General features: G+C 35.4%; 1 pseudogene; it reads left to right on the top strand.

Annotated features, from left to right (window-relative positions):
* Nucleotides 1–29609: 29609 nt before the first annotated feature.
* LOC131999452 (small ribosomal subunit protein eS1-like) lies at nucleotides 29610–30816 on the top strand (annotated as a pseudogene).
* Nucleotides 30817–72089: the final 41273 nt, after the last annotated feature.

Genomic DNA, 72089 nt, shown 5'->3' with positions numbered 1-72089 from the left:
AAATAGTACTGTAATTATGATGAAAATAAGGTAATCAACACTTCTTTAATAAACGAAATGCATCATTTTTGACTTCCAATGTTTTAGAATTACTGTATCTTTTAGTATAGTCATTATAAATGTTTTAAGCGACAGAATCAAATTAAAAAAAAAATCAAACAAATCCTGAACAGATAATTAACATATTACTATGCCCTAGCCATTCCCTCTCTTTCTGTTCCTTGTCTTACTTTCATGTCACTTACTATAAATATTTCCTTGGACCCTAATATGTGTCAGGTGCTATTTTATGAGTTAGGGATAAACAGTGAACAAGATAAAAAAGGTTGATGGCTTCACAGTGTCTATGCTGGAGGATATGGAGAGGCAATCAATAACAAATCAATAAACATATTAACAATGTAATTTCAGAACAGAGTAAATAATGGAAGGAACAATGTACTATGAGGTATAGAACTGAGGACAAAGGGTGTTTCTAAATTAGAATCTGTGGTTGGGAAGGAGCTATCCAGAGCAGTGATAATTAAATTCTTCACCTGGACGACAGTGGGTCTAGAAACTTCTTTTTGTCTGCTTGATCATGCCTTGGACTTCCTCATCTCAAATCCACACCTACTTCAATAATCTCTAAAAAACAGTGTTATGGCTGATTGAGAAAGAACTCCTCAAAGATGGAATTTCCAGATTATATTTGCTCCTTATTTCATGCATCTTCCCTTTGCTGTTCCATTCCAGGCTTGACATCTGTCTTGACATTCCTAGATACATTTTTTTTTTTCCTTTCCACCAGTTAATCGGTGACATGTTTGCTATTATTCAGTGATTGTGTCAGACCCATGGGCTCAGTGGGGTTCTTGTTTTCTTCATTTGTATTTCTCATCAAAAAAAAAAAAAATCGAAAGAAAACAAAGCTGATGAAATTGATGAAGCAAACTGCAATTTCTCCAGCTTCAGAGAAAATGTTCCTTCAAATTTCATAGACATTTGGCTACGTCACATCTCTTAAATAAAATTAACATTTTACACCTACCTTGTGCAAGATATAAATAGGGGCATCTCTCCAATAAAAAGTATATAAATAGTGAACTAAACACCTTGGCATGTCACATGGGGTAAAATATTATATGATTTTATTTAGTAAGCATTTTCTTATTTTTTATGTTCATGTGATGTAAAACGAAGATTTTTAGTTGGACAGAGATGCTTCTGACAGCCTAACTCTTTGTAATCTATTGATGTGACCATAAGGGAAACTCGAAAGAGAAGGCAGAAGCCAAGTACAGCAAAATGACATCAATCCAATGGCACATTTTCCATTGCTTTCAATACAGTCTCTGTTGTCACACATCGCATCTACTCGCACACACACAACAAAGCAAAGCAAAACACAGAAACAAAAATATACATGTAAGAACAGGAAAGACACACACCAGTGATCCACAGGTTTGAAGAGTTTAAAGCATAGCTTCTTATTTTAGCTTAGAGAACAACAGTAGCTGTCTTTAGACCACTATTATTTTATAAGTGGAAAATCCCTTGACGATATCTTCAGCAGCTTCTAGAAGAGCCAAGAACCTCCTGCCATCCCAACTCTGAACACTTAGAGAATCTTGCTTCTTCCCTTTCATTTGGCAATGAACCTCTCATTACCATGTCTGACATCTCGACTACTAATATTGTAAGGGGTTATATATAAATGGTTCGCTTCCCTCAGCCGGTCTCCGTTATTTATTTTAAGAACTCAGAGGATCAGAAAAGCTAGGTTCGCATTAATTGATGTTTCTCTATTTCCTTGTCAGTAATTCAACTGCTTGAATACAAACATACAAATACGTATATAATTACAAGTTTTTAATAATTAATTAATAAGAACAACAAAAGGTCAGGGAAGTCTTACCTAAAGAAGCTAACACTTGAGACCAGGTAAGCAGTTGGGGAAAGCATGTTTCAGGTAGGCTGAAGAGCATGAAGTAAAAGGAATCCCAGGGTAGCTGGTGATCACAGACCAAGAGGGAATCCTGGAGGGATAATCTAAAAGAGAATGCAGAAACCAAGTGCAAGTGTTCGTAGGATACACAGATTTTGTAGATAACATTGGGATTTTATTCCCAAGTGTTAAAAGGTAAACTGAGGTACATTAAAATAAAATTGAGGAATTTTATTTCCGCAAACATTAATTCCAATCAGGCAATACAAAAAGGAAGTAGGACAGCTCCACCCATCAGAAGCTAGGGGCCTGGGTTTTTATAAAGAAGGTGGGAAGCAAAGCAAGGAAATTACTAGTTTGGCTATAGCTGAAGCACTTGCATTATTTGTGAAAGTGTAGCTGGCCGTTGGTGACTGGGTCTCTTCTTAACCTTGAGTTACTTGCATGAATTGTCTCAGGCTTAGGTTTTGGCTTACTTATGAAGGGGACCAGGCTGTTCCAGCCACTTTAGTATAATGCCTCCTTGAACACAAACATAAGGGAAGCCAGTAAAAGATATGATGGTGGAGAGTAGAATGTTATATGTTGATAATGCCACCTTGTTTTTTCCCTTGACCCAAGGTCTCATGATTCCCTTCTTTTCTACATTATTTCCAGGTTAACCAACTTGAAACATAGTTTCTATTTCTATTTCACTTTATTCAGAATTATAATCATAGCCACTGCTCTTGATGGGGAGCTTGCTGTGTGCATCTCACAGACATTATTATCACAGTCATTCTTTCTGGTCACCATAAAACTCTGGTGATGGGGGGATTAATACTGTCACTTTAAAGATAAGGAAACTCAGATCTGGAAAAGTTAAATAGCTTGCCATAGTTACCCTGGCTTTGCCGACTCTAAAGCTAGGCGGGAAATATTGTCTACTATTTTCCACAAACCACACTCTTTCCCTCTTGCCACCTCAATCACATATGAGCTCATAGATGTGTTCTTTAAAACCTATCTGACTAGGGGCGCCTGGGTGGCTCATTGGGTTAAAGCCTCTCCCTTCGGCTCAGGTTGCCTTTGGATCAGATCATGATCTCAGGGTCCTGGGATTGAACCCCACATCGGGCTCTCTGCTCAGCGGGAAACCTGCTTCCCTTCCTCTCTCTCTGCCTACCTCTCTGCCTACTTGTGATCTCTGTCTGTCAAATAAATAAATAAAATCTTTAAAAAACAAAACAAAACAAAAACCTGACTACACATACCCATATAGATCTCCCCGTATTTCCATCCAAAACACTTTCTTTTATTTCCTTTATCCATTCATCTTCAATCATTCACAACATATAACATATTTATTCTACCACCATCAATGGTAATTTACTAGAAAGGCCATTGGTTGGCAGAAAAGTTGAGATTTAATCCAGAATCTTTCACTTAGTGGACCTGAGCCTCCAAAAGGTATTTTTAAAGTCAGAAGGGTAATCTTAAGCACACCTACCCTCCAAGAATGGAGTGAAAATTAGGTGAAGTGTGGGACATGGAGATTTTCTTTTTACTCTAAAGGACTATGTATATGTACATTTTATTTCATATCTTGTTTTAGACTTCTTCCTCAGCCAGAAATGATTCCCCTCACCCTCCATCTGTCTAAATGCAACCTCCCAGAATAAGAGTAAGGGAACACTATGGAGGCAAAAGCTTCTCTCATTGATCCTAAATGCCATATTCCTTTTGTGCACCCCCACGTTCGTACCTAATTAAGAACAAATTATTTTTTTAAGATTTTATTTATTTATTTGACACAGAGAGAGAGACATCAAGAAAAAGAACACAAGCTTCCCGCTAAGCAGAGAGCCTGATGCAGTGTTCCATCCCAGGACCCTGAGATCATGATCTGATCCAAAGGCAACCACTTAACTACTAAGCCACCCAGGCACCCCAAGAACAAATTATTATATTTTCTTGTGTTTTCCATGTGTGTAGATCATGCTTGGCTGTCACTGATGCAGAATTAGTAGAAGGATCACATTTTCTACTACCTGTATCTCCCCATGTCCGCCATGGTACTAATAGAAGAGCAAAGTCTAACAGGCCCAGGCAGCAGACAGACCTGGTTTGGAATTCTGACTCTGACACGTAGCTGGAGAATCTTGGCTAAAATTCAGGCATTCTCTCCTTTTTTTCACCTTTAAAATGGGGTTATTAATTACATCTTCCTTTTTAAGTTGTTGTGAAATTTTTAAGTCAAGAAAAGCATGAGTAACACAGGTGGTTGGCTTCCTTTCTATTACCTATTATCATCCTTCTTGCTGTGAACTATTATAGTGCCCCATATATTTTTGCATACTTCATCATCATCAGTTTCCGGGAACTTCAGTTAATGTGCATTTGCTAAAACAATGAAATATATCATCCATTCTTTAGGACTTCTGTATGCAGTATATCCAATTTAAGCAATTGGACTAATCAGATTATCTATGATAGCTATTTCCTATCAGCCTAAGATAACTCCTAGCCAGGTTTCATGAAGCCTTAAATGAAAGAAGCTGTACTTTTTTTTTTTTTTGGTCAGCTGATGATGCCATTTCACACAGACTAAAAGCAATGTAATTTACTTTTGATAACTTTTGTCAGTTGCACTCATGGTATTTTTGCATATTTAATAATTTTAAAGGTCAGCACATATAGAAAGGTTTACTTTTCATGGGATATAGAAATAGCGCAGCTTCAGAAGTTGAGTTGAAGAGTGTATTAGTAGTTGATTTGCTAGAGATGGATAGTGTTTGGAAGAGCATGTTTTGTTTTTTTTTTTAAGATTTTATTTATTTATTTGACAGACAGAGATCACAAGTAGGCAGAGAGGCAGGCAGAGGCAGAGAGAAAGAGAGAAGGAAGCAGGCTTCCTGCGGAGCAGAGAGCCCGATGCGGGGCTCGATCCCAGGATCCTGAGATCATGACCCGAGCCAAAGGCAGCAGCCCAAACCACTGAGCCACCCAGGCGCCCCTGTTTTTTGTTTTTTGTTTTCCGAATTGGTGAACAAAAGCAGAGTATGGAATTCCTCCCATGTAACTATGTGAAGAGTGCACCTGCAAATGATTCATGTTGCCATCTTTAATCTCTGAACATTTCTAACTAGATATTAATTAGTGTGTCATGTTAAATTCATTACACACCTTATGAATATCTTCAATCCTCTTACCATAAGTAAATGATATAGAAAATTTGAGGGATACAATATTAAGTACTTTGGACAAAGAAGACTTTGGAAAACACTTTCTAATAAACCTGCATTCCTTTGGAATTATATGAATAAATGTAATTTAAGAGAGTTTAAGACTCTTGTTGACATTCATGGGATTAAACTGACTGGTGGATTTGAGAATGGAGCGTTGTTAAAGGACGCTGTGAACATAACTTGGCCTTTAGCTAATTTGTAATTGAAAAGTTCACTTCATTAAGCAGATTTGTCTTTAGAGCCTGTGTGACAGAGCCTACCGTTGCCTTAGAATTTCGCAGAACACTGAGGTCAACTGAGCCCAGAAGTTCTTTGAAACTTTTATTTTTTTTTTAATTATCCAAATAGGTGGGAAGACTTGAAGCCTAAGTAGAGAGTAACATCGATTTATTTTCCTTGGAATCATCTCTGTCTTTCCTTTTCCTTTTCTTTTCTCTGACTCCCTGTTTGTCTCCTTCCTTCTTACCTGCAAGTAACTAGTACATGGAGTAGCCTCATGGAACAGAAAATGAGTCTTTCTCAGCCTTACAGGGGAGAGTCCAATGAGCAGGGTAACTGATTCAACCCGATTCTAGAATCTTTGCCTACCGCACAACTGAAACTAAAGGCCAGTGCAAATACTATTCCTTGAGGATGGGTTGGGAAGGTCAAGGTAGGAATGTGGTCAGAATGCCTGCCATCAAAACCACGTTCTGCTCCATAGTTACGTAGCACTGGGCAAATTGTTTTTATCTCTCTCTACTTCCATGGCTTCTCCTATAAAGTGAGATGATATTAATGCCTACTATAGGGGTTTTGTGAGTGAGTATTGAATAAGACAATCTAGGTAACCACTCAACCCATTTTTTAACCCACTGAGCACCCAGGTGCCCCTGTAGGTAGCCACTTAAATCTATGTCCTAAACATAGTGTGTGGTTAATAAATGTTTGTTGTTACAAGGACATGCTTATTTGTATTATTAATATATGGGAGATACAGATAGGGAAGTGGAAATTTCAGAAAACAAAATAACCTGGTAAGAGGAGTCAGATTAAAAAAGTAACACCTCTAAGCTTCAGTATTTTTATCTGGAAAATAGATATAATTTCAGTGTCTACTATTTTAAGGATTCACTTTTAAGAATTCAGTGAAATGCTGCACCTAAATCATTAATTCAGTGCCTTGCACATGGTAAACACTTGAAAACTTTTAGCTATTATGATGATGGCAGTGATAAAAAAAAATGACATAGACTTGGTTAGCTGTGGAGTGACCTAGTCACAATGTGCAGACAAAAGGCATGGAAACTTTGAAAGGAATGATAAATGGGTCCTTGAGTCTTACAAAATCATAAAGAAAATTGTGATACTTCTCTCCTGAAAACCCTGTAAGTCCTTCCCATTGTTGTATCTCAGTGCTCATTAAACATGTCACTTCGATACGTTTCTCACATATGTTGTCATATGGAACACCTCCTACTTTGTATCCTAAGGAATAATGTTCAAGCAATGACATACTGGTGCCTGAGTGATGTTTTTCCCAAATACATGCCAAAATTTTGTGACTATCAAAATTAAAAATCAGATCAACACCAAAAAAAAAAATTATGAGATAGTATATGTTCCATCTTTGGAAAAGAGTGAAACTAACACATGTTAATTACTACCCTTGTTGCTACAAGTCAGAACTAATGGAATGAGTTTCTGGGAGTAAGAAAAGTCACACTGAATTCTCTTATTTTGATTTGCTTGTCTATACCGTGGCTGCTTGATGGTTCTCCATCCCCTATCCCTCCAGAATCCTTCAGTCCAATCCTGGAAAGTTTTTCCATTAATACTTATGATAAGGTGATCCAAGAACTTAACATTTTAGAGACAGGTCAGACACTTTAATAGATTTTTGCTTACCTCATTTACTGTGCATGTGTGCATATCATTATTTTATTGTTATGTATAGTGTGTGCATGGGTTTATGTTATTATTTTATTTCATGTTATTTTACATAAGCTAATGAAGATCAAGGTATGGTATTTCTCAGTCTGGGTCTTAGGTCTCCACAGAAAACTTAGGTAAACACTGAAATTAGTATTTATAAAGACAAAATCCTTCCCTGGTCTGTCCGTCCTTCCTTCCTTCCTGTCTCTCCCTTGCCTATTTCTATCTCTTGAAAATGGAGGTAGAGTGGAGTCATTCAGCTCAGGTGGTTCAGGTAATTTCCTCCCCTTAATACTTCACTTTGTAGTCAGCTACAACTCTGAGTAGCTGAGAGATGAGAAAGATGTACTAAGAAAAGGACGGGCGTAAAATAGCTCATTAAAGCATCCTCATCTGCCCTCCCTGCTTTGAGATTCAGGGAGCTTTTATGATCCACCTGTGTGATTCTCATCATGGAGCTATGCAGGCGCTGCCAGCAACAGTCCTCTCTGGACCGCCTCCGAGCTTTGGGTCGGGTTTTTCATTTCACACATCATTCACCTCCTCGCTCCGGTGATCCTGAGGAGTCAATAACCCAGCGGATCCTGTGTGCACATTAACGGCAATCATTTAAATTCATACTTTGGAGAGGTGGAGATTATAATACAAGTTCTTTAAAAGCATACACACTGGGGACTTTTATAGTGGATTCTCTTAGAAATCACCTTAGAAACCGCTCAAGTTTTATGCCAGAACACAGAATAGTCTACTTCAGCTCCTGACCAACCTTCACAATTATAGTAATGTTTCCTTGGACAAGCTTCTCTTTTCACGTTCATCATATGGAATTGAACTTGAGTTTACAATAAACAAATATTATTTTCCTTATATACAAAATATCTTCTCAGTCAAGTTGACTTAATGTGGCAGCCTATAGGAGAATAAGGAGAATCCATTTTTAACCCTGAATTGGCCCTTGTCTAAAAACATACATATGCTCTTATATTGAAAAGTGAATATTCCTAATTTTTAAATTTCTACTTGACACCAGCACAAATAGTTTAAAATTAAATAGAAATAATACAACTAATACCTTAAAGACAGCTACCTGAAAGTGGGCCAAATTGTGATTTAAAAAGAAATAAAATTAATAGTTGAGCACTGATGAGAAATTTTTGCTCCCATTTGAAGCTTTTCTATTCCTGTGTCAGGTTAACAAATAAGGATAAAGTCCTTAGAGCTGGTATAAAACATTAGTCAACTGGAAAAAAAAAATAGAATATTTAAAGAGAAAGTAACATTAACCACATTTTGACCTTAAAATTGTATTTGAATTCAGATGCATAATGTCGAAAGAACATTTTACATTCCTCTCAGCATATCTTATTGTCAGACACTGTTACCTCCTTAGTAAGCATTATTGACTTTTTTCCTTGGTAGCACAATCCTGTGTTTATTCAGGAATTGGGTGACTGTTTTATGGAATCTCTTAGCCCTGGGTAATGTATGTTGATTGGACTAGGGAACCAATCCCAGTAAAGCCCAACTCAATCATAGCAATTGGTTTAGGCAGGAGAATTTGACACTTACATGTAAAGGAGGAAAGGACTGTATGGGAAGGGAGTAAAAGGAAAATTTCCCTTCCCTTGAAACTAGACATGAAAATAGAACACTTTCCTCCATTACCTTGGATATTAAAGTTTAATAATGTGACATTTGGGACTTGCAGTCATATTGTGAGCACATTGCTGAGCTACTATGTTGGAATAAACCACCTCTTGATTACATTTTCAAATAAGATAATACATTTCCTATTATTGAAGAAATTGTAGTAAGATTTTTTGATACATCAAATGGAAAGCATGCTAATTAACTTTAACATCAAGATTCTAGATCAATCACTATATGTTTAGTGTCTCTTCCCTGTGTTTGTGTTAATCAGATTGAGCTGAATAAGCCAAGGTTTATTTCCATCCACATAAATTCTGCTACATTTCAGTGGATTTCCAGGTAAACTCATTGTATTGACTTAGGGATTCATTATTCTTAACATCTTAAGTCCTTCCATCTCGATGCATGGTTTCCAGGGTTACTGAATGAGAAAAAGAGAGAGAGGTAGAGCATTACCTGGAAACTTTCTACTGCCTTCAAATGATAGTAAATTTCATTCAGTCCATTAGCCGGAGCTAGGCACATAACCCAGAATGAACACAAGAGGCTGGGAAGTGTGGAAAAGCTCTTGGATTCCTAGTGAGTTTAAAAATTCTCTGCCACAATGAATCTGGTCTAGATATAGAGATGCTAGATCTTAAGATTAGGGAATTTACTTTTCTTACTACCTAAGAATAAGAAGTGCTCTTGATTCCCTTTAGTTCTCAATTATTTGGGGAAAAAAATTAGATATAACTTAGTTACAAAAAAAAGAAGTTTTATGAGAGCTACAATAAGAGAAGGCAAACCGTAGGGAACCACACACGTGTGTAGCGGAAGGTCCATGATAGGGCAATGGTTCAGAGCATGAACACTGAAGTCTGATGGACCTGGGTCTATATGGAGCTTATTTAACTGTTAGGTGTATAACTTAAAGCTTTCAAAGTATTTGAGCTTGGATTAGTGATTTCCAAGATGGGAATAAAATTAGTATCTCTTCTATAGAGTTTTGAAAAAAGAATGTGCTTGGTTCATAGAAAAATGTGCAATGTATGATAAACATTTTGTTATATGCTACAGTAAACATGAGTGTTCCATCAGTCCATCAGTGACCTAAACAAAATCTTGAGAATACAATATGGCAAGGTCACTTCTCCTGTGTGTTTTCCAACACCACCAGGCAGTTCTCAAATTCTCATTGGACTCTGCCTGAGTGTTCTATGAATTTAACTCAGTTCTGACATTCTCTACTTAGAGATAGTGGCTCAAAGACTCAAAGAAACATTCACTTATATTTAGTTTAAAAGATATGCTAAAGGATACAGATGAACAGTTAAATGAAGAGCACAAGATCCAGAAGGTCCTGAGCCTAAGAACTACCCCTCTTGGAGACCTGTGGTGTACCACTCTCTAGCATGTGGATGCATTCATCAACCTAAAGCTCATTGATTATTCTTGTTCAAGAGTTTTTGTAGATATTTAATTTCTAGCCCATCCCGCTTTCCAAAACGGGATGACTTACCAGTCAGAAAACAGGAAACTAATTTTGTTCAGTGAGCTGGATTGAAAGTTCCAGCTCTCCAGTCACTTGGCCTTTGCTGGTGATGAGCCTGCTAAGGCTACCTCATGGCCCTTTCCTAACTCATCTCATTAGCATGAGCTAAGGTGTAATTGAAAGGCACTCATTATGAATAACAAAAAACATTGCTATCACTCAGGAAATTACAAGCATTTTAGGAGTTTTGCTTCAGGAAGCTGGGATAGAGACCAGCTATTTTTTTTTTTTTTTAAGATTTTATTTATTTATTTATTTTTTTAAAGATTTTATTTTTTTTTAAAGATTTTTTTTAAAGATTTTATTTTTTAAAGATTTTTTTTAAGTTTTTTTTAAAGATTTTATTTATTTATTTGACAGAGAGAGATCACAAGTAGACAGAGAGGCAGGCAGAGAGAGAGAGGGAAGCAGGCTCCCCGCTGAGCGGAGAGCCCAATGCAGGACTCGATCCCAGGACCCCGAGATCATGACCTGAGCCAAAGGCAGTGGCCCAACCCACTGAGCCACCCAGGCGCCCCCAAAATCATACCACACCATCCTATATGAAACAAGCATTTTCTTTTATTCTCTAAATTTGCTAAAGTGCAGAATAAGTAGAACTAATAAATGTGTCATTTTATAAATAAAAACGATACATTTTTTCTTAAGCAAACTTTTTTCTTTTTGGTGTCCATGTTTGGTATTTTACAATCATGCCACAATTATGTGAGTGGAAAGAGGACAGAAAAGGCAATCAAGTTACTTAAGCTTATATTAGGCAATTATAGAAAATGTAGTGCTATGCTAATAAGCCATGGCTAATTTTGTCAATAAATAAGTCTTGGATTATAAATTTTTCTACATTATATTTCCCAACTCTCTGCGGTACATCCATAAGAGATAATGCTAGACAGATTCTATGATACTGATGTTTTAAGTGCATTTTTACATAAATATTCTTCAACCATAACTATGTCAAAACTTGCTACTGTTAAAAAAGAGAATGGTGCCTGGTTGGCTCAGTCATTAAGTGTCTGCCTTCAGCTCAGATCATGATACCAGTGTCCTCTGATCAAGCCCCACATTGGGCTCCTTGCTCCTCGGGAAGCCTGCTTCTCCCTCTCCCACTCTCCCTGCTTGTGTTCTCTCTCTCACTGTGTCTCTCTGTCAAATAAATTTTTAAAATCTTAAAAAAAAAAAAAGAGAGAGAACACATTCTTTTTTAAAAAAAAGTATTTTATTTATTCATTGGACAGACAGAGATCACAAGTAGGCAGAGAAGCAGGCAGAGAGAGGAGGAAGCAGGCTCTCTGCCGAGCAGAGAGCCTGATGCGGGGCTCAATCCCAGGACCCTGAGATCATGACCTGAGCTGAAGGCAGACGCTTAACCCACTGAGCCATCCAGGTGCCCCGAGAACACATTCTAAATAGAGTTACTTGTGTTAAAACCCATATCACCAATTAGAGACTTACCACCCAACTTAATTATAGTTTCAGTCTCTCTCAGAAATGGAATCTTAAACCAGGTAATCTGGAATTACCTGGTCAGCTCTAGTGAGGTAATCTGTCTGATGAACACTATCATCCGCTAACGGAAGGTGACCTTGCCACAAACAATGTGTTCTTTGGTAGTACAGCTTTCTTGTCCCACCCCCTTCTGCTCATAAAAGTCTTTTATTTTGTATAGCTCTTTAGAGCTCTTATCTGTTTGCTAGATGGGATGCTGCCTGATTCATGAATCCTTGAATAAAACCAGTAAGATCTTTAAAATTTACTCAGTTGAATTCTGTTTTGTTTTGTTTTTAAACACTACACTTTCATATTTTATTTATTTTTTATTATTTTTTTAAGATTTTATTTATTTATTTGACAGAGAGAAATCACAAGTAGTCAGAGAGGCAGGCAGAGAGAGAGAGAGAGAGGGAAGCAGGCTCCCCGCTGAGCAGAGAGCCCAATGTGGGACTCGATCCCAGGACCCCGAGATCATGACCTGAGCTGAAGGCAGCAGTTTACCCCACTGAGCCACCCAGGCGCCCCTACACTTTCATATTTTAGATATACATAGAAAAGGATTGTTTGAGTATAAAAGACTCTTAATCCTTTTATGTCACCAAAGGCTAACTTTTGCCTTTAATGAATTGCATTTGCATTGTATATTGTGTGTGTGTGTGTGTGCATGTGCATACATTTGGTGTTAGTGGTATGATGAATTGGAAGAAGGGAGGGGTAGTGCTTTCTTTCCTTGTAGCTAGCTCTCCACTTGTTTACCAAATTCATATTAAACTCATATTATGTATGGAAAACTGGGCTAAGAGAGCAAATATACCCATGTCTTTAAAAAGTAAAGTTTAGCTGTGTAGATAAACATTAAATAAATAAATCCAATAAAGTATGATCAGTGTCATGGCATGTCCACCTATTATATGAATATTTGCTAAATGATATGACCTCGTTTAGGTGAGTAAGGGAAGGCTTAAGTGCAGAATAGATATTTAATTGAATAACGAGTAGGAGAGTAGGAGGTAGCTAAGAAAAAAAAAAAGTGAGAAAATCATACCCACACACCAATATATGTTTTCTTTTATTCTGAAATTTTAATTTCTACATTTTGTTATATATGTGTGTGTTCAGTGCTTTTGTTTGGGCACATGGTAGAGAGTATTTCAAAAGAACTGAGTAATTAACATCTGTAAGGATCTTCCATCATTATCCAAAAAGGCTAATTCTTAGATACCTTGTTTTACTCTTTGCAAAACAAAACATGATAGACTTTGGACTCTGATGAATAGGTACTTGAATACTAGTTGTGTAACTGAGTGAAGGTTTTAACCAAGCAGCTATCTTTAATTCAAACAGTTAATCAACTGATTTAATTGAAATGTAAACACAAGTTAATTAAAACAAAATATAAAAATAAAATATGAATATATAAAAAATATGTTAGTTGTGTTACCTAGGTGAAATTTTTAGCCAAGCAGACAGCCTTAATTCAGTTAGTCAATTGATAGTAATTAAAATATAAATGTAGAAATGAAATAAAATACAAAATATTAAAAGAGCAATTAACATATCAATTAAAATTTCACCTCTGCTAGTGGTTAGGGGGCCAGAAGAAGTAGATGTCATGGAGGATGATGAGTAGGAGTATACAGACGAGGGGAAAAACATAGACTGAGGAATGTAGACTGATCCATGAAGCAGAGCATCCGTTGTACACATATACTGACACACTCGATTAAAGAAGAGGTATTGAGGGCTAGAAGGATAGTAATGATCACCAACAGTTGGATATTGCTCTAAAATAACACAAAAATATGTATTCACACCTATTCTTTGTTCTGATCATTATCTCAAGTCATCTTCAATCCAATTTCTTAACCTTTTACATAGTGTAAGTCAGGATGTAATACATTTTGTATTCCAAATGTGCCATTAATTATTGTGAATTTGGGCAGGACGCTTAAAGCAGGTTTGCCTTGGGCAATGTATTTTTATAATATAAAATTTTCATTTTTTCTCAAAATAAAAAATTAAGATCTACTCCCTGTGTAGAATAAACTATGAAATTTAGTTTATCCATCATTGTTTCCTGTAAAATTCTTATTATCTAATGCAACCAAGAGTCAATAACACAGAAATAGTGAGTATTTGTAATAATGTCCTGAGGCTCAGCATTATTGACAAGCACATTTCTAACTACCAACTAATAAAGGAATCATGATTTAATTCAATTTGTGTATTAAGGATGAGTGGTGCTTTTTGCTGTTGAGAAAGCACTTTCATTTACTTAATAAGTGATATTGAGAGACTATTGTGCATTAGAGCTCAAAAACAAATCAGGTAAAACTTTATTTATATAAAGTTGGCAGCTAGAGACAGATAAACAAAAATTCACAGTCCACTGTACTAAGTACTTTAATTTACATGCATGTGTAGTCTTATGATAGCACATTTGATCTTCACCATAAACATGTAGGTTAAATTAAGGCAGAAATTTCAAGTAATTTGTCTAATTGCCAGGAGTTTACAGGAGCAGTGTTTAAATCTTAATCTTTTACTCCAAAGTCTATATTTTTCTCAATAACTTCTGATTATTTGAAAAGTAAGAATCCGTGGACACATCTACATTACATCCATAAGTAGATCTCTGCAGTTCAAACCCATTTTGTTCAAGGGTCAACTGTATTTTGAGAAGTTTCTTATATGCACATTCAAATTCCTGATCTATTCTTTCAGCTAAGATGCATATATCAATACATATGTGTAATCCACCAAACCACAAACTCAACTATGGTATAGGGTGCCCATCTCCAGGAAGGCTTCACCATCAACCACATACAGAGCTATATATATCCAGTCTCTGTGAACCCACATGCCTTGGTCTGATCTTGAATCGCCAGTCAGGATTCCTTTCCTCCCACTGTGATTTCCAATTTTTTATTTGGTTACTTTCTCACTCATACAAATTGGCGTACCTCCCTTTTAGGGACCTCTTCTGCCAACCAAAAGGGATTCAACAAATCTGTCCTTTTCAGGTCATTAAATATTTTATTATACCTTTCCCCAAAGCAGTTGATGCCAGCTAGCCCTGGACCTCCACAATTAAGGGAACAAATGGGAAGCAACCTATTAGTGATCCTTGAAAGTAAGTAAGGATCAGCCCCAAGGTAATATGTAACCACCAATTCTAGACAGAGTTTTGTATAATTTTATATATCATCTCCAGTGAACTTGTGTTATCTATGTCTTAATAGGTATATTGGGCATTCTTCTCTATTATAAATATAGTTATATACATGGGAATCTCTCAGCCTAAAAATAACACACCTGAGCCAGTTCTTGGACTAAATAAGACCATCATAAATGCGCCGATAGCCAGAGTAAAACCCATATATAGTGCTCTTAAAAGCTGTCCCAAGATTGCATGACAAGAATTCTATCCAGAGAAAGCAGTTTTGCAACAATATCATGCTGGTGGTAGCATAGCTTTCCAGCATTCTTACTGTACCAGCCATGAATTCCGTTTCCAACTGAATAGAAATCACTGTGTTTCTTCCTCACCTTTGCCGACTCTTGTTTCTTGCCTCCCTTTGCATTATGTGTATTTTAGTATGCAGTCTGGCAATTGACTGCTTAGCAACTATAAAATTATTTTGCAGGAGAATCTATATTAAAAAAGCAACTTTCAATAATATTGTAGTGCATGTCCCTGGAAAACTAATTTTAGTAGGAAGAGATGTTCAGCCAATACTGATATGCTAAAGAGGATGAACATACATATTAGTGTATCTACTCATAATAAAAATGGGAAGTTAATCTTTATAGTCCTTGTTTTAATTATTTTTCTGAGGAAGTATCCTATTTATCTATTGTTTGTCTCTCTTCCTAAACCAATATTATTAAGTTAAGAATTATTTCTTCTTAATCATTACAATTTCTACATTTGTTTTTGTGGTATGCTTATCTCTTTTTATATGTAGGAAAAATTAAACATACATTGTATTACAATGACGTCAAGTCATTCCAAAACTTTCTGGACATGAAAACTTGCAACTATTCAGGTTGACAGCATGCCTAAGCGTGTATGTGGGGAGGGTATAGTGACAATTGTGCATTTAGAAAGAAATACTAGGAAGCTATAATATATAATATACAAAAGGGGAAAGATCATGGTCATAGGAAAGCAAACAGAATATACAGTTATTCTAGTCTTCCCCAGCATGTTTTTTTCTAAGAATTTTGTTTTTCTCCCCAATTTCATTATAGAAGCAGGAATAACCACAGAACACCATGTCTTCTCTTCCTGGACAGAATTGATTGGTCTTCCAGTAAGACATGGGGTTCAGAATTGGTTGATAATAGAAATACCCTGGATGCCAACACCACTAAGCCACCCCAGATGGATAATTCAGTGGTTGGGAACCAACTGCAAGCTGAACCCGTGAAATCCTTTGTCCAGATTTGTGCACTTGGTCCCAACGTTGCTGGAGCATGAACTCCTTGGATACGTGAATCATACTGTGTATAATTAAAAAACCACCAAAGCCCATATTTTCTGTTTTATGAACTGAAATTGAGGAAAATATTCTATAGATACAAAGGGGCTGAATATAGAGATACTTGGAAAGGAGCAAGAAAAATAGAGAAAAAGTCTTAACACTTTAAATCCTTGGATTTGTTATAATTCCTGAAGCCCAAAGACATTCCTGCCATTGGTTTTGAATGGTTTTTGAACTTAGTATGTTACTCCTTTTTGAATCAATCAATTTGAGTTGAGTAGCTCTTACTTTGCCTAAACAAATGTTAACTATACTAAATGTACTGAAGAGCTGTATCAAAAGGGCAACAAAATGACAGTCATCACATCCGCACTAAAGGGCTGTTCGGGCCATGATCTAGTATCAGGAAATACAACAATCACTGTGAAAGCCTCACTGATCAGGGGATTTAACATAAATTGTGTGACACCACTGCATACAACTGTTATTCTCCTGAAACTTCATTCCCAGGCACTTCTCTGGACCATGGTTAGCTGTCCATACTGCAAAAACACTGTATACACTGTATGCAACCTTGGGCCCAAGTGCCTGTATGGAAGAAACAGGGAATAGTTCTCAGACTACATCAGATGCTCACTCCATTAAAAAAACATGGAAGCCAGTAGACAAGAGGCAGACTGAGAAGTACTGGGTAGAGATGATTGACTTCCCATACTTCCCTAGAGCTGACCACACAGACGAGTCTCAATCAGCACCCTTTGCTCTGTTTCCCTCTCTTTCCTGACCCAGCTCTGATTATCACAGTAGTTAACATTTTTTCCTGTCCTATATATTTGTGGTGAGGAAAACGGAAAAAATAAAATGTGTTGGGATTTGGGATTTTCTGAAGCAGAGTAGATTACCTTTTAAGTAGATCTATGACTTCAGAGCTTAACATAGCAAAGGGTGTATACAGTTCCTGCTTTCCTTCCATCTGCATTAGAGACAGAATGAGCTTATGGTGGTTGGCATTAGAACTCTTGAGTACATGTTTTCAGTGACAGTATTTGGTATATTTACTGAATGTGTGTGTGTGTGTGTGTGTGTGTGTGTGTATGTTTTGTTTTATTATTATTACTATTACTATTATTATTATTACTATTATTATATATTAAAAAATAAATTATTTTATTATTATTATGGACTTCTTTAAGATGTCTGAGAACTACTAACTTCAGATAAAAGTATTCTTTTTATCAGATAAAAGTATTCTTTTTATCATTAGTCTGATGTTCCTGTTTGGGCAGTGTTTTCTAGAATTCCTGCCTAATTTGATCAATTTCAGGACTCGTAAGCTAAGATTGAGGAGACTGAACCATAAAGGTCATCATATGACCATTATATTCATGACATAACTTGTACTTTAATTCATTACTTTAGTCTAATTTTAAACCATTTTTTCTGAAGTCCAGAATGAGATGATAAACAGAAATCTTGCAGTTTTTCGTACAAAGCTCAACATAGATTTAATGAAGAGATTGAAAATATCCAAGATATGGAACAAGATGAAGAAGTTACCAAATGTTGAGGGACTGGACAGGACGGATCAATAGAGAATCTCGAATGTTGGTATGAAAGACAAGCTGAGCCAGGTGGCCATCAGGCAGGCCATTAGGGGCTGTAGCAGAAAAGATTCTGCCTGCAGACTATAGCATGCTTATGTGATGAGATGTGTTCTGTTCTGGTGTGTTTAAAGGATGAATGCAGTGTGGTGGCCAAAAACCTCTGACTAAGGTGGATATGTTTACATTTATCAAAATGTACCTTACTTGAGGATGCAAGAATGGGTTAATTGGAAAGAATAAAATGTAGTGACTCCTGGACTCAGTATAATTGACTCCCACTGGCACATGAGGGCAATGTGCCAGGTTCTAGTGTTGGCAGGGAGTGAGTTCTCAGTTAGGCAAATCTCTCCACTTCTTAACCACCAGCCTTGCTAATGCTCTGGTCTTTGGCCGAGATTATTGCAATAACCTTCTAACAAGTCCCCTTGCTGCTCCTCTTGCCCCTTTACAGTCTACTTGCCACATGTCAGCCGAAGAGATCCCTTCAATTTGTTAAGTTATATTACATCACCTGTCTGCTCAGTGACCTCCAATCGTTCTCACTCTCTCAGTAAAAGCCAAAGTTCTCATGGCTTATAAGGTGCTATATGTTCTGCTTCCCCTACTCCTTACTGTTCTGATCTTAAATCCTACTCCCCTTCTGTGAGTTCATTTACCTCAAGCCACAGGTGACTCCTCACTCTGTCTCCAATGTGCAAGACACACATCTTCCTCAGTGCCTTTGCACCTGCTGTTTCCTCTCTCTAGCATGTTTCCCCATATATAGACATATGTATACTCCAGCCCCTCCTCAGGACTCAGGTTAGGTTTCAGCATCTCAGAGAGGTCTTCTGGGCTTATTGCGCCCCTGAGTGCTTGAAATCCATCTCTACAACTATAATTTTCTGTACATTAATTATCAACTATATATAAATATATATGTGTATGCTTTTATTTTGTTTAATCCTCTATCTTCTGATATCTAAACACAAGCTCTGCCTGTTTTATTCACTGATTTATCCCAGCACCTGAAAGTATCTGATACATATTGCATGTTTGTTAAAGGAACCTGGCCTTTCCTTGAATACTCAGAGATGCCGGAAATTACTATTTACTTTCTTTAGGGGATATAGAAGTACGAATCACATATGTGTATGTGTAAAATTCGCTATGTTTTAATGAACCAGAAGAGAGGAGATTAACAAAAAACAGTGGAAAGGAGTATAATTAAGAAAGAGGAAGAGAAAAATAAAAAGTGGAATGTCAAAATTAAGAAGTTCCAAAAGTGAAAATTCTAAAGGAAATCTTAGAGGGATTTCCTAAGGGAAATCCCTAAGGGGGAGTCACTGGCTCAAAACTGTAAGATCATCAGCCATGTTTAAGAGGAGGAGATTTTTAATTTGGGGGAGGTTGTGAGCAACACATGAAAAGGTTTACGTTACATGGACCTAGAAAAGAGAGCCAGGACATCTTGGAAAATAGGTGATTCCAAGTCTGGGGCAGGATATGTACCAGGAACATCCTGTGTTAACAGAAATGTAACTTGCTATTCAAAAATTCCTGAAGAGTCGATTTGAAGAGAGTCTCATTGGTCAAAGATGAGACAATTTGAACATTAATAAAAATAATAAGTGCCATGGAATGAAATACATTAAGTATGATTAAATACATGAATTCATAATGAAAACAAAATGAGCAAAGAAAACACACTGTCATCATTGGGAGATTCTTAAAAAAATCAAGCTCATTATTTTGAAACTGCTAAATGAAGGGTGAGGCATTTATATTATATTTTGGATAATTTTGGATAATAAACAGAAAACTTATAAACCAGGTATTAGATGAAGGGCTTTTTTTCCTTTTATAGAGGTTTTCATCTGATTAAGAAGACATTATGAAATTAGAAATTATCATGTTGAAACTTCTATTTGAATTAATGATTCTAGACACTGATCCCCAACAACTGTTAACAAAAAAAAAAAAAAAAAAAAAAAAAAAGAGAAACAACAGGCCATGATGTGTTTCCTGATAGAAGGACATACCACCTACCAACCAAGCAGTCTTGCCAGAAGGAAAAAAACTGAATCAGATCAAGGTTCTGCAAATAGTTAGCAATTTACAGAATAACATATTAATCTGTGCCATGGAAATATAATCAGCACAGTGCAGACTGTAGGAAATGTAACAGGACAAACAACCCTATCTCCAACAAATAAATCACAAGGATAAATAAATTGGGCAGAGCTTACAAAAAAGACTTCAAGAAACATCAACAAATTATGTTATTTGAATTTTATGTGGACTCTGATTCAAGCAGATGAAAACTAATAAACATAATGAGACAGTGGAAATTTGAACACTGAATGGGTTTTTGATGTTATTAAGGAATAATTGTTAATTTCTCTTAGATATGACAAGGATAATAGAATACCTTTACCGCTTGAAATATTTGTAGTTGAAATCATATGATGTTTGGTATTTTCTTCATTAATCATGTCCTCTATTTTCCCTCAAAATACCTCCCTAATAGTTAACTCTTTGTGCTAAACCTGTGTTTGTCAGAAGCAGAGCCTGAGATGAGGATTATGTGCAAGTGATTTACTAAGGAAGTGCTCTTGTGAGAGACCTCTAAGAGCACAGATTCAGGATAGTGAAAAGAAAGAAGTCAAGCAAGATGAAATCCCAGCCCCAGCCAAATTCTGCAGAGAAGCCCCGAAGTATTAATTGTAGTTCAGGGAGTATTTCAACTGGGGATCTGAAAAAGCCTCAAGAAATCTGGAAATGGGAGATCTGCAGGAGTCTTGAGTAGAAAGCAGTTAGCTTCATGGCCATGGGGAAACAGAGTGCTGAAGAGTACAACCTCAGGAATCAGAGGGCTGAAGTTTAAATTCTAAATCATGGCTCCTCCATCTACTGTGACTCAGCATTCTCATCTGAAAAATGGGGATAATAATAGCACCCTCCTCATAGAGTAACAGGGATTAAGTGAGACAATCCATAAATCCATTAAATGAGATAATCCCTATACAAGTTGTTTAGAATAATGCTTGGGTCATAAATCTTGAACAAATATGTGGAATTATTGACAATAGATGCTTCAATTGATAGATGTCCTGAAATATACAGTTTGTTTTTAAGAACCCACAAAGTCAGTAATAACTATAGGTAATAATAAATATATACTTGAGCAGATAGATGGTGGTTGTAAAAGAGTTAGGAAGAATCCAACCAGAGCTGGGGGGCTGCCTTAGTTAGCTTCTTCAGGTAGCAGACTCCAAGACACTGTGTGTGCTGAGGAATACTTTGGGAACAGTGCCATAAGGGGCAAGAGAATAAGAACTAGAACCTTAGGAATACAGGGGAGGTAACATAGGATCGCATTTTCAGGGGGAACACATCTGAAAATGAGGCACAGACTCTAAATGCTACTTGAGTAAAGGGGTTTAAATCCTGGGATCTGTTGTAGTAAGAGCTTGAAGCCAGGAACAAGATAAGAACAAGGTAAGCAAAGTATTAGGTAAGAGCAGAAGGAACATGAAGGCTAATTTGATGATATAGACTGAGTTATTTCATTTAAAGCTCAAATAACTCTACTTAAGAAAAAAAGGTGATTAATACTGCCCTCATTTGAGAGATGGAAAATATTAAAGCTTAAGTAATGTGCCTAATTAATTCAGTAATGTGCCCAAGTTAACTCATTGATTAAGTGGAACAGTTGTGACTAAATCCCAGATCTTTTTAACTACAGAGCTTGAGTGCTTAACTTCAATACTGAAATTTTAGTCCTAAGGTTTTTTGTTTTTGTTTTTGTTTTTTTAAGATTTTGTTTATTTATTTGACAGACAGAGATCACAAGTAGGTAGAGAGGCAGGCAGAGAGAGAGAGGGGAAGCAGGCTCCCTGTTGAGCAGAAAGCCCTATGCTGGGCTCAATCCCAGGACCCTGGGATCATGAGTGAGCCAAAGACAGAAGCTTTAATCCACTGAGCCACCCAGGCACCCCTAGTCCTAAGCTTTTAAGGTTATTTTTGGTCATCATCAGGTACTTGATGATTAAAATCATGAGGATATGATATGACCTGTTGATGGAATATATCTAGTATCTCCCCTATCCAAAAAAAAAAACCAAAAAAACAAAAAACCAGTTACCATATGTTATAGTTAGAATGTTGTCCCAAAGTATTAAACATTATTAATGGATATCCAAGGCCAAAGCAAAAACATTACAAACTTTTTTTTTTTTTTTTTCTCTATACTAGGACTTAGCCTCCAGTAGATCTGGGAGATATGAAGCTAACTTTACTGTTGGTAAAAGTATGCTGACAGTGGGCTCAAAAAAAGAAAAACAACATGCAGCTTGAGATTGATCAAGCCCATTGGTCTCAAGCATAGAAACAAATAAGTATGGTTATAGCAATATTTTTTGCATCAGTGGTCATTAATAATATGTCAGCAAGCATGGGACCATTTCCATCCAGCTACTGTATTAATGCCAATTTAGGAACAGAATAAGAGTAATTGGCTCAACATGACTACAGTCACTTATTTATCCATGTTGGTAAATTAAATGAAAATGAATCCTGCTCATAATCAAATAAAAATACAATACATCCAGAGAATGTTCTAGTGTTGAACTTTCCCCCATTCCCTATCTAACTGACTGGAATGACTAAGTGTCATCTTATGGAGCTTTTTGAGATGCATTTAAAGGGAAATCTTCATTTTATTGTAAAGCTGGAATATAAGACATTGGCTTTTGTTATTCAAAATGGAAACAGATTTATTTTAAATTGATCTTTTATTAAGCATAAAAATGCAAATTCTAGTATATTTTCAATCCAGGATGAATGTCTGGAGTCCTACACATATACAGAAAAATTATGAAAATACTGTTGCTATCCTTATAACCTAAGTGTTAGAATAAAAACTCCTAAGTGTTAGAATAAAAATAAAAATGTGGCACATCGCTGCTAGTACTCAGTACTTAAAGAAAACAAGGTAAGTGGAAAGACCTTGTTCTGAATAAAGAATGGTAGTTCAGATTTTTGGTATGTATTTTTCTGGTAAGATACAAACTCTTAAATGTTTTAGAAGTGTGTGATGTTGGAATAAGTAAAAAAACAGGTTCAAGTCTTTTTTTTTTTTTTAATCTGAACCTTTATTAATGCGGTAAGAACCTAAAAGATGCAGTAAAAGATTTCTACAAGGAGACCTAAAAAACCTGGCATATGGACTTGGGCATAATAAGTGCTCAGCTAATACTTAATATGTATCAAGAATGTAGAGAGAGTGTGAGTTTGACAATCAGATATGCAGGAAATGAAATTCTGGTTAGAAAATTTATCAGACCTCAGACAGCTTATTTAACTTCTTATCCCCCAGTTTCCAAGTTTATAGTAGAGATTCTACTTCAGGAAAGAGGTAAAAAATAAAGGTATCTAATATGTGAGAGAATCTAAAATTATACTTCACAGAAAAAGGCACATTTACTCATTTCAACCTCGAATAATTTTGAAGTTGAAATTTTCATTTCTAAAATGACTATGAACTGTTATTGATAGTATTGGCAGATTTAATAAAGAAGTCTATTCAAGATTATAGAAAAGCTGGTATATTTCCAGTATAGATAGACAATCTTAGGATAGGAATGGCCAAGGAAAGTGAGGAATAATTTGGTCTCTGAGATGCTCAGATGGCTTAAAGACAAATTCCAGAGACAAAATGCCTTCCGAAATGATTCAGTTTATTTTATGTAGCTTGAAAGGTACCGGATATTTCAGTGTTTAATTTTAAATATAAAATTTTATTTAATTTATCCCTCTTAAAGTTATACATGAGCAAATAATGGCATTAGGAACTGGATGACTGAATAGCTTCATAATTGAACTTGAAAAGTGAACTTGAACAGTAATATTAGTTGTAAAATTCTTAGCCATTTGCTGAAACCATTCCAGCTTCTAATTCTGACAAGTCCAAATATTACATATTCTGATAATAGCATAGGAATCTACTTAAGAAAAAATAAAGTTGAGAAAGAATTGACAGTGTAAATCAACTTTAGTGACACCACCTTCATCAACCTGACTTCCACCTTTATTAAATAGCTACAAGACTTCTTGAGATTTTTATGATGAGAATTTCTCTTTTAGTCAACAAATCATAGTTTCAGACAGAACTATACTGCACTCCTACTTGTATATATCAAATATATGTCACAGAATTATCATATCTACCCATATTAGCAAAAATTAATGTTTGATTAATGCATTAGATTATTAGAGGCATACTTTTGCACTTTTGCTCAGCTCCATATGGCATTTTTCTAAGATAGAAATTTCACTAAAATATTAAAGAGGCTGTTGAGTATTTTCCAGTTTTCATCTAAGAACTATGATATCTGGGGCGCCTGGGTGGCTCAATGGGTTAAAGCCTCTGCCTTCAGCTCCGGTTATGGTACCAGGGTCCTGGGATCGAGCCCTGCATCAGGCTCTCTGCTCAGCAGGGAGCCTGCTTCCTCCTCTCTCTGCCTGCCTCTCTGTCCACTTGTGATCTCTCTTTCTGTCAAATAAATAAATAAAATCGAAAAAAAAAAGAACTGTGATATCTTACTATTCCAATTGTGAGACTATTTCAAACAGTATGACAAAGAATTTTCTTGTATATGTTGTTTATATAAAAAAAACCCTGTGCACTTTTTTATCGATAGAAATTGAACATTTACAGCAAAACAAAAACAAAAACAAACAACAACAGCAGAAAACAATTTGTAAAGGTATCTTGAAATTCAGTCAAAAGAGTCTGGATATGAGTCTATACATAAGGCATATGAAGAGAAAAAAGTTATATATTTTTTACTAGATTAAATTAAATATATTTTATTATAAAAGAAAACGCCATTGTCAGTGTTGGTGATACAATGTAGATAACAGTTGGGATTCAAACAGAATTGAAACATTTCAAATACTTCTACTTCATATCAAGAAAAAAATGGGGGGGAGACCTTGGTTTAAAGTAGCTTTAAAAAGACAATGTGAGACTTCTGGAATGGCCAATTGAAGAAAATGACAAAATCTCTCTCCAAAGCAATAATAAAAACTGCACAAGTCATCAAAAATAACAATTTAAGGGCTCTGGAAATTAACCAAAGCCATACAATAAATGAAAACATGATTTTAAGAATATCAACTGAGCGGGACGCCTGGGTGGCTCAGTTGGTTAAGCAGCTGCCTTTGGCTCAGGTCATAATCCCAGCGTCCTGGGATCGAGTCCCACATCGGGCTCCTTGCTCTGCAGGGAGCCTGCTTCTCCCTCTGACTCTGCCTTCCACTCTGTCTGCCTGTGCTCGCTTTCGCTCATGCTCTCTCTCTGACAAATAAATAAATAAAATCTTTAAAAAAAAAAAAAAAAAAAGAATATCAACTGAGCTTCAGTAAAAATAATGGAGGACTGTGGAATTTTGGTCCAGGGCTGCTTTGTTCTTACCCATTCCCCCTCTATCATCCAGAAGTTTACCTAGGGGTGCAGGCCACAATCTACCAGCATGCACATGGGAAGAAAGGCTGCATACACAACACTGTATGAAAACTTAGAAAAGATTGCAGAAGGCCTAATGAGCTACTGGATTTTAAGAGATCTATGGGCAAAATGCGAAAGTCCTGCCCTTTCCAAGTGTTTGAGCATAACCTCTTCACAAGTCTTGGATGAGAACCAAGCTATGTTGACTCATGAGCTATGTCAAACAAACTAACCTTAAAAATCAAAACAAGAAAGACAAAAATAGACACAAATAACTGAGCAAAGACATCAGTCACCACAGTGGACAAATTAGTCCAACCAAGTCACTAACAAACAAACATAAAAATAGAAGCAAGTATCAATCCTGGTGGAAATCAGAATCTAGAATTCCAGCAATATAAGTCTAAAGGTTCAGCTTTCAAAAAAATATTATGAGGTATATAAAGAAACTAAAATTTTTAACCCTTAAGAATTTTGTTGTAATTTCTAGAACAATAATTTAAAAATATCTACCAAAACACACACACACACATCTGGTAGATAATTCAACAAAATAATTTAATGGCACATTAGACAATTATCAACATAAAACCAAGAAAGGAAACAGAGGACGAGAAAGAGAGAGACGGGGGGGGGGGGGGGGGGGCGGGGGGAGGGGGGGGGGGGGGGAGAGGAAGGTGTGAAACATATGGGTAACAAATAGCAAAATGACAGATATAAATCCAACCATGTCAATAATGATATTAAGCATTCATGGATTAAAAACTCTAATCAAAAGGCAAAGATGTCAGAATTAATAAAAAACTTAAACAAAAAACTTTTATATTCAAATGTATACCTCCTATAAGAGGCACTCTTTAGATTCTAAGACATAATTAATCGAAAGTAAAAGGAGGAAAAGAGAGTCACCATGCAATAGTAACCACGAGAGAGCTGGAGTGACCACTAATATCAAACAAGACAATAGGAAAAAAATTGCTTTCAGATACAAGATGGACATTTTCTAATTATAAAAGATCAACTCAGGACACGTGGGTGGCTCTCTGCTCAGTGGGGAGCCTGCTTCTCCCTCTCTCTCTGTCTGCCTCTCTACCTACTTGTGGTCTCTGTCTGTCAAATAAATAAATAAATAAACCTTAAAAAAAAAGTCAACTCACTTGGGAGACATAATTATTATAAACACTCATGCACCTAACAAAAGATCCAAAAAATAACATGTAGCAGATTTAGATAACTTAAAGGATAAATAGAAAATGCAACAAAAATATTTGGACACTTCAGTGTCCTACTCCTGCTAATAATTAGCTCAGTTAGAGTGAAAATCAGCAAGAATATTAACGACATGAGACATAAGATTATAAAAGACATTAGTGATGAAGATGACCAAAGAGCAATTCATAGGACACACTGTCCAACAGCATTTTGGAAAGATTTATGTGCTAGGCCATAAGAATTCTCAAGAAATGTAGAATAATTGGATTCCTATAAGGTGTGTTCTCTAATCATTATGGAATTACATTAGAAATCAAAAAAGAAAAAACATGAGAAATCCAAAAATATTTGGAAATTAACCAGCACACTTCTAAGCAACCAATGAACTAAAGAATAAATCAAAAACATTTTGAATTGAACAAAAATGAAAACAAAATATGTAGAAATTCATGGCACATATCTAAAACAGTGCTTAGAAAAAAAATTTATAAATGAAATGCCTGGATTTGAAAAGAAATATTTGAAAGAAATAACTTATAAATTCATTTTAGAAAGCTAGAAAATAAAAGAGCAAAATAAACATAACACAAGAAAAAAGAAAGAAAGACAATTAGAAAAGAAATAAGGGCACATGGGTGGCTGATCAGACTCTTGGTTTCAGCTCAGGTCATGTTTTCTTGCGTGATGGGATCCAGCAGAGTTAGTCTCTGTGCTCAGTGGGGTGTCTGCTTGAGATTCTCTCTCTCCTGTCCCTCCCCCAACTCTCAGGCACAGGCGTGCACATTCTCTCTCCCTTTCTCTCTCTCTCTGTCAAATAAATACATCCTAAAAGAGGATAAAAGAAATAAATGATTTCAAATATGAAAAAGTACTACAAAAGAGAATCCCCAAAATTTTATTTGAAAAAAATCAACATACTTGTCAAATATTTACTTACAGTTGGCAAGAAAATAAGAGTAGACACAAATTGCCAAAACAGAAATAAAAGGGAGGCTAGTGCTACTGATTTTACAGAATTTTAAAAAAATCACAAGAGAATATTATGAACAATATTTTGCCAACAAATCGTATAATGTGATTAAAATGGAAAAAATACTAAAAAGATAAAAATTACTAAATCTGAACAAAAATAAGAACAACAAAAATAAAATATATGAATAGATGTATGACAAATGAAATTAAATTAATGACTAAATATCTTCTAAGTAAAGACCAGCCTCCCATGGCTGCCTGGTGAATATAATTAGTCATGATAAGGAGCAAGTAATAACAATGCCTTGTGAACTCCTCCAGGAGAGGAAAGAAGCAAGAGAAATGGAAAAATTTCTTTCAGAAATAAAGGGCGAGAGACCACTTCCTAATTCATTTTGTGAAGCAAGAGTGGAAAAAAAGACATCAACAATAATAATAATAAAGTACTAGACAATAGATTTCATGAATACGGTTGCAAAAATCCTCAAGAAAATATTAGCAAATAAATCCAGCCACATAGGAAAATGATTATATGTATGCCATGCCCAAATGAGGTTCGTCTCAAGAATGCAATGTTGGTGTAATATCTGTAAATTAATTAATGTACGGCACCATATTAATAAAGTAGCAAAACCTCATGATCATATTAATAAATGCACAAATACCTTTTGAAAAATCTTATATTCACTGATGATAACTTCTAACAGATTAAGAATAGAACTTCCTAAAATGGATAAAGAGTATCTACATAAGTACTATAGCTATAACTTTTTTTTATGATTTTGGTGGAAAACATTTGATCTTTCACCACTAAAGTAAAAACTTTACTGAGTTGGTGAAACACCAAATGCTTCCCCCTTAATATTAGGAAAATGGCAAGGATGCCTGCTCTTACCGCTTTTATTCAACATTGCATGCACTGAAGTTACAGGCAGTGAATTAGACAGAAAAACAGAAAAAGAAAATGATTAAAAAAAGAAAAAAAAGGTATCCAAGTTGAAAAGAAAGAAGATTGTTTTATTTGCAGATGACCTAATTCTGTATGTAGAAAATCCAAATAAGTTACAAAAAGTAGCAACACTTTCAAATAAGGTCAGGATCAAGATCACAGGATTTAACATCCATACAGAAACATCAATTTTATTTCTATACTAGGAGTGAACTTTTGCAAATGAAATTAGAAAAACAATGCCATTCACAATTACATGAAAAAAAAATCACTAAAATTCTCAAAAGTAACATTAACAAAAGCAGAGCAAGACTGTGTACTGAAAATTTCAAAATGCTTCTGTGAGAAAGAAGATCTAAATAAGTGGAGAGATGTTCCATATTCATGAATCAGAAGTTTCAAATGGCGATACACCAGGAATTGGTCTATAGATTTAATTAAGTCAATTTCACAACCCCTATAAGCCTTGTGGGTTATGAAAATTGACAAGCTGATTCTAAAGTTTACAGGGAGAGGCAAAGGATGCAGACTAGCCAAAACTACTTGACAAGAGAATGAGGTTAAGCACTTAAACATTTTCCAATTTCAAAACTTGCTATAAATTTATACTAGTCAAGGCAGCAGGGCCCTGGCATAAGGATAAGCTTATATATAAACTGAACAAAAATAAGAGTTCAAAATTAAAACCTTTACATTAATGGTTAAAAAAAGCAAGACCACAGGAAGATTTATGGGTCTAAATTTTTTGTTCAGCAGCAACCACCTGGGAGTTTTAAAAAACACATAGGTACCTAGTGGCAGGACCAAAGGAAAAAAGAAAGAAAGAAAGAAAGAAAAAGAAAAAAAAGAAAAGTTGGATAAAATTTAAGAGTCTTGCATCACAAGATTTATTTCAAAGTTATATTAAAGTAGTACTAATTGTGGGGCAGTGTCAAAGATAAACACAGCCAGACATTAATTTGAAGGAGTGAGAACAGATTGTATTCAATAATTACTGACTATAGGGGAAAGTGCTCAGCTCTATTCTGATGTTCAGAGGTGATCTGACCTTTGAAAGGAAAATAGAAAGTAGGAAGGGAAATGTCTGGGGCTAAAACAGTCGGGGAAGTGAAAAATCATGAAGACAGAGAAGGGGGTAGAGGTGGTCCATATGGGTTTGCTAACAGGCACTTACCAAAGGTAAGCTTCTCCCTTCACGCAGAGACTGGGAAACAGGGGCCTGTCTTCAGGCATTGGCTGCAATGGACAGTAAATTCTTTTGGCAGCCTTGAGTTTTCTCAAGCAGGCACTTTAAGAGGGACTAGAGACATCCTATGGATACTGCCTGGAAATGTTAGGAACTATAATAGTGTTTGCTCAAGCCTTTATAGGCCAAGATGGAGGCATAGTCAAGAAAAATCTGACTACAGTTTGGTCAAAGACAGAATCTTGTCAGCAGGGATTTTAAAAAGTACTCTGTAAGCCACCAAAACAATTGGAGTAATTACTGGAAATGTAATTTTTGAATTCTAACCAGAATGATTAAATAAAACCATTAAAATTTTTTAAAGGTGAGATATTGACTTAAAATATTTAGAAATCACCCTTGATGATTCATACACACACAAAAGTTTGAAAACCACATGTTGAGAGTGGCCACAATATTGGAAATGGATGTAAATTGTAATTTTCACAACTGCTTGGATGAAAACGGAAATAAGAATATAATAATGATACCAAAAGTATATAAAGAATAGGTGTCAGGCTTATTTTGAGAACTTTACGTGTATCAACTCATTTTATTGCATATTATGTTTGGAATATTCTTTCATTGATAAAAGCCTTGGTAATCTGCAGTATAATGTTGTGTTTATAAAAATCAAGCTAATTACCAAGGATGCTCAGGGCAAAAACTGCCCAATATCCATGGCACGGATCTTCCCTGTGACAAAGTGGGTTTGTTCCATGGTCAAGAAATGACAGACCATGACTGAAGTTTATGTTGATATCAAAACTGCTGAAGGTTATTGGCTTCACCTCATTTGTGTTGGTTTTACAAAGAAAATGCAACAATCAAATTCAGAAGTCCTCTTGGGCTCAGCAAAAGCAGGTCCACCAAATTTGGAAAAAGATGATGGAAATCATGACCCAAGAGGTGCAGACAAATAAAAGAAGTGGTCAGTAAATTTATTCCAGAGGCCATCAGAAAAGACATAGAAAAGACTCAGTCTATTTACTCACTCTGTGATGTCTTTGTTAGAAAAGTAAAAATGCTAAAGGATCCCAAGTTTGAATTGAGAAAGCTCAAAGAGCTTCATGGTGAAGGTGGTAGTTCTGGAAAAGCTACTGAGGATGAAATCAGTGTTAAAGTTGAATGAGCTTATGGATTGGGATGCCAGTCCAAGAGCCTGTTTAAAATTCAGACATTTAATGGTGACAAATTAAAAATATTATTTGTGAAAATAAAAATAAGTAAGGCATTTTAATTTGACAATTTAGATGCCCACATTTTTAGAAAAACATAACCTACCAAAACTGAAAAAAGAAATAGGCAAATCTCAAAAGTACTTCTTTTCTGTTCAGAACATTAAGTCTATTATTTTAAAAACCCTGGAAAAATCTCCAGATTTAGATGATTTCACTAGCAAAGTCTTCCAAATATTTAAATACAAAATCTTCTACTTAAGAATGATAAAATAATTCTTAGTTCCTTTTTTATTAAGTGAGAATGAGTCTTCTATCAAAACCTATCAAGGACATAAAAAAAAAAACCTATAGATCAATTTCTCTAATGAAGGATATTTCAAAAATCTAAACAAAAATTTAGCAAATGGAATCCCATAATACCCAAAATGGGATTAAAAGAGCCAAAGTCTTCATTCTTTTTACCTGTGTGAGATACTTTAGTTAAATTCCAAGAAAAATTATTTGTTTCTTGGTGATTAGAAAAATAATAAAATTGGAGTACTAATCAATTAGTGAAAACATAGAAATAAATGGAAATAAAAAATTAAATGAAATTAAAAAATGGCTACATGCATGTCTCTGACAATGTTCCTGAATTTAAAAATCCTGGAAAAAGAGTTTTGCAAACTAGTCAGTAAGATTTCTTTATTCCCTATTTATTTGATGTCATCAGTATCAACTACACAAGTTCTTAGTGGTCCCTACTGTGAGTATTAGATTAAAATCTGTGTTTGTCTTTTAGTTTTTTGCTCTCTTCTTTTGTAGTCCTGAGGGAATGATATAACAGTACTTAGTGTCACTCTACGAATTTAAAATTTTTTAAAAAATGAAAAATACTTATTTTTGAAAGTGATCACTTTTGCATTTAAAAATATTTATAAATCAGAAATCTAAATATATTTCCATAGACCTCATAGTTATTATTGATCAAATAATTTTCAAGTAAATTAACCAGAAATAACATCTTGACAACTTTCCTAAAATTTTAGATCACTAACCAAGAAAAATTCACTTAAATTTTTATATTTTTGTCTTGATTTTCATCTCAGAATGGGTGACTGAATTGTGCTGAAATGTTGATCTTATTTTAAAAGCCAATATTTTTGAAGAATAATATGAGTTCATAAACTTCACTTAACAAGTGTCTCAGTGCTGAAGCTTTGAAGAAAATCCCAATGTCTTGGCTGTTATTTATAAAGTAAAAGAGAGTAGAGAAGTCAAAGAAACACAATAAAAATGATTCTCCCTTGCTTTAAGCCTCTTTGATATATAATTTTAGCCAGAGGAGTCTCAACGATACAGTTGATATTGATTTGAGCAGGTGATAGGGAAACAACTGCCTTTAACCAAGAAAATTATTTTGTGTTCTGTAATGGGAAAAATGATAGTGGGCCAGGTGATTCATATTTTCAGCTCTGGGGCAAATCCATTGATTATTTTATATTTTATTGCCTCTGTGGTGGAAGTGGAAGATTTCTTCCTCATGTTCTTTTATTTTGTCAAATAAAAAATGGCAATAGGATTTTTTAGAGTCATAATCATTCGAGAACGAGAAAGGTGGGTTTGCAGAGTCATGGTGTTTGCCTCCCTTGGTGTTTTGCATGTTAAACACTTTATAATTGTCTATTAAATGCCTACATTTTTGTGAGGTACTATTGGAAAGTATTAGCAAAGAGTAAATTTAATCCCAATAGAATGTGTGTTTGTGAGGTACTATTGGAAAGTATTGGCAAAGAGTAAATTTAATCCCAATAGAATGTGTGTGTTTGTGTGTGTGCAGGCATGTATGCAGGTACATGTATATTTTTCTCCTTTCTAGAAGTTCAGAAGACAATCAATGCAATGTTTTTGGATATTGTCTGTGATTACAACAGTAGATCACAGTGAGCATCTGAACAACTTTTTTAAAGCAAAGTTACAGAGAACTCCTCGAGCATTCCAATCCTTCATGCCTGTGGAGAATGATGGGTTCCACTTGTTCCTCTATCCATTTTGAATGAAAGGCTCTAGAGACGTTACTCCATGTGGCAAAAAAAACTGCACTTTGGGACAAACCAAATCAAAGTCAAGCAAAAATACAGGTAGTACTTGGGCCCTGAATGATAGACCAAGTAAAAATTAATTATCAAGTAAATCTTTGGCACCCAAGCTCTCCTATATTTAATGTCAGGAGCTCCTTGCAAGTGAAAAATTAGTTTGGTTCAGGATGAGCAGATAAATACATTTATACACAGATGGACATGTTATAAGAGCAAATATAATTCATTTTTCCTCAGTCAACTGAACTTTCATGAATAAAAGTAAGCTAAAAAATCAATATGTCAAGGAAGTACACCTATGTGGGGTTTTTTGTTTGTTTTTGTTTAAGATTTTATTTATTTATTTGACAGAGAGAGACGCAGCAAGAGAGGAAACACAAGGAGGGGGAATAGGAGAGGGAGAAGCAGGCTTCCTGCTGAGCAGGGAGCCCAATGTGGGGCTGGATCCCAGGACCCTGGAATCATGACCTGAGCCAAAGGCAGAGGCTTAACGACTGAGCCAGGCGCCCCATACCTATGGTTTTGATTGCACAAATTCCTTCTCCTATCAGTTCCTTCTTAGAATTCTATAATTATCTGGCTAAATGTTTAGGCTAATTTATGCTTCTACCTTTATTCATGTTTTCTTGCTTATTATTTCTTTTCTTCTTATTCTGGCCAAAATCCAAAACAAAACAAACAAACAAACAAAAAACTCTGCCACCTTATCTTAGTTCGCTTGGGCTATTATAAGAAAGTATCATAGGCTGAGTAGATCAAATAACAAAAATGTATTTTCTCACATTTCTGAAGGCTGAATGTCCAAGATCAGGGGGCCAGCATGGTTGAGTTTTGGTGGAGGAACTATTCCTGGTATCTAGACACCTGTCTTCTTGTTATACCATTGCAGAGTAGAGAGAAAGAGGGCTAAGGTTTTTCCCTTCTAAGGATCCTGATTCCATTTTAGGGCTCCACTCCCAATGATTTAATTATCTCCCAAAGACCCATCCCTTAATCCCATCTTATTTGGGGTTGGGGTTTCAACAAATGGATTTGCAGTCCTTAACCCCATTGAACATGCCACTACTGTTGGGTCAATCAAATTTAGCTTGTGAAAGCCAATGTTTGCAATGCAGTCTTGACATGTAAGCATGAGTATACACGTGTGCTTGCATACATGTGAATTTTGAGGATACTATTTTTCATCAAAGGGGAACCTACTGAATCATTGTCTCCTTGCTGTGAAGTTCTTTTTATTATTACTTTTTTTTTAAAGATTTTATTTATTTGTCGGAGAGAGAGAGAGAGCATAGCAGGGGGAGAGGCAGGCAGAGAGAGAAGTAGGCTCCCTGCTGAGCAAGGAGCCCAATGTGGTCCTCAGTTCCAGGACCTGGGGATCATGACCTGAGCCAAAGGCTGAGCTTAACCAACTGAGCCACCCAGACATCCCTATTATTACTTAATGAATTGCTGTACTTCCCTTACCTTAGGATTCTTAAGGGCTAAGCAGTAAGTCACTGCTATCTGCTCCACCTAACTTACCTCGTTCTCTTTGAATCAAAGGTGTACGCTTTGATTTCTCATGAAAATTAACCTCTACAAATTTGAATTCAAATTTATTTCAAATACCAAAAAGATTCAACAGAAATAAGGTTCAAGCTGTTACAAATGAAAAGCATAACCCTGGCTACCTACATTGATAGTATAAGAGCTCACCTGTAACTTATGAAAATAGATGTAAGGCTAATGGATTAATTTTGAGAGCTTAGTCTATGCCAAACATCTTTTTAAGTGTTATATATGTATATATATATATATATATATATATATATATATATATACATTTAAAAAAATATATATATATTTCATTTTAAATCCTTATAACAAATAAGGTGGTATATTATTGTATCAATTTAATAGATAAACTGTGGAGTTATGAGAATAAGCAACTTGATTAAATTTATATGACTAGTAAAGGAAGGAGTCAATATCAACCCAGGAAATATAAAACCAGAAACCACTCTCTTTTTTTAAAGATTTATTTATTCAATTTTTATAGAGAAAGCATGTGAGTATGTGGGAGCAGAAGGAGGGGCAGCAGGAGAAGGAGTGAGAGAATCGCCCAGCAGACTCCCCACCCATCACAGAGCCCAAAGCGGGGCTAGATCCAAGGACCTGAGCCTAAATCAAGGGTCAGATGCTTAGCTGACTGAGCCACTGAGGTGCTCCACAGAAACAAATCTTAACCAATGTGGTATCTGTTAAAGGATGGTCTAAGTGATTGATCCAGCAATCTTAGAGGTTCATTAAATAATAATATGGGTATTCAAAAATTTATTTGATGTAAATAAGTGTACTGGTACCTTAAACTTCTCCATATCTTAAAAAAGTAATAAAATATAAATACACAGTACAAATGAAATATTTATACATATACATATATAATTTCAATACATTTTAGAAGTGCATTTTATAAAATCTATAGGTTTTTCCTCAATAGCGTATTATAAATAGGAATAAAGTATTCTTCTGTAAAATATCTGTTTTCTATTTCTGTAAGTCCTATTTACTTCATGGAGAAATGCAAGATATTCTTTTTAAAATAAGAATTTGAAAGGATAGGATCTTATCACTATTACTGTGGGATATGTCATTTTAGCTGACATTACTATCTGTAAAAATATTTCAAATATAGTATTTCTCTGTGATTATAAAAAAATACAAATATTTCAAACCTGCTAACCAAGCTGATTGCAAAACTAGCCTGCTAACCACAAAATTTTCCAGAAAGCTACACAACCAACTATATTCTCTTCTCTTAATTTAACCAAGCAATAGGTTCTATTGCTACTTGTAACACTTCACTGACACACGTGATACACTACGTTGCTTCTCCAATTATATAAAAGGAATGCTCCATAGACCCAGAACCCTGCAAGGGGCTGAGGTTTAATGTGATATAAAGACTCTTGCGTAGTGTCAAAGCAGTGGAGCCTTTGCTTACGCACTGCTTTCCAGTATGAACTGGTTATTTCCTGTTCCACTGAAATATGATATAATTTTATTTCTTCTGCAGGCTTGACAATTTTCACCACAGTTTCCAAGAGGAATAAATATTTTTTTAAAATTGATATCATTTAAGACCAAAAAAAAAAAAAAGTCAACTAAAAGGATCTCTACATTAGAGAAATATGAAGATGTAATCAAATTCCTATGTATAATATAAACAATTTGAGTAGTAACTGTCATGATATTGGTAAAACAAATAGAGAATTAGGGTGATTTTATTTAAATGATCAATTTATCTCCTAAATTATTACATAGAATATTTTTATAAAATGCACTTAGAAGATTTTACTATTTTCTTAAATTGTTTAACAGTGAATTTCTGTTTAATTGATACTTTAAATTATCTGTGAAATCTGAGCCTATTTCTTTTATATAAGCATGGAAGAGAGTAAGAGAAGGGGCAAAGTTTTTTGACAATTTCTTGGTCTCTCCTATAATCTATGATATATTTGGATTTGTTGAATGTCTATGTGTCAAAAATAATAATTTGTATTTTCATAGGGAATAAATTATTTCATCTATATTCCTAATGTATTTTCCCAGAGTTAGATAGAATACTCTTATAGCTCTTGATAATATCCTGCATTAATATTATTTTGTTCTTATTAGTAATTTTTGGTGGTTTTTCTGTTTTTCATGGGTAGATTTCCTAGTTCCTTTTTCCTTTAACAGCTTTTCTCTTAAATCAGATATATGGTTCTTAGGTTTACTTTTTCATTCTAGTATTATTGGATTTTCCATTTTATCAACTTTTGCTTTTTTGACAAATATTTTCCATAAACTAATGCTATTGCTCCCCCCCCACACACACACTGAGTTAAATATAGTACTTGATTCATTTACTCTCACTCTTTCCTACTTAGTAACATAGGCATTCCAGGTCATGATTTTTTCTGAACAAAACTTTAATTGATTTATTACATAAAATTGAGTGGTTATGACTCTTTATATCTGTATTCTGTAGCACGGTAGTCACAAGCCACATGTAGCTATTTATAAAAGTAAAGGAAATTTAACATTTAGTTCCTTATCATATTAACCATAATTGGTAGGCATATACCTGCCACTCTTAATTTTGTTTTATGAGAGTGAATTCATACTATATTAATTGTTTTGTTAGTTCATTTTTTTCCTCCTTATTAGTTATCAGCTGTATCTTTCAATGTCACTAAAGTCTAGTGAATGGCTCTCTGTGTCTAGCTCCAGAGTCAGAATGTTGGTTTCAACTTCTGACTTCTTTATTTAACAAACTATTTGAGCTAGAGGAAGTGATAACATTATAAATTTAAAAAAAATTATAAATGAAGATTCTTTAGCAACTTTCTCATTCAGCTGTTTTGAAGATTACATGTGGTACTATACATTGTGTATTTCTAGTTAACTAATGATTGCTCCATTAAGGTTAACTTTATAATTATTTTATTAAATAGGTAGGTTTTCCTGTTTGTAACAAGTGCAAGGTATTCTATATAAATGTAACTACTCAACCCTTTACTTAAAAGCTTTCATTCTTGAATATAATGTTGCTAGAATTTTTTTTTTTTTTTTTTTTTTTTTTTTTGTTCCTAGAATTCTTGACATGAATTTCTAAGAATTCCTCTAGGTTGATACATGACACATAAACTCTTGGGTATACAGACACATGTGTGTGTATTAATATATATGTGTATATATATACACATATATATGTACACATACAACAAATCCTGTGTGTGCATGCAGGTGTGTGCATGTGTGTGTGTGTATATATATGGCCAGATTGGTTATAAAAGAATGCCTAGGAATGCCTGGGAGGCTTAGTCAGTTAAGTGTCTGCCCTTGGCTCAGGTCATGATCCCAGGGCCCTCGGGGGAGGTCCTGCATGGGGGGGGTTTCTTGCTCAGCAGAGAGCCTGCTTCTCCCTCTGCCTGCTACTCCCTCTGCCTGTTCTCATTCTCTCTCTGACAAATAAATAAATAAAATCTTTTTAAAAATGCCTATAATAATTTTTATTAAACTAGTGGTCCTCAAAATTTCCTCTCCTTGCACTGTGAATGCATAGGAACATTCCATGAGGGATACAATTGTGGAAAACATGTTCTGATTAACTGGCATACATGCTTTTCCAAAATTGATCTGATTGAGAATGGGCTTGCTCCAAGTGCTGGCATTATCCTGTCCCTCCTATGGCAGAACAAAAAAGATAGAAGTTTATTGAGTACACAGCAAGGCAGGGACTATCTGCCATGAGGAAGTGGGTGTGGCGTACACCACAAGGGAGTGGTGGGCAGGACAACTGAGGAGGGGCTTGTGCAACTAGGTAGTGGGAGTGGGCTGTTTTTTAAAGAGGGAAGCTGAAGAGGTAGGGTTCCTTAGGGAATTTCCCCCTTTTTGGTAAATGTGTTTACTTGTAAGTAGTCCACTAGTTGGTTAGGACCTATGCAAATTTTGAGGTGGGTTCTCTGACGGGCAGGTCTCTCTCTATTCAGTCAGGGGTTGCCCTGCCTCCTTTCTACATTCCTTTGTTCAAGTCTGTTTGTCTAAAAGGGGCATCTACACCTCTTTCCTTTTAAAAGTCCTTTCTTCCCTTTAAAGGAGAAAGATATATCCACCGCCATCTTGTAATTTACTATGGTAAATTGTCCAAGGATATGAAAGTCTCTATGCCAAACAAAAGGAGAATTTTATAAAGATTTTATTTATTTATTTGACAGACAGAGATCACAAGTAGGCAGAGAGGCAGGGAGAGAGAGAGAGGGAAGCAGGCTCCCCCGCTGAGCAGAGAGCCTGCTGTGGGGCTCCATCCCAGGACCCTGGGATCATGACCTGAGCCGAAGGCAGAGGCTTTAACCCTCTTTGAGCCACCCAGCCGCCCCCAAAAGGAGAATTTTAAATTTGCTTGTTATATTTCAAATTATTTTATCACAAGTTGTAATATACTTACTGGTTTTTTTTTTTTTTCCCAATTAAGTGCTACAGATATTAAAAGATAACTCAATCCAAAAGATTTAAAACAACAACAACAAAAAATTAGCCTTATTGTTAGGAGTAATAAAAATGAACAATTTTCACTATAGACATATGTGTGTATTTGTACACACACACACATGCTGTTATTGTTACAGAGACATGATAGAGTTATCAAAAGAATAAGCATGATAATATATCACACTGTATAAAACTGTTCAGGGAAAGTAGAATGGAAATACATTGTCAAGAAGATAAACTAACATTCTAATAATAAACAAAAACTTCTGGGCACCTGGGTGGCTCAATTGGTTAAGTCACTGCCTTCAGCTCAGGTCATGATCCTGGAGTCCCAGGATCCAGTCCTGCATCGAGCTTCCATCTCTCTGGGGAGTCCACTTCTGTCTCTGACCTTTTCCCCTCTCAATGTCTCTCTCTCAAATAAATAAATAAAATCTTTTTTTTTCATTTTTTTTATTTTTTATAAACATATATTTTTATCCCCAGGGGTACAGGTCTGTGAATCACCAGGTTTACACACTTCACAGCACTCACCAAAGCACACACCCTCCCCAATGTCCATAATCCCACCCCCTTCTCCCAAACCTCCTCCCCCCAGCAACCCTCAGTTTGTTTTGTGAGATTAAGAGTCACTTATGGTTTGTCTCCCTCCCAATTCCATCTTGTTTCATTGATTCTTCTTCTACCCCCTTAATCTTTTTTTAAAAACTTAATGTATTTTTAAATGATTGACACATGATTTATATGTATTCAAAAAATAAAATAATGATATAATTATTTTATTTGAAAATGTCAAATGTATATCTGAAAAGATGATCTTTGTAATTTATGCAACAACTATTTTAGGTGTTTATTTAAAATGAAAGGGAGACATAAACCACTATGGACCCCCAAAAAACAATCTGGAGATTTCAGAGGGGATGAGGGGAGGTAGAGTAGCTGGGAGACAGGTATTGAGGAGGCACGTGTTGTGATGAGCACTGGGAGTTCTACTTAACTAATGAATCATTGAGCACTGCATCAAGGACCAATTATGTACTATACAGTGGCCAACTTAACATAATTAAAAAAAAAAAAAAAAGAAAAAAAACACACTGAAGGTTACCAGAGGGGAGATGGGTAGGGGATGGGTGATATAGGTGATGGGGATTAAGGAATGCACTTATTCTGGTGAGCACTGGGTGCTCTATGGAAGTGTTTTGCACCTGAAATGAATAACTAACTGGAATTTAAATAAAAACTTTTTTTTTTTTTTTTTTTTTTTTTTTTAAGTATGAGGAGATCCTGAGATCTTTAAGATTCTTGTAAGGCTACATGAGCAAAAACTTTAAATACCAGTTTTGTTTTGTTTTGGTTTTTAATATTGTGGCAGTCCAAAGTACCTTTTGAGTTCTTTGATGGCTGGAGTTTTCTAACTTTAGTAGAATAAAGAAAGGTCGTGGATCTGGAGTTGGGGATGCATCTCCCACTAAGGTACACTTACTAATCAACATGGCAGGCAAGCATCCTAGTGCAGTAAGAGTTGGAATGTCCTTTGGGTTTCATGGATAGGAGCAACAAGCAATCCAAGTATCTCTTTCACTCCAGGCTAACATTTTATTTAGTTAGCTTGTATTTTTTGTTGTTGCTATTGTTGTTTTACTTCCTGCCTTTTATAGATATCTAAGACTTATTCAGGGAGATCCACCCACCCTTCCACAGAAAGTCTTTCATTGTTTTGATGGTTCCCCGTGGCTCAATCATGCTTCCTGTGCTTCTTCCCTCTGAGTTTAAAAGTTTTCCCAATGGACAGAAAAACTCTTACCTCTGAAGAAACCCACTGGTGTGTCTGCTTTGGTAATGGTTTCTTCACTATGGCTTCTCCATAAACTAATCTTACAGCCAATTCATTCTTAGAGAAATGCCTCATGATTCATGGTCCATCTATTTTTCTGTGGCGTTTATAGGTTTCTTTCTCCTCTGTTTCATCCTTGAGCATCTCTTCTATTTTTGTAGTAATTCCAACACAATTTGAGAAAATAGAGTATCTCTAGTCAGAATGTTGAACTTCTAATTTCTGACATTTTCCATAAAATATTTTCTTTTTTTTTTTAAAGGATTTTTATTTCTTTATTTAAAAGAGAGAGAGAGAGAGAGAAATCACAAGTAGGCAGAGAGGCAAGCAGAGAGGGAGAGGGGGAAACGGGCTCCCTGCTGAGCAGAGAGCCTGATGTGGGGTTCGATCCCAGGCACCCCTCCATAAGATATTTTCAACATGCATCTAGCTTGGAGGCTTGTAAGAAATTTCACAGTTTTTATTTGGTGAATGCAAGCTCCTTTAAAAGTAGATTTTTGGGGGCACCTGGGTGGCTCAGTGGGTTAAAGCCTCTGCCTTCGGCTCAGGTCATGATCCCAGGGTCCTGGGATAGAGCCCAGCATCGGGCTCTCTGCTCCGCGGGGAGTCTGCTTCCTCCTCTCTCTGCCTGCCTCTCTGATTACTTGTGATTTCTCTCTGTCAAATAAATGAATAAAATCTTTAAAAAAAAAAGTAGATTTTTGGAGGGCATCTGCGTGGCTCTGTTGGTTAAGGGTCTGACTCTCAGTTTCAGTTCAGGTCATGACCTCAGGATCCTGAGATCAAGCCCAGCTTGGGCTCCAAGCTCAGAGCTGACTGGGCTTCTCCATCTCCCTCTGCTCCTCCCTGTTCTTGCACTCCTCCCTCTCTCTCAAATAAATAAATAAATGATTCTTAAAAAAAAAAAAAGTACAAATTTTTGTGTGTTTTGCAACATCTCAATCATCTTTATATTTCTTTATATATTGTTTTAAATTGTGGCATATATATATATATATATATATATATATATATATATATATATTTTTTTTTTTTTTTGCATGCAAAGCTATCAGAATGGCTATATTGACTATGTAGACTCACTAGTTAGGTCAGCTTCCAAGAACTATCACCAATAAATTTAGTAGAACTCATTATTTTGCCCTCATATTTTCAAAGTCTGAACTGGTTTAGTTTTTAGACACAGTTGTTTCAGCATCATATACACATTAAAAATGGTTATTTCTGCTCAATCTGATAACTTCACAACAGTATAAATGTCATAGTCCCCTTTCTCAGAAAGAGTTTTGGCATAAAAACCAATTGTCCATGCAAATGATTATTGGGAGCATTTTTCATGTGCACCAATCAAATAAGGTGAAGTGGTTATTTGAAAGATATGTGAACATAGCGATTTACAAGTATATACTTAAAGGTACTACTAGTGCTCATTTGACCTATAACTGAGTTCCTAAATTGTTTCTTTACTCAAAAGTAAGTAACTCATGGGGCGCCTGGGTGGCTCAGTGAGTTAAAGCCTCTGCCTTCGGCTCAGGTCAGGATCCCAGGGTCCTGGGTTCGAGCCCCGCATCGGGCTCTCTGCTCCGTGGAGAGCCTGCTTCCTCCTGTCTCTCTGCCTGCCTCTCTGCCTACTTGTCATCTCTATCAAATAAATAAATAAAATCTTTAAAAAAAAAAAAAGGAAGTAACAGTGTCTGAATAAGTCTCATGGTGTGATCTTATAAAATGGAGGGCTCTGAAATGCAAACTTCTCAGGTTATACAATTTATTAAAATGGAAGTAATTTAAAACAGTCTGTTTCTTGTTAGTCTTTAAATATGCAAATAAGAAAGGCCATTTGATTTATTCATTTTTATTTATGCCATTTCCAGATGGGAATATAATTATTCATTATGAATTCATTCCCACTTCCAAGCCTCTTGACTTTGCATCTTAGCTTTTGAAAACAAATTGATGCCTAACTATTACAAATTGAATTTTAACTATTGCAACTAATTCCAGCCCCAAATGGTATAAATTTAAAATATCCAGCAGTGAAGTATTGTTGTCAGGTTATTGACTTGTGAAGTTTTGTCTTAGGTTTTTAACCTATATTAAGAAATTCATAATGAACTCAAATAAATGTAATTCATGGATGGGGAAGGAATTATATTTCATATATTCTCACATTTCACCATGAATTGGAAAAGACTTCATGACTTTTTGCTTTGTTACAATGAAATAACTCTTTTCTTTGTTTATTTAAAGGACCATCTTCATTTTTTTTAATCAAAGAAGAGGTACCTAATTTTAAGAATTAGAGGAATTTTTGGGGTGCCTGGGTGGCTCAGCGGGTTAAGTCGCTGCCTTCGGCTTGGGTTGTGATCTCAGGGTCCTGGGATTAAGCCCCACATCAGGCTCTCTGGTCAGCAGGGAGCCTGCTTCCTCCTCTCTCTCTGCCTGCCTCTCTGCCTACTCGTGATCTCTGTCAAATAAATAAATAAAATCTTTTAAAAAAATGTAGAAAAAAAAAGAATTAGAGGAATTTTCCAGATAGGAATCTATTTTTTGTCTTTATAGCGATAACTTCCCAGATAGATTCTTATGCTAATATAATTGAGCTCCTTGTATAAAATTAACCAACCCCCAGGATTAGAGTGGATACTAGGAGATTAGAAAAAAAATTCCCAAATCTGTTATCTAAGCCTAATATGAAGGAGTCAGATTATGTTTAGCAATTATGGGTTCTATATGACCCGTGAAATACTACTTCTGTTAAATTTATTCATTTGTTTAATCTAAAATTATTGATTATATTCCAAATGTCAAATGCTATTTCTTATCTATATTTTAATATGCAGAATTTGATTTGTATGGAACACAGACATATAGCTCCCTGCTACCCATTGTTCACAACTTCATTCACAGCCAGACTTCTTGAAAATTGCCTTTGTTTTCTTTACCTCTTGTATATATTGTTCAACTCATTTCAGCCTCAACATTATAGTGAAAATGTTTAAAAAAAAAAAAAGAACTCAAAAGTAACAAAAGATCAATTAAAGATAAACGTCAAAATGGATGTTGCTGGTGTCAGGTCAGTATCAGGTAATGTCAGTAGACTGATAAGAGGTTGTGGTAGTTATGCGAATAGCAAACAATGCTAAATACTCTCCAACCATCCTGTTTCCCTAGTATCCTAAAACAACTTCCTGCTCATTTTATTTAGCATAGGATACCTTTGAGATCAAAACTCAGTAATTGAGCAAGTAACCATATTAGAACCAATACCAGTTGTTTGAGCTAGAACAAAAACCCATCTCTGGTAAGTACATTGTCACTGATATATTCAGCCTGATTGGAAGTGATCCTGTACTTCTGGTCTGGTATTCTCAGTATATATTCCCATATATTTTCTCTATATTTTTGACAACATAAATTAGCAAAAGTTTGCAGTTGTTTGGTTGTTAAGCTTTCTTCTCTAAAATTAGACTTTGAGATCCTGCTTTCTATCAAACTAGGATCTAACTCCTTTTATAGGTCTGGAGGCAATGGGTAATGACTTGAAGACATTTGGCTTACCAACACAAGACAAGACTTCAGACAAGTAAGTCCCCCAAAATGTTACATGGTAAATCAATGTATTCCTTTCCAATTACATTTTTTTGTGATATGTGGAAAACGTTGTAGTTTAAAGTTCTCATTTAAAGTCCTAGATTTCTTTCTTTAAATATATCTCTTTTATGAAATAGTAACAGAATGTGAGGAAGAAGGCAATGCAGATCCCCATAATATTTAGAATTGAAAAGAGGTTTTGAAAGAATTGTGATATTTTTCAGTGCACTGTGCTGTTTTATACTGCACATATAAAACATTTTATGCACTATAAATATTTTGTAACTTTAATTTGCTTTTTTTACAGCCTCTGCAGAATTATTTTATCAAGAAAGCAACAGAATTAATATCTGATTTGATACCTCCCAAATTCTAATTTTATGATGATTTGTTATCATAATATTTCTGAAAAAGGCATATTGTAAGTTTTAAAAGGAAAGTCATTTAACAAATGGGCTTAATACACCATTTTTTTTCCCCTAACAAGGCAGAAACATACCTTTTGGCAACAAAAGATAAAATTGTAAAGTCACTTTAGAAATAGTAAAGAAGAAAAAGTCTTGAATATTATGGTGTAAGAGATTAAGTTCCAACTGTCTTAGATGTTCCCAATCTTTCATGTATTCACAACAGTTCCTGGACATTTGCTGGGCATTCCATGCAAAGTCATGTCAATTTTAATTTATAACTTGATATGCTGCTTTAGATAGTGACCTGCCTTTATCTTGATAGTAATAATAGACTCTTTTCACAGTGACTTGCTGCTAGTTTTTATTCTATGTCATTCATTTGTCTTCCCTGGAAGAATATAAATGTGAGACAGGTGCTGTATGCCATAACGATCACTCTGTTTTATTCCTGGCATTAACTACTAGCATTGCTTACCGTTGTGAGTGGAGGTTTGAATTTTGTATGTCAGGTATGATGATCTTCTAATCCTGCTCTTTAGCCTGTTCCCTAATGCAATACTGAGGCCAATACATAGTTTTCAGTCTGGAGCATTTAAAACTCCAGTCAAATTATTTAACATGATAAATTAAAACACTAATCTTAATAGCGTCTTAACATTTCAGTGTCAAAATTTAGTTCCATTTGATAATTTAAAATATTTCATGTCATCCAAGTGGTCCTGCGAGGCAAATATTATTTTCTACAACTCTGCTTTCCTCTGGAGTCATTCTTATTATAAATTCAAAACTTTCAGTGGGGACTATGTACCAGCCCGTCTGACTTGAGTGAAAGCATAAGGGTAGGGCACCTGGGTGGCTCAGTGTTGAAGCAACTGCCTTTGGCTCAGGTCATCTTCCCGGAGTCCTGGACTTGAGTCCAGCTTTGGGGTCCCCACTCAGGGTGGAGTCTGCTTCTCCTTCTCCCACTCTCCCTGCTTGCATTCCCTCTCTCGCTGTCTCCCTCTCTGTCAAATAAATGAAACCTTAGAAAACAAAAGTATAACAGTGAAAATGTAAATGCAATTCAACATTGATTGAGGGAACACCTGGTGATTAGAGAGGAACATCACGGAGAACCACGAATCAGCTAAAATATCTACCACTGAACAGCTTTAAATCTAGTGAAAAGGAGTAGACAAACATAGGCATGCTAGCAAAAAGTAGATAAGAATTGAGATCAAGTCCACGGAAAGAAAGATTGATTCAGATAAGGGTTTCCTTTCAGATAACTTGAGAGCTGAACAAGTCTATTGGAAAAAGAAGGCACCGTGTTAAACACAGACTTGTTGAACACAGGCAGGATAGTATCCCTGCCTTCAAAAAGCATATGTGCTTGTGTCTAAATATTTTTCTTCCTTTCTTTCTTTTTCTTTATTTTTTCTTTTTTTTTTCCCTTAATTGAATTAACTACTAAAATTGATGTAGATATCCGCAATGCTTCACAGGCACAAGAACCCTATCAGAAAAGAGTTTCCGTTTTTGAATTGAAGGAAGCCATGAGTTCTAGAGGGAAATGTCCCCATACCTACAAAGTCCTAGGTCTGGGAGGCACATAAACTGGCATTCTCAGAGTGAAGTTTATGTTGGATACTTCAAATCCACCTAGGTTTCATCTTTGAAGTTTTGTGATGGGAAAATAAAATAAAATAGAATAAAAGCTTGGAAGAAATACAGTTGCGTTGTGTTTAGGCAGTGTTGTTCAACATGTTGATCAAGAAAGCCATGGGTATGGGGCACCTGGGTAGCTCACTCAGTTAAGTGTCTGCCTTTGGCTCAGGTCATGATCTCAGGGTCCTGGGGTCAAGTCCCAAGCCCCCTGTCTCTTTTCTCAGGGGGGAGCCTGCTTCTCCCTCTCCCTCTGAGAGCCTCTTGCCGCTCCCTCTGTGTATGCACATGCTCTCTCTCTGTGTGTCAAATAAATACATAAAATCTTTAAAAAAAAAAAAAAAAGAAAAGAAAGAAAGCCATGGGTAATTTGACACTTTTATATGGTGTTATCATCAAGGGAGAGAGGACTTAGGCAAGGCTCAGCTTTCTCTGTAAAGCAGCATGTTATGGAGATGGATTTTTACTAGAGTGTTTATTCAGTAAGCCTTAATTAAACCTCTACTATAATTCAGACACCTATGTGATATATGGATAAGCAAATAAATGCACTACAACAGAGCGATAGTGGTAATGAAAGGGAGTTTCCTCTTTGGGAGACCAATCAGCTTGCTGTATCCCTAAGTAATTCTTATCATGTAAACAGGATGTTCTAGAGGTGTATGTGTGTAATGTCTGTTTCCCATGTCCTATATGACATGGTCATAACCCATGACTACTTTCTGAATCATGGAGATCGTCTTAATATTGCAAAACTTCTGTTTTAGGCATACAAGTGATGAGTGGTACAGGGGAAGAAATTTTCTCTAGCCTGAGAAGGGACTTCATCAGCTTATTAATAGCAAATTTAAGGTAGTTCAGAAGGCAGAGAAAAGTGAAGTTACTGAAATAAATTTAATTAAATGCTAGACAGAGTAAAAATTTCAGTGATGAGTCTTCTGAAAAGGTAATCAGTACCTAATTAATAACTTTCAGATAATATCCAATATTTTGATTAGTTTAGGTCTGCAGAGTTATGAAATTTTAATAAGAAGGTCAAGAAGTATATTGTATACTGTAAAATTATAGTTATTGGCACAGCATCCACGTTCAGACACTAAATAAGTATTTCTAGATGGGAATTTGATAGAACTGTGACTGCTTAATATGGTTATTTATTAAATGAGGAAGTGGAAATGTGAAAAAATCATGTTCATAACTGGTTTTAATCCACTTTCCTTTGTTCAGGCTCAACTGAAAGCTCTTGAATAATATTGTTAGTAATCAAAAGCTGAATGCAGGCTTGATTATTTAGACAATTTAGGGCTTTGTCAATCCTCTTCAAGAACATTCTGATGTGATCATGAAATGCAGTTCAATGTACAAAGTTAAATATAAATAGGATATGTTTACAGGTGTAAAAATATGACAGCGTCTTGATCAGGCTGTTATTTACATGACTGTGTTTGCTTTGTGAAAATTAACCAGGCTACGTGCTTATGATTTCTGCACTCTTTTGTATGTATATTGTGCTTCAAAAAACATTTCGTTAAAAACATTATGGTGCTATTTGTTGTCCATGATTATAACATATTCTCTAGTTTTTGTTGAAGAGAATTGACTTCATGGACATAATATAAGAGATGAGAAAAAGTGTATTGAACTGAAAAATAAACAGAAATCAAGATGTGAAGGCTGATGTATATGGAAAAAACATTTTGATTAGACAGTTTTGGTGCTTTACAAACATTTTAAGTTTACCAGGACTTTACAGGAAAGTTGTTTTCTTTACAGGAAAGTTGTTCTTTTTTATATGCCTATAACTGTCTATTTGCTTCTAACATGTATAATTTTCAATAAACATTTTTGTCAGTATTACATGTATAAATGGGAAATCATTTGCCTGTTGGTGGTTCTTGCTAAATTAAAAGTGAAGTAATATAGTGACATACTGGTTTGCAAATCATATAATTTGAATGTTGACCTATATCTAATACTAAGTAGATATATAATCTTGCATACAAAAATTCACATTCCTGGAACTATAATTATAGTTCAGGTACTATAAAGAGGAGAATGATTTATAAAACCTCTACCATATTTGAATACTTTGTTAGTATATTCTTCAAAAAAATCATCTGAAGCAAAGGTTTTGATGACTAATCAAAAGAACAGTGAATTTGGGGCACCTGGGTGGCTCAGTGGGTTAAAACCTCTGCCTTCGGCTCCAGTTATGACCCCAGGACTGGGGATCCAGCTCTACATCAGGGTCTCTGCTCAGCTGGGAGCTTGAGATTCTCCCTCTCCCTCTCTGCCTGTCTCTCTGCCTGCTTGTGATCTCTGTCAAATAAATAAATAAAATATTTTTTTAAAAAGAGAATATTGAATTTTTTTTATTTTGGGGGTAAATATACACACACATTCAATGCATATTTTTCTAAAAAATTAAGAGAATAAATGAAGCTAATGTGTTCTTTGAATTGAGGAATCTTTCACCAGTGACCTTAAACATATCAAGTGTCTCGGACCATGGAGTAATTGTAACCTATACGTTAAATCTACTTTATTTTAAGCTATACATATGAAAAGCTGTTCCCTTATTTTTTTTTTTTTTCATGTTATCTGCCTTGGAGTAAGAAATTATTCCTTTAAAAAAATGCTGGAATACTGACTACAGTGACATTTAGGGTTATCCATTAATTTTCTTTCTTCATAATTTTTTTATTCCAGGAATAAATGAATATTAATTTAAATTTGAAACCAGTGAGAGTAATAAAAAATAGAAAAAGAAAAACAGAGACAAAGAATGTTTGCCAGTAATCCGTGAAAATATTTTAATCCTCTTTGAATTCATTCACTTGTGATTTAAACATAGCATGTATTTTTTACTATTACTTTAATTTCTCATGTTTTATTCACAGAGTTATCTAATATTATCTGAGTTCACATATCCTTTTAGTTACCCAGGTATGCTGATAACACATTTCTCATGGCATATGGCAAACCCAATATGAGTTAGTCCTTAGGACTCATCACGGAAATTAACAGACCAGAAAAAATATGCTCATTTCATTAAATAATTGGGCATATGTTTACTTAGAGAAAACTGCTTTTGTTCCCTTTTTAGAACAAAGATTTGAATATTAAAATGCAGATATGTTAAAATCATGTTTTCTTCTCTTTGGTGGGCAAGGAGTTGTTTAAGCAATACTAATGGAGCCATGGTGTGGGGACGGCTTTAGAAGAACACATGTCTGAATGGAAAGAATCAAATTCTTCTGAAAGAGTACCTGAACTGTTTCTTCTCCAATCATGCTATGTATCTTTGGCTTTATCTAACATCTCTGTCTCTACAGTAAAACTGCTTCAGGTAGAAACCAAGATAATAGGTCCAGAAATCCCTTAATATTTTACCTTTCCTCTGAGATGGACTCTTTGCTTCAGATCTGTTAAAGTTCTCACTCCCTCCCTTGGATTTAAGCAATCAGAAAAAGCAGTATTCCAAGGAAGAACTGCCGCCCATGTTGAGTACCAGGAAATGGACATTATTTGGCTCTCCTTCTAAGAATAGTACATGGTGTCAGGATGTATATAAACCAGATACTCCAAAGTAATGTTATCTAAAGGAAGGATGCTGTCAGAAATCAATGGGCTGATATTCATAGAAACATGGTGATGATTCATTATTGGTGCCCACAAGCATATAATTGGGCATAGAAGGAATAAAGTAGAAATTGCATACAGGGCCATGATACCCAGTTAACTTTCAGGCATTAGAAGGATTAAACTTCTTCCTTAGGATACTCATTCTGTGGCCCGAGTTCACATGTCATGAGTGGTAGCAAGTGGAAGAGTGGGACTCCTGGCAAAGGAGAAATTGAATACCCTACAGACCAGACTCAATGTTTGAGGTGGTTAAGGTCCTGAGTTAGAATAGACAGTAGACCAGATTCGACATGTTGGGTGGAAACTGGTGGCCAGGCAAGTCAGGACATAAGAATAATGCAGAAATATTATATAATACTTACATATATTATACAATACCAGTATTTAATACCACCCAGGCTCACATTACAAGCTTTCTCATTGATCTGCTACACCCTGGACCCATCTCCCATCATCCCTTCTCACTTGCCCTCATGCAGTGTGGACCTGGAGCCCCTTGAATTCCAAATGAATGAAGAAGACCTTGTTTTCTGTACACACCAAACTGTATGATCATTTGGAGAAAGATGATAAGCTCCATTTGAAGGGATTATCAGAGTGAACATTTTATTAGGGAATTGGATCTTTAGCCCGGGAAGTCAGGAGAAGGATGCCAGCTAAGGTTGATTTGATTAGTGTCCATGAATTGAAGTAACTAAAAAAATGGAACTAAATGAGTTCTCATAGCTCTGTCAATTTTGGGACAGAAGGGTGAATAATTCACCTCATCACTTTCTCCTTATGGCTACGTTGGATTTCAGTCTGTGCCCAATTCAAAAGAATAAACCAATGTTCATTCAAACATTATCATCAATCCAGCTGGGAAAAAAAAAGAAATCCAGATTTTTATTTAAGTTATTACAATTTATTTAAGTAATTTTAATTCTTCAAAAGAATGTGGGGAAAGCCAATGGCTGCTAACAACTCCACCAATTCCAAGATGTACTTCTTCCTGACACTAGTTTGTCACTTGAGAGGTAGAATCCAGGAAGAAAGGGCAAATGCCAACATTTTTGGAGGCTGACTCGTCCCCATGATATTTTAATTCAGACAAGATTCCAAGCATAACAGAAATGATATTAGGGAAGCTGTTTCCAGAATAAATCTGCAACATCTAATGGGGTATATTATTTAGGTAAGCATGGATCAGGCTGCAAACTTTACAAGGCTTTTCTAAAGTGGGTTCAGCCTGGAAGCCTAATAATTCATAATGGGAAATGTTTTGAATTTACACTTGAAAATGACTATTGTGTTTAATGAAGCATGCATACAATATAATTTTATAGCATTGTTCTTACAAGGATGGATCACAACCGATTATAACTATTGTGAATACAATTCTCCATAAGTTACAGCCCAGTACATCCATGGGTGTGAGAAAAGATCCATGAGAATGGGACCAGTGGACAAGGAACCATGCTTATAATACTGTAGGCTGAGAAATAAAGCCAAAAGATACATTTACATATCTCCTAAGAATTTAGGAACATTTCCTAAGAATTGCAATTGGAAAGCCAATTTTTCATTCTGTTTTCTACTTTTTATTTAATTAATGTGTAGGGGGGAGGCCACAAAAATCTGCTAGCCAGAAAGTTTTATTCATGCTCTTTATACAATGCATACGGGACCTTATCTTTATCTTGGGAGGATTTTTTTTTTTTTTTAATGTGGTTTACTCTGAAACTTTATGGTTCCACTTTTTTTTTTTTTTTTTAATATTTTATTTATTTATTTGACAGAGAGAGATCACTAGTAGACAGAGAGGCAGGCAGAGAGAGAGAGAGAGAGAGAGGGAAGCAGGCTCCCCGCTGAGCAGAGAGCCCGATGCGGGACTCGATCCCAGATCCCTGAGATCATGACCTGAGCTGAAGGCAGAGGCTTAAACCCCTGAGCCACACAGGCGCCCCTACCTTGGGAGGATTTTTTTTCTGTGAAGGAGAAATTTGATAAAGACATAAATGTGAATGGTTTTTGTAGGTGTGTATATAAAACCATTTCTAATGTTCAGATTTTTTAAATGCTAGAATATTCATTTATTTATTGATGTGAATGCTATTGAATATCTAAAATCTTATCTGGTATTGTTAATAACCACTGGGTAAGCTTCAGGAAAAAAATTCAAAGGAAATTTTATTTTCACACCTTGAGTTACCAAACAATTACTTAGTATTAACAGTAACATTAACGTGACAAAATTGTCTGACCTACAAAATATCTTAAAATAAGAGATACTGAACATATAGGGTAGATTTAAATTATCATACAGGAGTTAGAGTTTAATTAGATTGGGCATTTTGTTATTTTCACCCCTTTAACCTGTAGTTAGGAGCTTTGGAGATAAGCCAACTTTATCGCAGGATTTTTAAAAATCAAGACACAATTGACATATAACACTGTGTGTTTAAGGTGAACAAAATATTGATCTCATACATTTATATTGCAATACAATTGCCATTTTAGCACTAGTTAACACCTCTATGGTGTCATATAATTATCGTTTCTTTTTGTGGTGGCAACAACTAAGATCTAGTCTCTTAGGAAGTTTAATGTTTGTAATACAGTTTTATTGCCTATAATCACTTTACTAAGTATTAGCTCTCCAGGACTTAGCTACTAGTTGACTTAAGCCACATCTCTCTCATTCCCCCACCTCAAGATCTGTTTTTTCAGTACCTGTGTGTATATGTGTATATCTATACGCATTACCTCGATCAGTAGAATTATAGTTTGTTTTAAACTTCTCGATTCTGTTATAACTTTCTAACCATCTCCCTCCCCCTAAAAATCCTTACTTTGGAAAATTGTAAGCACCAACAGATAGGATAAATTAGAAAATTATAGCCATAAAGTATTTTTTAGGAACTCACATATTATACTGTTTTTGTAATTTTCCAATTCTATCATATCTCAAAGGTGGCCTTGCACAGACACTGAATAGAACAAGATAAACAATAAATCATCCCTCTGTAGATGAAGCCGGTATTCTGCCCAATCTCTAGCCTATAAGAATATACAAAACTCTGTCTTCCTAAGAACCAGCAAAGGTTTGAACTCTGACTAGGTTCCTTGCATCTCATTGCTGAACTTATTTGATCTTATCCTAAGATTTGCAACCAAATAGGATTTTGTATCACACAATTAAAACTATGTATTTGTATAATGTCATTGTACATTTGTCTATATAAAAAAATCTTATATTAACGACAAGGTATTCATATGATTTTTGTTTTGGCCAGGACAGTCTTCTGTTTCTGTTGGTGTATAAGGGAATATTCTATTTGGTATAAATGGAAGCATAAGCTTAGTAAGTCTGTATTCCTGTAAGAAAATTTTATTAAGGGTACTCCCTGGCTTGTTGTTTTGTGAAAGAAGGTCATTTTGTTTTGTTTGTATTTTGGATTCAACAATGGCTGACATGGGTGATCATATCACCCATCCTTACTCTCTGTTTGACCAGGGAACTAGAGATCACATGCACAAGCAAACCCTGCTGAACAGAAGAAAAGTTCCTCTGTCTTACTGGTAATGTTTTTGTCTCTGTCAAAGCCGCAAAATTTTCCAAGAAGAGCTCTTGTTTCCTATATGAAGTTGCACTCTCATTCTAAACTTTTGCGTACTAGAAAAATTAGGAAACAAAACATCATTCAAAAGTGAGCATCCTTAGTTTGTATGCTGAGGTTTTTGTAATTTTAACTCCAAGAGAGTCTCAAAGGCTGTAACTTTCTGATAAGTCAGATTTTTCTGCATGTCTGTTTCTCTTCCTACACCACTTTATCTATAAGACCCATGTATGCTTCTATTTCTTCAGCTCTTTCCCTGGTCCATCTATAGGGGCTGCTTTTATTTGAGAATTCATCAGAAAAAAAAAATTACATTGTAAAATTACTAGAGCAAATGTGACCTGCAGAATTTGAATGAAAATGTTGATTAAGAGCCAAGTAAAGAACAATAATGAAGGGTTTTCTTATACCTCAGAGAAATCACTGCAGAATTCAGAATTCTGTTAGCTACTTACTGCCCTCAAGTAGAGATCTATGTCAATACTTTTGTTATCATCCATTCTTCAGATGAAAAAAGAAATGTTGAAAAGCAACACAGTAAGAAAGAGTATAGTATAACATTGGTTAAGACATTGGCGTCTCAGTAACTGCTTATATATCAGTACCTAAGTCAAAATTTTCTTTCAAGAGTGGTTCAAATGCTATCTCTTCTGAGACACCTCCTCATACTGTTGAATCAGTGGCTCCTTTCTTCTGTCTCCAATATTTTGTGTAGCCATGGAATGGTTAAACAGTAAACACCATGTGTAGCTTTTGCCAGAAAGGATGCTTAATGTCATGCACAGCATATAAGGCTGCCAGCACTGCCTTCCAAGAGAGAATCTCTTGTTGCATTCAACTCTAATCCTGTAGATGTTCTTTTTGCCAATTATGAAAGAATAAATGCCCCCTTTCAATACCACAATAGAGTCAATAGACACAGCTGTCCAGAGAAGGAACAAAAATTCTGGACAACGTAAGAAAATAAATCTGGAAAAATACCAGCCCAGGGATAATTCTTTCAAAGACATTTGGAATAGGACTTTCACACATTCTTAGAAAAAGGAAATGGAAAGTTCTCCTCTGAGTCCTTCTGGATAGAATTATAACATTATACGTAAGTTAAATGGGTGGTAATAAGCTCTTTGGTGGTCATCATATAGTGTGAAATCAACCATTCTCAAATGACAGGTATCCTTTTGCCTTTATAAATATCAAGTTAAAAAATACTTATATTAATTATAAAGTGACATCTGACTTATTTGGAACTTAGGTGATTTACATGACTTCTAGTAACAGCATGGTACCCAGTTAAAGAAGAATTCTTAATTATGACTCTTCTATTTCTTACTGGATGTACTAAACAATGCGTGAGTACATAGTTTCATTGAAGCACTTGCCACTGTATTACAGTTACATATGACTTTGCTATTACATTATGTGTTTCTTGAAGTAGGAGCTATAGCATATACATTATGTGTGTATAAGAAAGAACACCCAATTCCGGCCAAAGATAGAAGCCACTGCCTTGACCCTAGTTTATTGTTCTAGAGAGAGACACACAAATAAGGTCAGTGAGTCATTTCACCAAGATTTTGGGCTTCAGATAGATTAAACATATTTGTCTTCTTTTGCCATGGTTAAAATGTGAAAGTTCAGGTCCAGAGGTGGGTATCTTCCATGACTTCTACGAGGTGTTTATGTTTGTTTATTTTTTATTTTTTTTTTTAGCACTTGATTTGTTTTTTTATTTGCTTGTTAGTTTTTTAAAGCCTGCCTGTACTGAGCAAAACTATTAAAATGTGGTGTAGAGAGAATCCAATGCTAGTAACAGGTAGAGAGAATCCTAATGTGTTCCCCGTCCCCCGCTTAGGGGTTATATCATTTCTATCTTTGGGTTTCCTGAGACTGACTCTGAAACGCCTTCTAAGTTAGTTTGAGATACATGTTTCTGTTACTTGTAACCTTAAGATTCCTAAATAATGTGGAGAGTGGGTGGGGAAAAGCGGGGAAGTATTTCCAGTTAGAAATCACCAGGTTATAAATATGTCCTCTTCACATGAGTTTGTATTTAAAAAAAAAAAAAAAAAAAGTGTCTAACTGGGAAATTAATGAAATCCAGGAACGGAAGACCTAATTCAGGCAGGCCTTTTGACAATTGAAAAGAGAACTAAACTATCTTTAGGCAGCCCTCCCTTGGGAGTGATAATTTCTCATGGCACCTGCACTTCTTCCTGGAAGTCTTCCTTTCTCTACTCATTTGTCTGTGCTTACTATTTATGGTTCCTGCTCTACTAAAGGGTTGCATTGTCTATTACCTTACTGAGGCACTAAATCACCCTTATCATACCTAATACCTGGGATAATATGAACCACAATTAAACTAGATAACATGTATAAGCTTTTGACACGAAGTCAAAAGCTAGTTATGAGCAAGAGCAGGGACTGTGGACAATCCATTTTGGTAAGAATGGCGGGAGAAGCAGCCCCGCATCCCATTTCCAGCATCTGCTGTTTTCAGTAGCAGAAAGTGACAACCTTTGATAATATGGGTGACACAAGCTGTGGCATCTGTACCCCACAATGGTAACTGAGGACGACTCTTCACGGATCAACTCTGCTACAAAGCTGGAGATTCCTCTAATCTGGTGCCTTCAGTTCTGGTCTACAGAACTCCCAGAGTGCTTACGAGCCACGTAGTATTTGTAATAATCCCCTCAGATTTTCCAGATGCGGTTTCTCTTTACTTGGCAACTTACAATGCTGGTTCTTATTGCTGTCTTTAGATCAAGGGTTGGCAAACTTTGTCTTAAATGGTCAGATAGTAAATATGTCAAGTTTTGCAGGCCCCATGCAGGCAAATTGTTTATTATTGCTGTTGTCGGTGCCTGCTTTGCTGTGTTTTTTGTTTTGTTTTTACAACCCTTAATTCATGGGCTATACGAAAATAGGCTGTAGTTTGCAAATCCTTGCTCTAAGCTTTCAGCACTCCTGCTCCTTACCTTAGTCTCTTAGTTACTCAATTCCAGCTTGCAAAGAAATTTATTTGGTGCAATTAATCTCCCTGAAGCAAGCTGTTCTTAAAGATAGCCTCCCAATAATTTCTCATAAAGAAGTGGGAGAAGAACCCTGAAGCCAATAGTTACTGCTAATGTAAGTGCACTACATGGTGAACATTCTGGGCTTTGCCAGTCTGGCTACTTCTAATCGCTCAAGCTGAGCTGTGCCTGGGACTGCATGTCCCAGATGACCACTATAGTCCCCGAAACACACAACTGTGTTGTAAAGATGAATGGAATAACCACTGCTAAAGAGTTGGAACATGCTGATTATATATATTATTTTATTTTATAAAACATTTTGTTTATTTACTTGAGATAGAGAGAGAGCATGAGCAGGGGGAGTAGCAGAGGAAGAGGAAAAAGCAGGCTCCCCGCTGAGCAGAGAGCCCACTGCAGGGCTCCACCCTGGACCCTGAGATCTTGACCTGAGCCAAATGCAGATGCTTAACTGACTGAACCACCCAGGCACCCCTGATTATATATCTTAAACCAAACAGACCTCAAATGATATATTTAGCCTTTACTTTTGTTAAGTGCATAAGAAAGTGGATAAAAAATCTTGGCATCAAGGAGGTTACAGAGATGCTGAATAGACTCTAGGAAAACCAGCAGAAGCTATCAAGGGCCCCTCCATCCAAAACTTAGAAGCATAAGCCAAAACCAAACAAGCAAGCAAGTGAATAAATAGGTAAATAAAACTCAGAGAAGGTTTCAGATTGTGGAGCCCAGTTCTGGCTTCTGTTACTAATCTTGTCTTCTCTCAACTCAACAACCAGCTCATGGGTCTCAATCTTCTGCTATTGCCAACCAGACTGATTTGGACCTGGATCATAGCGAACATGGTACAGCTGTTGTCTCATAGCAGGGTTGTGGACAGAGTGGGAAAGTGCCCTCAATTAATCATATCCTTTTGAAGGAGGACATTAAGAAGATTTTAGCAAGTGACTAGCATGACGATCAATAGTAAACTAACTTTTCTGCTAAAACACTACTTCAGTCGCTTCTTGTTTTCAGGGTGTTTCATTAAGTTTATTTTTGAGCATTGACTTTAGTACTACTTGAGTATGGCAAGTAACCAATAGGCATGGCCCTAGTTTTTGAATTGGCCTTACTATTGGACCGGTAAGACTTCAGACTATAAGCCCATCTTACTTATAGAGATTCAGTTAAGCCCAGCTAGACTGTGGTCTTAAAGTGCAACTTGAAATAGTAAATACTGTAATTAGTGCACTGACATTAAATTATATTTGATTTTGTATTGCAGATTATAGTCCCTCTCTTGCTTTTAAATGAATAGGGAAGCATATTTTACAGTTAGGCAAGAGCCAAGAAAGAAACATGGTTGATTATCCTTTATGAGACTCTGTGAGTTGTCTCTTCCGTCTTTGGTACTGAAAAATACTTAAGCCTTTTTTTCCCCATGGTTAGGCTAATGTGAACCAGTTTGTGCCATCTCTTATCAGCATTCATGCTAGATTAGAGAATAATTTACTTTCAGGTATTTAAAAATTGGACATTGTAGAGGTTGTTAATTACCAGGTCCATCATTCACATTTGATTATTATATTTTTCCCTGAATGAAACTTGATTTAACTAGGTCTTCAACATTTAACGAGAATGTAGGCATTTAACACATTTATGGTTCAGATTTCCGATAATATTGCAACATTATAGGTTTGAAAACCTGCAGTGATGCTTAGTCAGTTTTCAGAAGAATCTTCAGGGCTTGAGAAGTAATATTAAAAATCATAAGAAATATGAATTTAAAATAATTATTTTTAGTTGGATATTAGAGCTTTTCATCTGACTGGTACTTTTGCATTTGAATGTTCTGGGACTAGTTAAAAAACAAAACAAAACAAAAAAAAAAAACAAGGAATAATAAAAAGGCAGTTAGTCCAAAAGGTTAACTGTAAGCAAATCATAAAATTTTAACTTAAAATGAAGAATATAAATATGCTAATATCTGAAGCATTTGTAATGTAATGAAGTAATTAAAAACTTGTCTGTTCTGGTTCAAAGCCTGATTTTGCCACAAAATAGCCATGCAACTTGAGACAAGGTACTAAAAACATTTTGATGTATTCATATACATTCATCTATAAGACCTATTTTGCCAGTTACTATAAGGAGAAAACATAAAACTCAATAAGTGCTTATGTGATTGCAACATATTTTCAAGGAACAATGTTTTAAATTATTAAGAAATGACATGGTATTGGTTTTGCCTCTGACCACTTAAAGTGACTATGTTAGTCCACTTGAGATGCCATAACAAAGTACCATAGACTGGGTGGCTTAAAAATCAGAAATTCATTTTCTCACAGCTCTGGAGGTGGGAAGTTCAAGATGAAGGTGTTTGCTGCTTTTATTTCTCTCTTTGGCTGGTAGATGGCTATCTTCTCCTCAGGTCCTCACATGGCCTTTTCTCTGTGCATAAGTTTCCCTGGTCTCCCTCTCCCTCTCTTTCTGTCTCTGTCTTTCTCTCTTTTTCCTTTAAAAGGACACCAGTCATATTGGGATAGGGTTCCACACTTACAACTTATTCATCCTTAGTTACCAACTAAAGGGCTTTTCTCTAAATGTATAACAATAGTGGGAATTAGAGCTCTAATATACGGTTTGGGAGGAAACACAGTTCAGTCCATCACAATGAACTGCATTTAATTTCTTTAACTTCTCTAAGTCACAGGTATTTCATCTTGATAAGAAGAATAAAGGTATTGTGAGCATAAAATGAAACAAGCCAGCTCTTGGAGGGATGGGGCAGAAGGTGAAGTAGATGGCCCTGTCTACAGGGTACCCTTCAGTCTAATCAAAGCTGTAGTTCAGACTTCACTGCATAGCAAACCTGAGTAGCAGAAAGTTGACCTTGGGCACCACCATCTTTCCTGGGGGCAGACCTCATCAAACAGCATGAGAAAGATGTTTTGGAGTATAAGAGAAATAATGAATTGGAATAAAGTTTTTAAGAGAGCATGTTACATATAGTAACTACAGTTCCTCTGGGTTTACCAATCTTTTGAGTTGTAAACATGAGAGAAAACATTATATGGCAAAATATGTCAAGTAGCACTTTTGTGTTGTATCATTAAATGAAAAAAATACTCTGATATTCTTCAGATAATTCATATTGTGATTACTGATATAAAATGTCAATTTCAAGATATATTATTAGAAGTATTATTCAATATGGAAGGTACGTTGAGTAAAATGCTCATGTTGAAAATTCTAATCAGTAATTAGAAACTTCAGTTAAAAAATGAAATAATTTAAGTTTTCCATTAGAAAAACTTACTACAAAGAGTCTAGTTATGCTATCTGCTATGACTATTACTCTTGATTTATGCTACAATATATCCAGATGAAGGCAAAATATATTTACATTCTTGACTGAATAGCTACCCTTATTTAAATTCTCCTTTGAACCCCACTTTAATTCAAAACATAATAAAGAAGACTTCAAAGGAATTTTTTGAATGTAACTGTTTCATACTTTGAGTGTGTATGAAATTCTCAGGCTTTCTCATATTTTCCAGGATCTGAGAGATAAATAATGACCACAATTGGTTCACATCCTTCGGCTCAAGCAAAGTCCAAGCACTTTAGCATGTTCTGTTGTTTGTTTAATACAGTAAAATTCAGGCATCTTGTTTTTCCTATATATCCTCTAATGTATTTTTAAAGATTTTTAAAATTTTTATTTTAGTGGGAGGGGCAAAGGGAGAGGGTTGTAAGCAGACTCTGCACTGAGTGCATTCTTCAATGTGGGGCTCATCTCACCACACTGAGATCATGACCTGAGATGAAACCAAGAGTCTGTGGCCCCACTGACTGTGCCATAGGTGCTTCTCCTTAAAGTAATTTTGAAAGTCATGTATTCTATCAAAGACTTTTAAGGTATCATCTTAAAACTCTCATTTTAGTTTAAAAAGTTGCAAAGAAGACAGTTTCTAGTTTATTTTAAATATTGACATTTAAAAATGAAAATATTAAAATAAAACTGTATGTTAATCTTTTAAATGCATTAAATAACTGCAAATAGCACTGTAATTTTACATCTACCATTAAAAATATATGTAGGAACAAGTTCTTCAAGTGTGCATATTTATATCTCTTTTTCTTCTGAAACTAATTTTTCTATTCTATAATCCACCCATAAGTTTATTCTAATCTAATTTAATGCTTGAAAATCTTTTATTGATCACAATATTATATTACTTTCTATAATAATTATATATATCATTATATATATATCTGATATATATATATACATGTATGTGTGTGTGTGTGTGTGTATATATATATATATATATATATATATATATATATGGAAAGTATAAGTCTTCAAAAATCTAGATTGTATCATTAGTACCAAATTGATCCAACAGCATATCTTCCAAATTGCATTAAATAATTATAAAGAATTAAGAACAATGTTTTAGGGGCGCCTGGGTGGCTCAGTGGGTTAAAGCCTCTGCCTTCGGCTCAGGTCATGATCCCAGGGTCATGGGATCGAGCCCCGCATCGGGCTCTCTGCTCAGCGGGTAGCCTGCTTCCTCATCTCTCTCTGCCTGCTTCTCTGCCTACTTGTGATCTCTGTCTGTCAAATAAATAAATAAAATCTTTTAAAAAAAAAAAAAAAAAAAAAAAAAAAAAAAAAAAAAAAAAAAAAAAGAACAATGTTTTAATAATGCGTTTCTTAATGAGATGGATTTTTTTCTTGTTATTCTTACATTCCTGGATGAAGATTATTTGTTTCTCATTTTAGAAAATATAGACCATAAATTATATTTCTATTTCATATTTTTATAAATGAAAGCAATAAAGAGCTTGTTCACATACATAATATGTAGCTAAACTCATTACAACTATGTAAACTATCACATTAAATACAAAATTTACTTATAATACTCCATCAGCTGAAAATTTGTATTTGATTCTTTTTCATTTTTGTTGAAAATATCAATTAAAAGGATCATTCTTCAGGGAGACATTTACTTTTTAAATTTCCTTAAAGTCTACCAAAAAAAAATTGCTGAGGCTAAGCTAATGATTATTAATTATACTTATTACTTCTCTTATTTAGAGGCATCTTATTTAACTGGACACACTCAAAAATATTTGACAACACCAACTAATATTTACTTGAATCTCATTTTTCAGGGCAATATCCTTGGGTATAGGCTTTAAACTTATTGCATGATTTAAGCATATTTTCAGGTTTAGAGGCAGACCAAAAGCTGGGTGAATGAGGGGAGAATCCCTCTACTCTCAGTGAGAATGACCAAAATGCAAAGGGCAGCTAAAATGCAAGCAGTTTTTCTAAGCCAACTTTCAAAAATTTTTGGATATTCAGAATCTCAAATATATGCACAGATCAGGAGTCTTGTGATTTGGTCTTCTGCATGAGATAACATACTATTGCTTTCTTTAATATGTCCAATCAATGTTCTATTTGTTCTTCAGAGGTTTTCCCTATAGCATCAAAACATGGATTTGAATACTAGGGAAGATTTTCACTCCTATCCTTCAATGTATGATATAAATGAATTCATGACATTATAATATGTGAAAAATCGTCCATCTCTAATGACATTTTTCACTAATAACAAAAATATTTATAAGACAGAAAAGATGTGAGGGGTATTGTGGATTTATGGTTGATGGAGAATTCCTCAACACCTATACCTGAACTGCTTGGAGACCGAGATCTGTACACTCTCAGGAGATGCACATTAGTGAGATTTGAAGTCAGTTAAGAATTATATTTTTATAAGTTGCAAAATAGGAATCAGGATGAGAGAAACAGCAAGACACCACAAACACAGGTGTATTCTCAATTTTAAAGGAAAAAATGGAAACATATGGAAATGAAGGATCTGAAAGGCACATTCTCAAAATTATCTATGCCCACACACAACTTGGAAAATTTTAATGTATTCCTTAGGGTGTGCGTAGCATGTTTTGCAGATCATGGCTTTAATACAGTAAGAAGTGAGACATGGTGGAAAGTACATAGGCTTTACAGTCTGTCTGACTTTTCTTTGAACCCTGGTTCTGCAATTTACTACCCTTGTACATTCCTCAATATTTCTCAGTTTCAGTTATGTTATGTTTAATCTATAAAAAAGGGATAACAATACTTAGGGTGATGTGAGATATACATGCAACAATGTGGTTGAAATACCTAGCTCAATGTCTGATAGATAATTGGTGCTCAAAATTGTTACTTCTGTCTTTTATCCCCACACAAAGAATAACATATGTTCCCCAGAAATCATTTCTGCACTTGTTGAAACAAGTAAGATATCAAATACTTCAAATCATCAGTTATTTTTTTTTTATACAAAAACTATTTCATGAATTCCTACTCTTTGTAAAGCACTGGATCCTGCATGCACTTGATGGTCTAGATTATTAACACGATTTTATGTTGCAATTTTTACATGGACATTTAGACTGTAGATTTTGTTTGTAAGTATTTGTAAAAATTTCTATGGGAAAGAAAGTGGTGACTATGCCTAACATACTCCTGTCAGTCTGTTCATTTTCTCTTCTAAAGTCAGTTTTCATATGAAAGACAAATTGGAATGTTTCTTGCCAAGATTGAAGTTAGAATAAGGGGAATTAGGGTGGTTGCATGAATTCATTGCTTAATGGCATCAAGTGAAGACACCATAATGAACTTTTCTTAGGACAGTGATGGCCTCCCTAATGGGACCACAAATACTCAAAAATGTTTGGCTAAAACACCTTCTCTCTCTCTCTCTCTCTCTCACTCTCTCCCCCCGCATTGGGAATAAACTTCTAGGTGGGCTTGATCTCCTCTGGGAAATGTTTGGATGAAAATCATGTTTGCCTTTGTGAGCTATCCTCTTTTCTCATGGGAAAACCAATTTATCTTATAGATGTATCTTTTTCATTTAGTCATATTTTATAGCAAGATCGTTCAAGTCCAAGTATCTTAGGAACCATTTATTTTTCAGGTGATTAAAACATTGAAATGTCACAATTCATTTGCTATTTGTTTTTAATTGATTTTTATAATTTATAATTTTTATAATTTTATAATTTCTAATTTTTATAATTTTATAATTTAACTCTATTTAAAAATATCATTTCTAATCTTCAACTTCTTAAATAGTAGCAACTATGTCATTATTAATACTTAGAGTATCACTGCCATTTTATCTATTAACAGGAACATTCAAAGCTAAATATAGCAAGGAATTTTATATTTTAATATAATCGAATAAGAGAAGGTGAAAGATTGTCAGCAAAATCATTTGAGATTAAAATTGCCATATATTCAAACATATCTTATGCCTGTTTATGAATTCCATTGTATTAAACCAATTTATGTAATTCCATGAAAAGGCCTCATTTCATTTTTTATTGGTTATGGTAACCTAAAAAAAATCATCATCCACTAAGTTCTCACCAAATTTTACAAGGACTAAATCAAGGGAGGCTCGTCCATATAAAATGCACTTGGAAAAAAATATATGGAAGAAAAAAAGAAAAGAAATAGATGAAATAAAATAAATGGAAAGAACAGAAGGAAGAAAAAGAAAATTAAAATCCAATAGATTTCAAAAAAAAAAAAAAAGAAGAGAAAAAGAAAAGAAAATAAAGCAAAACAAAACAAAGATCTTACTCCTCCCAAAAAGCATTTTTCAATGTTGAAATTTGAATATGTCTTTTATCTGTGAGAGATTTCTACTCGTTTTGTAGAATTTGTATTTCTTCTGAATACTTTGGAAAAGCCAAACAGAATAAGTTGGATATTTCAAAAATTCAGAAGTGGCAGCATGACCCCAACTTTCTGTAAAGAAGTATAAACATTTATTAATACATTTATTTTTGAACTCAACCCTATTTCACAGAGTATTTTAAGCAGCTGAGAGTTTCAACTTGTAACATGTGGCGTATCAATATAGTTAGAGTACTTATTCTGGACTCATTCTGTGAAGCAGCTTCTTGAGTGATCTATTTATTCTGGGCACCAGAATCCTGACTACAATTGTCAATATGGTCCATCTGGCTCAGAGGAAGCACTGACAATGGAAATATAGAGGAAACCACTAAAATTACAGAATCTACATGATGGAATAAACCATATGCAAGTTGTTAAGCTGTTAACCTAAACACATATTTTAGTTTCAACAAACCATAATTAATAAACTAGTCTACCTACAGCACAGCTGAAAAAGTTCTCAGCCAGAAATGGGTCTGAGATTTATATATTTTCCTGAATCTATTAAAGTGTTTTTCTTAAATTCTTTTACACAGTAATTCCTATGATATTCTCTCTCATTCTTCATTGTAATTGTTCAAAATTCAGAATTTCAATTATAGAATGTTCACCAGTCTATTTGTTTTACCGCTACTTTTTCCTACATCTGTTTTCTTTTTCTCAAATCTATTCAATGTACAATTTCAAGTGAGTTTATAATTTCCAGTGAATGCTCTCAAATAGATATGTAACAGTCCTGGGTAGTCATTGTGCATTTATTCCCAAAGGTTTTCATATGTAGTAGCACAACTTAGTGGCAAAACAACAAAACAACAAAATATCAAAACAACAAAAATACAAAACAACAAAAATATCTTCTGTCCCAGTTCCGGATACTTGAAATCTAGAATCAAGGGGATGGCAGGGCCATATTCCTTCTGAATTTATATACTTTTTTAAATATTAAAAGAAAACAAAACATGGGGGGTTGTTTCTACATAATGAAGATTTTGGTTTACATTTGCACAGTCATTAATTTGTTAGATTCTTACTTTTAAAAAAAGACCTTATTTATTTATTTGACAGAGAGAGAGCACAAGCAGGGGGATTGAGAGAGGGAGAAGCAGACTTCCTACTAAGTAGGGAGCCCCATGCGGGGCTCAATCGCAGGACCCTGAGGTCATGACCTGAGCTAAAGGCAGACTCTTAACCGAATAAGCCACCCAGGCACCCCTTTTTTAGACTCTTTTAATCTCTTATTCAAAATCCTTGCATAGGAGACCTTGATCTCCATAATGTTCTAGTGGATAACTACCAAAGGTCCTAGGGATTTAGATGTTGTCAGCAGTATAGGCCCAGGGAATCACTTTGTTTAAAATATGTCTATTTCTCTGTCATTGTATTTCCCCATCCATCTAAACCCAGCTAAAGGCGATTATTTTCAGGGTGCCTGGGTGGCTCAGTCATTATGCATCTACCTTTTGCTCAGGTCATGATCCCAGAGTCCTGGGATCCAGCCTCGGGGGTCACTGCTGAGCAGGAAGCCTGCTTCTCCCTCTCCACTTCCCCAGCTTGTGTTACTTCTCTCGCTGTCAAATAAATAAATAAAATCTTAAAAAAAAAAAAAAGTGGGGGGATTATTTCCTGGTGTACCTCAATGAGCATAGCATAATAAAGCATATCTCCACCAGAGTGAACTTGGTATTCCCAGCTCATTTGGTAAAATGAATGCACTTTCCTCGTCCTCAGCCTCTGACAAAAATAATAAATAATTATAGTTTCCTTTCACAGAAAGGAAGCTGGGGGAAAGAAACTTAAGTGATTTGCCTGAGGTTGTTCTTGGGGTCAGTAGCAAAGTCCGGAATGGAGTCACTCAATCTCCTTCTCCAAGTGCCTGATTCCCCTGCCAGATATGTGCTTCCAGTGAGAACTTTTCCCAGAGCAGCACAATAGAATTCAGTTGGTGGTTAAGGTCCTTGTTATATTTCATACAGGAAGAAGGAAATGGAGCACAAACTTTCAGGATACACTGATTATTGTGATGCAGGCGGCAGTGGACTTACCCAACAGCTGTAAGGATCACAAGTTCAGAGGAAGTTAGATAAAATGACTTTACATTTAGGAGTTCAAATTTGAAAAGTACATTAGGGAATAACAACCCCCCAAATAATAATAATAACAATAGTACTACCACCACCTAAAAGCGCTGACCTTTGCGTGGTAGTTGGAATGGTCATCTGAGAAAAATCTGAGCAGCTTGTGTCTCCCTCCAGCTCAACACATCATCAACATTCAGTGAGTCAATTCTCCCATGTAAATAGGCTGCAGATGCAGAGTTAAACAATGGGAATAATTTCTGGTGATGAAAGGTTAGGGAACCAGCCTGGATGCCTCATTGTATGCTATTGTCTGTCGCCTCTGCCATCTGCTGCTTTACAAGATTTTGGCACTGTCCTGGAGGATTTACCCACCAGGCGAGTCGGGAGACACTTAACTTCTGTGACACTCATAAAACTATATAGGGAATGCAATGGATATCATGTAGCCTTTAACAATATATTTTAAGTTTGAAAAAGTTACAGTTGGGAGCCTTGTTCTCTCAGATTGATTTAAATGCTCTATGTTGGTGTTTATGGGTTCCTGCTGGGTTATAGCCATGAAGTACTCAAATGTAAGAGCTTTAGAAATAGAGAGAGAAAAATACAACCATCAAATAGCAAAGACACCTCGTCACTCACACCTGTGGTTTCCTGGGTGAGGAGGTGGTTTAGGTAACAAGCAGGCTTGGGCAGGGATTGGGGGAGGGCAGTGAGCTGTGACTAGTGAGTTTCCAGAGTTAAATTCCAGAGAAAGAGCAATGTGCAGGGGTATTTGATGTGTAAGTGTGGAGAAAAAAGTGTAGGTTAAAATTGGGCTTATAAACACCAAAAATCTTAGAGACACAGAGAGAGGGAGAAAATGTCTGTGTGTTTATGTTTGGGGAGGAGGACAAACATGAATGAGGAAAAAAAATAAATAAATAAAAGTGAAAGTTTGTATAGCCAGAATTCCTGAGGTTTATACTCAGTCAACTTACACACTTTATCTGAAACTTTGGGTATATGTATTGGTTGGCCTTTTTGGGGAAAGATGACATCTCCTTGCGGATATTAGGACAGAGTTCCATTTCAGGCCAGGTGTAAGAAGAATTTGAGACACATCTGTTTCCTCCACCCAGAGATACCTATGACACAAACATGTAAACTTAAAAAAAAAGGGGGGGGGGTATGTATTTAAGTCTGGTTTCAAAGAAAGCCAAGGACATTCTATAAGAGTTTATAGAGAATTTGTGGAGGCATTGTATGATTTTCAGATGTAAACTATGATTGTATCACTCTATCTTTGGTCTTTACCTGGTGAAGAAAAGAAAATTTTATAATATAAATAAAAAATTTGCTCAAAAATTCTTGCCCCTGGGTACCTGGGTGGCTTAGTCAGTTAAGCGATTGCCTTTGGCTCAGGTCCTGTTCCCAGAGTCCTGGGATCCAGTCCCGCATCAGGCTCAAAGCTTGGCAGGGAGTCTGCCTCTCCCTCTGCCCCTCCATCCCGTTCCTGTGCTTACACTCTCCATCTCTCCCTCTCTCATCTTTCTCTCTCTCACACACACACAAATAATTAAAATATTTAAAAAAATTCTTACCCTTAATACATCAAAACATTACAGTGGTTTGAAAATACTAACTTATGTAGGAAAGTTGGGATACTTAGAACTTCAGGGGTGCCTGGATGGCTCAGTCATTCAGCATCTGCCTTTTGCTCAGGTCCTGATGCCAGGATCGAGCCCTACATCAGGCTCCCTGCTCAGCAAGAAGCCTGCTTCTCCCTCTCCCACTCCCCCTGCTTGTGTTCCCTCTCTCACTGTGTCTCTCTTTGTCAAACAAATAAATAAAATCTAAAAAAAAAAAAAAAAAAAGAAAGAAAGAAAGAAACAAAGGAAAAGAACTTAGAACTTCAGCATGAGCTCAAACAGCCCTTTTATTCTTCTCTTGCGCGTGGCCTCGGAATTAGATTGTCTAGTGGCTAGTTATAGCTTCTACATCAGTCCTACACCTGAAAAGTTTTAACTGATCAGAAAACAAACTCATGTCCTGCATCGAGCTCTCTGCAGTAGGGAACCTGCTTCCTCCTCTCTCTCTCTGCTTGCCTCTCTGCCTACTTGTGATCTCTCTCTGTCAAATAAGTAAATAAAATTAAAAAAAAAAAAAAGAAAGAAAAGAAAAGAAAGAAAGGAAACAAACTCATGACATTGAGACAACACTTCTCTCCTTACCTGCATCTATCCCAATATATCCTATGTTTACCCAAGGTCTCAATCTCTCCACCCAAACCTTCTCACATATTCTCCTTATGACAGTCCCCTCTACCACCGCCACATTAAAGTTCTCATTCCATTAACACACCTATCACTTGGGAGAAACCCATTAAAATATGAATGAATAACAGAAGGATAACTAGAAAAATCCTCAAACACTTGGACTTCTTAATTTTTTTTTTAAAAAGACATGTTCTAAAAACATGAAAGAAAGAAAAGAGAGAGAGAGAGAAAGAAAGAAAGGCTTTCAAATAACCCATGATTTAAAGTTATCATAAGGAGAAGTAAAAAAATATTTCATCTTGAGGTGTCTGGATGGCTGAATCCGTTGAGCATCCAACTCTTGATCTCAGCCCAGGTCTTGATCTCATGGTTGTGAGTTTGCCCCAGGTGGGACTCCAGGCTGGACTGAAGCCTACTTAAAAAAAAAAAAAAAAAAGGAAAGGAAAGGAAAGGAAAAAAGAAAATATTTTGTCTTGAATAATAGCAAACATAAAATATACCAAAAATTTTGAGATGCCTCTAAATCTATAGTTTTAAATGTTTTTACTGGAAAACAAATATGAAGGTCTAAAATCAATGACCTAAGTTATCATCAGAAGTAGCTAGAGAAAGAAGAGCTAAGTAAACCCAATGTAAGGGAGAAAAATCCTTGAGAGAAGAGCACTAATCAATAAAATTAAAAGATAACATTTATGCTACCCTGTTCACTCACTCAAGACTCATAGTGTGTGGGTAGACCATTAGTGATATCCTCACTTTTGCCATGTCCCTATCAGGCTCCACACCTCTCTCTTCATCAGATGAAAGCTGTATACCTTACCACCACTTGCCAAAGACATTACCATTTTCTACTGAAACATGCATGGATTTTTTCCAAAATGCTTTGAAACTAACCCCTTATTTACAATGTCCTGTTACAATCCTTTAACATCACTGTGATTTCTTCTCATGAATAAATTTTCAGATAAATTCAACTTGACTTTTTTTTTTCTTTTGTTTATTTTTTTGTAACCGTGTTCTGCTTTGTTGCTTTCATCTCACTTCCTGGACAGTACCTCCAGTTAAAGCTAATCCAGGGCAAATATTTATCAATACACACATTCAGTTTTTGGCATCGTCTTGTTAGCTGCAACTCTTCTGCCTATGATCTTTCTCATTCCTTCTATGTCCAATCAAATCCTGAGGATGCTTCTCTGACGCCAATGGCTCCGGAGTGTCCAGGGCTTCTCCTACCATCAATCAAATCTTTTGCACCACTGCTCTGTTTGTCATGAATATGTTAACCCAGATCAACCCCTCCATGTCTTTTCCTCTTGCCTGTGCCTACTCTCGTAAGTACTGTTGGAGCAGTATCCAGTAATCTTCCAACCTGCTTCATTATGAAATCATTCCTGTAAGTCTTCAATTTGCTTTGACTGATGCTCAACAATCATTTTAATGGTGGCAAAGGATGTTAAAACATCTAAAACAGAGCCCGGTGTTTATGTGCCCCGTAGCTGTGGTCTCCTCTCCAGCCACTTCTAATTCTCTGCACCCCGCCACTTTGTATTACACATTTGGTGCAATTCAAACTTTACTTATCACAGTAGTACTTTCAGATCTTTTCTCTGCATGAATCTTAGTTCCTTTTTAATATTCCATTACCCTGGTTATTAATCATTCCATTTTGGAAATACTGTTTAGAATCTCTATGTGCAAAACAGGATAGAAGTTTCTATCTTCTATTCTCCTTGGCTGAAAAAGTAAAAATTCTTGTAGTCTTCACATCATGTGAATCAGAGCCTAAAAATATTATTAACAGAAATTAGATGTTAGCTTAATTGTTCTACTATTTATTTTTTCTTAAAAAAGAAATATATATTAATCTAAAATCCATGATGTATAGTAAAGTGTATAAAATAAAAGACTAAATGTGTCTATCCTCCAGTCCTAAATTAATGTTCTAAAGACAAATATTGTGGGCTGACAATCTGCAGTATTATTGCAATTCTTTTCTATACCTCTAACACACACACAGGTCACAAGATAATGGTGTTTTGCCACTTGCCTTTCCCACTATAATAATCTAGTTCTCTTTCTATATATATGTATACAGATAAAATTATTTCACTTTGGTAACTAGATAAAGTATTTAGGTAAATTTATAAATTGGGATCTGGAAATAAGACAAATATGTAAAATAGAAGCTATTATTGACCTTCCATCCTGTCTTCCTAGAAAGTAATGTAGGAGAAAAACAAAGTTTTATCTGTATTGTAATCAACTTTATTAATGATCTACTTTTCCAAAAATTTTGACCACAGCAGCTTTGAAAACAGGAATATATCCTCTCAGAGTGAGATTATGTTATCTTCAACATAGAGTTCTGTTAAAAAAACAAAAAAAAAACAAAAAAAAAACTTTAACAAAAATCTGGTTGTTGTGTTAAATGACACAATTTGGGCTTGATTAGATAAATCTTTGAATAACAATGAACTGTAAGAGGTCTCATTTGTACTTTGAAAACCAGGCAGATTTCATAAAGTTTCTTCATTCTCCAAACTGTGAATCTCCTGCACATCAAAGGTTGATAAAATCTGATATGATTAATGGTCATTCTTATTTAACATAAAAGAGTACAATCTATCAGAATGCATCTGGTCTTGCAAGTTTTATGACTGGTTGTTACAGAATTCCAAAAGCTCACAAAGCATATAATATAGAAGGCGTGAAAAGGAAATGTTCTACTTGGGAATAAATCTAGAAAAAATGAAATTGCTAGTTCTCCGTGAAAAAGCACATATTGCATCCTTGTAGGAGCTTGTATTTCTGATTAAACCTCATTTTCCTATTTTTATAATGATAAACTGGAGCATGTAATACCAAATGCATTTTTATTATGGCCGTATGACCTTTTGATATCTTCCAAGAAGGCCTGGTTTCTCTTAATCAAAGAACAAGGGTTGTCAAAGAAAGAGGTTTTATTTTCTGAAAATGATATAGTAAGTTATATTTGTATTATGTTAATTGTAATAAATAAATTATATTTTATTTTTAAAAGATTTAATTTATTTATTTCAGAAGGAAAGAGAATGAGCAGGGGTAGAGGCAAAGGGAAAAGAGGGAGAGAAGCATGTTTCGTGCTGAGCACAGAACCCAAAGTGAAGATCCATCTCACGGCCTCAAAATTATGACCTGAGATAAAAATCAGGACTCAGACATTCAACTGACTGAGCCACCCAGGTGCCACAATAAACTATATCTTAATGGGTCAAACTTGGCTGCAAAAAAGTGAC

The sequence above is a fragment of the Mustela nigripes genome, chromosome 13, assembly GCF_022355385.1.
Source record: "Mustela nigripes isolate SB6536 chromosome 13, MUSNIG.SB6536, whole genome shotgun sequence".
NCBI lineage: Eukaryota > Metazoa > Chordata > Mammalia > Carnivora > Mustelidae > Mustela > Mustela nigripes.
The sequence above is the reverse complement of the archived record's forward strand: the minus strand, read 5'-3'. Positions and strand labels throughout refer to the sequence as shown.